Source organism: Leopardus geoffroyi, chromosome B2 (genome assembly GCF_018350155.1).
Source record: "Leopardus geoffroyi isolate Oge1 chromosome B2, O.geoffroyi_Oge1_pat1.0, whole genome shotgun sequence".
Classification (NCBI taxonomy): domain Eukaryota; kingdom Metazoa; phylum Chordata; class Mammalia; order Carnivora; family Felidae; genus Leopardus; species Leopardus geoffroyi.
Genome location: NC_059332.1, coordinates 73954305 through 74016969, shown reverse-complemented (window position 1 = coordinate 74016969; position 62665 = coordinate 73954305). Strand labels below are relative to the sequence as shown.

Genomic DNA, 62665 nt, shown 5'->3' with positions numbered 1-62665 from the left:
TAATTTTGTCAATCTATTCAAAGAATCAACTTTGGGATTTATTGATCTTTTCCTGTGTTTTTTTTCCATTGGTTTTAATCTTGGTCTTCATTTTTTCACTTTTTCTGCTTGCTTTAGCTTTAATTTACTGCTATTTTTCTAGATGTTTAAGCCTAGCTTATTGATTTAATATCTTTTTTCCAAATATAGGCATTTAGAGCTATAAATTTACCATTTAGCACTGTTTAACCTACATTCCATAGATTTTTATATGTTGTATTTTCATTTTCATTCAGTTCAAAATATTTTCTAATTTCCTTTTGATTTTTTTGAACCATGGATTATTTAAAAGTATATTAATTTCAAAATATTTGAGAATTTATCCTTTAGTTTTATTAAATTTGGAGAACCTATTTTGTATTGTTTCAAACCTTTTAAATTTGTTGAAATGTATTTTATCTAACACATGTAGAATCTTGGAGATTATTCCATGTGTTAATGAGAAGAATATGACTGAATTGATACCAACATCTTATGAAATGGCAGTTTACAGAACTTTGTTTTCTATGTTGAAGAATGAAATTGTTACCTAAATAAAGGACAAGAATAGGTGAAGATCAAAAGGTTTTTGACTATTTTCACCTCAGATCCATTCTCTGTTCTTCTCTCTACTATTCTGTCTTACGAGGTTGAAGTCTAGAACTTTATCAACCAGCTCATTTTCCTTCTGGATTTTGATAACTTTAGGCAGTTTGGAGCACCAATATAATATTGGCATATTGACAAGAGGAAAGAGAATGAACCTTTATTTTTTTTTCCTGTCTCCACCTCCATGGTGTTGCTATGGGTTACGCTCCTCACCAGAATGTCATAGCTGCCATGAGGCAGCTTGTTCCAATGGGGCAGTCTCTCTCCAAATTCTGGGAGGTGTTGTTTCCTGTTACTGACTCAGATTTAGGAACTCCAAAGGACCATCTCTGATTGATTATAGCTCATGTTACTACAGCGTGCATTGTAGTTTTTCTACATCCTGCCCATACTTTTATAGTTTATTAATAATTTGCCCAAGTTGAGAATGCTACCTGTTCCCTGTTGGGACTCTTAATTCAGAGATGATTCAGTAATGAAAAACATGTAGAGGTTTTGGTGCAAGGATATATTATCTAGAAATTTGGCAGTGAATAAGTAAATGCATGAGAAAAATGGTAGATGGCGCACTTGTTTTGTGTTTTTAAAAACAGAGCTCTACTCATCAAGAAGGCAAAAGGAAGAAGTCAGTGCATACAGAGATTGGAGATGCTGGGGGTAGAGGAAATAATTGCAGAATGGAGATGAAGAGGGAATTGAGTACAAAGTAAAATTTATTGGAGAGAAATGTTATTTATTTTTCTCTTAAACTGAGGGGGAAATTTTAGTATAATCATAGGGCAGTGGTTCTCAGTTTGATCTCCAGATTGGCAGTATCAAAACTACTGGGAACTTGCAAGAAATGCAAATTATTGAGCTCTACTCCAGTTCTACTGAATCTGAAACTTGGAGTGGAACCCTGCAATCTGTGTTTTAACAGGCTTTCCAGGGGATGCTGATGCATGCTAAAGTCTAAAAAAACCACAGTATAGGGGCCATTTTGAGGTGAAAGAAAAGGGAAGATATGCTTGGCTTGATAATCTATAGAGTTATTTTTCATAGTACAAAGAAGGCTGGTAACTGGAAGAGAGTGGCAAACATACTTGCTATAGAAACTTAAAAGCTTAAATTTTGTTTATCACCAAATGGAGGGCTTTTTACTAATTGATAGCAAGAGGGGAATATGTGTAAATTGCTTACAATTCCCTTTTAATTTCAAATATTTAGTATACTTTAAAAAAAGATTTTGAATTTTCTTAAGTGCCCTAAAATCCACTCACTAGTCCTAATTATAAGTTGCCATAAAGAAAATAAAAGTTTTTCCAAAGATCATCCAGACAGGAAATCAAAGAAATAATGGCCTTAAATGGCATGTTAAACCAATGGACTTAACAGTTAATATACTAAACATTCCAGGGGTACCCGGGTGGCTTAGTTAAGCACCCAACTTCAGCTCAGGTCATGATCTCACAGTTCATGGGTTCAAGCCCCGTGTCGGGTTCTGTGCTGACAGCTCAGAGCCTGAAGCCTGCTTCAGATTCTCTCTCTCTCTCCCCCTCCGCCCCTCCCCCGCTCATGCAGTCTGTCTCTCAAAAATGAATAACTGTTAAAAAAATAAGATATACTGAGCATTCCATCCAGAAACAACAGAATATACATTTTTCTCAAGTGTACATGGAACATTTTCCAGGATAGATCATGTTAGGCCACTAAGCAAGTCTTTATAAATTTAAGAAGATTGAAATCATATCAAGCATCGTTTCTGACCAATCACAGGAAGAAAGCTAGAAAATTCAGAAATATGTGGAGATTAAACAATATGCTACTGAACAACCAATGGGTCAAAAAAGTCAAAAGAGAAATCAAAAAATACCTTGGGGAAAATAATAATACAACATAATAAAACTTAGAGGATGCAGCGAAGGCAGCTCTAAGATTAAAGTTCATAGCAATAAATGCCTATATCCAGAAACAAGGAAAAAATTCCAAACAACCTAACTTTACCCCTCAACACCTAGAGAAAGAACAAATGAAGTCCAAAATTAATAGTAGGAAAGAAAGATTGGAATGGAAATAAATAGAAACTAAAAAGACCATTGAAAATATCAGTGGGAGTAAGCTGATTTTTGAAAAGATAAATATGACAAACCTTTAGCAAGACTTCGCAAGGGAAAAAGCACACAAAATTAGAGGAGACATTATAACTAATACCACAAAAATACAAAGGATCACCTAAGTTACACATACCAACAATTTGGAAAGCCTGTAAGACATGGATAAATACCTAGAAACATGTAAGACTGAATCATAAATAGATAATCTGAACAAACTGATTATTCAGGACATTGAATTGGCAATCAAAAACCTCCCAACAGGGGAGCCTGCGTGGCTCAGTTGGGTAAGCGTCTGACTTCAGCTCAGGTTATGATCTCAAGGTTGGTGAGTTCCAGCCCACGTTGGGCTCTGTGCTGACAGTTCAGGGCCTGCTTCAGATATTATGTCTCCCTCTCTCTCTGGCCCTCCCCTGCTCACACTCTTTTTCAAAAATTAAAAAAAAAAACCTCCCAACAAACAAAACTCCAGGACCAGACAGCTTTACTGGTGAATTCTACCAAACATTTAAGGGAGAATTAATACTAGTCCTTATCAAACTCTTCTGAAAAATAAGAGGGGCCACTTCCAAACTCATTTTACAAGGTCAGCATCACCCTCATACCAAAACCAGCAAGGACACCACACACAAAAAAACTAAAATTACAGGCCTATATCCCCAGTGAACATTGATACAAAATCTTCAACAAAATACTAGCAAGTCATATTTGACAATACATTAAAAGGATCATATGCCATGATCATGTGGGACTTATTACAGGGATGGTTCAATATCTGTAAAACAATGTGATCTATCACATTAACAAAATGAAAAATAAAAATCTTTTATAGGATTTTTATAGTAGCCAAAATATGGAAATAGCCCGTGTCCATTGATGGATGAATGACTAAAAAATTGTGGTTCACACACATATTGTGTGTAGAAAAAAAATTTGCAATGATACATGGTGATGGATATTAACTAGACCTACTGCAGTGATAACTTTGCAATATATGCAAATAATGAATTATTATGTTGTACACCTGAAACTAACATAAGTCAATTATACCTCAATGAGAAAATTTTTCCTAGTTACATTCTCTGTTAGAAAATAAAAGTTAAATGGTATATACTGAAACTGTGTGGGGAAAAATTACAAGGCCAAACTCATTTTCAGATATCCAAGACAGATCATTTCCTAAGTAATCAGGTATTTTGTGCTATAAGCTCTCCCTTTATGTGTCTTTTATACACTAATTATGTGCATATGAACTGGATACTTTTTTTTTTTTTTTTTTTTTTTTTTTAAGAGAGAGAGAATCTTAAGGAGGCTCCATACCCAGTGCAGAGCACCACATGGGACTCAATCTCACCACCATGAGATCATGACCTGAGCCGAAAGAGTCAGATGCTTAACAGACTGAGCCACCCTGGTGCCCCAGAACTGGATACATTTTTAAGTTGTGAATATGAGTTTATATAATACAAGTATTTTTCAAAATATTTACAAACTTCTTTAGATATGGAGCTTGGTTTAGGATGCATTTGGAGCTCCTAAATAAAATCCTATAAATACACTCCTTTTAAAATAGATGGCATTTGAAATAGATGGCAAATATATATATAGTATTCTTTTAAAGTTAGGCTAAAATATTAAGGGAACCTGCAATCCTTTCATATGCATATGAGATGATAAAAGAAAGATTTGGAAGCGGTGTAAGTTTTTTTTACTTACACTTTCAAGGCACAATTTAGTGTGCAGTAGGACTTCCAGTTTTCAGATGACAGAGAAAAGACATCTTCAGCCTCCTCTTGAAAATCACCTCTGAATAACAAGAAAAAGAAGCAAATACAAGCTTCACCTTTGATCAAACCAGGGGTTCTCCTTAAGACTGAATCTCAGTATAAGATGACAAAATGTGTATGAATCCCATCAAACTTAAAGCAGAATGGCCTCCACTTATTACTTGACTGGAACTACAGAAAAGCTCTAGTTCTTGCAGATTTTCCTCTTTGCCTGGTTCCGGTTTGACCTCTTTTGGGTCCAACACACGTATCCTGAGTTTTTTAGAATTTTCTCATTTCTCAGAGTAGATTTGGTTATCTATACTAAGGAGTTTCAGTAACCATGGATTAACTGACAACTTCAGCTTTTAGCAGACTTCAGCACAGTGCTTTGTTCTTGTGGCCCAAGCCAATTCAGTATCATCAGGCTTACCTCACAATAGCATCTCATCAGCTCATCAGTCCTACTAGTCACCCCTATGTTGCAGTCCACAAAGCATGGTCTCGCTTCCTGATTTTGTGTGTGTGTGCCTTTCCTAGTTAGCCCAGAACATTTTGTATACATAAGTTCTGGAGACCTACTTTACTGCATACCACCTATAGCAAACAGTAGTGATCTTATACTTAAAATTTGCCAAGACAGTAGATCTTCTGTTACTGCGCCCCCCACCCCTACCCCCCCCCCCCCACACACACACTACAACGATGACAATGACTACTGCTGCTGCTGCTAAAGAGGGAAGGAGGAAACTTTGGGAGGTGATGGATATGTCTATGACCTTGAAGGTGGTAAAGGTGGTGATGGTTTCACAGGTATACACTTATTACCAGACTTATCAAGTTGTATACATTAAATATGTAAAGCTTTTTACATGTTAGTCATCTCAATAAAGTGGTTTAAAAACTCATTGAAATAAAGAAGAACTAGGTTGAAAGAGCTGAACATGATCGCCTTTGAGCTGGGGTCAGAGAGCAACTATTTTGGTACAAGTCTTTTTTAGCAGGGATTGACTTACAAGCTTTTCTAATTATTTTACAATAATTTAAAAATTGTAAAATTAACTATAAACTAAAAACTACAGTAAGTAGATAGCTTTATAGAAAAGAAAGACAATTCTTGCTCAGTATAAATACTGATTCAACTTGTGTTTGATCTTAAAATCTGAGACCGTAAAACAAGTACACTGAACCTGGTTAATATGAAAGCTCTAATTATTCAGCCAGGTTTCCTTCATAAAATAAGCCCCAGTCTCCAAAGATGCACAAGTATAAAGCCTCCATCTTCATTTGCTATAGCTATCAAATATTTTAAGACAAAAATCTGTGATGGAATATAACATAAGCATTTAGATCATTTGCATGTATTAAAAATTGTTTCATAGCCCTATTTTTTAGACTTGTTAAAGACTTTTGAATCCTACTGTGATGTATAAATGATATAGAGATAGCTGTGTATTCTGATAAATTACCAAAATATACTATAAAGTTACAGCAGTAGATAAGCATATTTGAATAGACCCTTTTCTCTTTCTTTTTAAGTTTATTTATTTTGAAGGAGAGATAGCGGTGGAGGGGCAGAGAGAGAGGAGGGAGAGAGAATCCCAAGCAGGCTCCTCGCTGCCAGCACAGTGCCCAGCATGGGACTCCAACCCACAAACTGCAAGATCATGACCTGAGTTCAAGAGTCAGACGCTTAACCGACTGGCCCACCCACTCGGTTTATTAGACCCTTTTCTAATAAACATATTAATTGCTGGGTGTTCCTATATGGTATATGAGTCAGTAAAGAAAGTAACTCTAAATAAAGCAGGAAGTTAACAAAATCAGGTAAAGTTTATCAGTACCTGGGGTTGGTTTCTATTAAAGCTAAGCATTTTAAAAATTGGTTTCAGTTTTGTGTACTATTTCAGGCTAAGATTCTTCTTTGGAATCATTTTGAAGTTTGTGTTTTAAGAACATGTGAATCTTAAAAGTGTTCTAAAATTAGAAATTAGAGCTTTTTTTGCAGGTGACCAGGAGTTCAAAAGTCCAAATTTTAATGTTTAATAAAAGTCTCCAAATGAAGCACTATCTTTCAGATTCATAGAAACAGATGGCGTATTAGTTTAGAATTTTATGCTGTGTCTCTCTCTGTCTCAAAAATAAATAAACGTTAAAAAAATAAAAAAAATAAAAAAAAAAGGGGGGGCGCCTGGGTGGCTCAGTCGGTTAAGCGTCCGACTTCAGCTCAGATCATGATCTCGCGGTCCGCGAGTTCAAGCCCCGCGTCGGGCTCTGGGCTGATGGCTCAGAGCCTGGAGCTTGCTTCCGATTCTGTGTCTCCCTCTCTCTCTGCCCCTCCCCCATTCATGCTGTGTCTCTCTCTGTCTCAAAAATAAACGTTAAAAAAAAATTTTTTTTTTTTTAAAAAGAATTTTTAGTTGTGAATTGTATCAAAATTTTTAGCTTAAGAATTGGAAGGGTGAGGGTTTTTTGCATTCTGTATGAACATACCTACAGTTGGTAGGTGGATAATGTTTAAACAAGGATAAATGTTTAAACAGAATTACACAAAGTACATTCATCAGTTTTATTTTTCTGTTTTCATTTTATTGTGTGCCAAATAAGCAAGTTTAAAATTAGAAGGCAAAATAAAAAAAAAATTTTTTTTAACTTATTTTATTTTATTTTATTTTTTTTTATAATATATGAAATTTATTGTCCAAATTGGTTTCCATAAAACACCCAGTGCTCATCCCAAAAGGTGCCCTCCTCAATACCCATCACCCACCCTCTCCTCCCTCCCACCCCCCATCAACCCTCAGTTTGTTCTCAGTTTTTAACAGTCTCTTATGCTTTGGCTCTCTCCCATTCTAACCTCTTTTTTTTTTTTTTTTTTTTTTTTTTCCTTTTTTCCTCCCCCTCCCCCACGGGTTCCTGTTACGTTTCTCAGGGTCCACATAAGAGTGAAACCATATGGTATCTGTCTTTCTCTGTATGGCTTATTTCACTTAGCATCACACTCTCCAGTTCCATCCACGTTGCTACAAAAGGCCATATTTCATTTTTTCTCATTGCCACGTAGTATTCCATTGTGTATATAAACCACAATTTCTTTATCCATTCATCAGTTGATGGACATTTAGGCTCTTTCCATAATTTGGCTATTGTTGAGAGTGCTGCTATGAACATTGGGGTACAAGTGCCCTATGCATCAGTACTCCTGTATCCCTTGGATAAATTCCCAGCAGTGCTATTGCTGGGTCATAGGGTAGGTCTATTTTTAATTTTCTGAGGAACCTCCACACTGCTTTCCAGAGCGGCTGCACCAATTTGCATTCCCACCAACAGTGCAAGAGGGTTCCCGTTTCTCCACATCCTCGCCAGCATCTATAGTCTCCTGATTTGTTCATTTTGGCCACTCTGACTGGCGTGAGGTGATACCTGAGTGTGGTTTTGATTTGTATTTCCCTGATAAGGAGCGACGCTGAACATCTTTTCATGTGCCTGTTGGCCATCCGGATGTCTTCTTTAGAGAAGTGTCTATTCATGTTGTCTGCCCATTTCTTCACTGGGTTATTTGTTTTTCGGGTGTGGAGTTTGGTGAGCTCTTTATAGATTCTGGATACTAGCCCTTTGTCCGATATGTCATTTGCAAATATCTTTTCCCATTCCGTTGGTTGCCTTTTAGTTTTGTTGGTTGTTTCCTTTGCTGTGCAGAAGCTTTTTATCTTCATAAGGTCCCAGTAATTCACTTTTGCTTTTAATTCCCTTGCCTTTGGGGATGTGTCGAGTAAGAGATTGCTACGGCTGAGGTCAGAGAGGTCTTTTCCTGCTTTCTCCTCTAAGGTTTTGATGGTTTCCTGTCTCACATTCAGGTCCTTTATCCATTTTGAGTTTATTTTTGTGAATGGTGTGAGAAAGTGGTCTAGTTTCAACCTTCTGCATGTTGCTGTCCAGTTCTCCCAGCACCATTTGTTAAAGAGGCTGTCTTTTTTCCATTGGATGTTCTTTCCTGCTTTGTCAAAGATGAGTTGACCATACGTTTGTGGGTCTAGTTCTGGGGTTTCTATTCTATTCCATTGGTCTATGTGTCTGTTTTTGTGCCAAAAAAAATTTTTTACATCAAGTCATAAACATCAAATCAAGCTAAATTTTGCTCCAATATAGTGTATAACTTTAATGAGTAAGTCTTAAAATTCTGTGGAACATGTTCTGGAATATTACAAAAGTATATTTTGTATACTTTATGACAAAGAGGAAGTAGTAATATCCACCCTCACTGAAAAAAGTCATTTAATAAGATAGAAAATAAAAGCATAATTAAGTTCAATTCATAACAACTTATGCCTGACACTATTGAATGTCTTATTTTAAACGTTTTTGAAGTATTCTATTGGTAGAAATTACAGATGGTTCTGTTAAAAATAATTATTGTGTCATTGTAACTCAATTCTTCATTCCTTCCATAATATTTAGAGGATATAAAACATTGTCATTTTATTTTTAAAGTATATTTGGAGAAAGAGCACGAGTGAGGGAGGGACAAGAAAGAGAGGGAGAGAATTCCAAGAAGGCTCTGTGCTGACAGCATAGAGCCTGACGTGGGGCCCAATCCCATGAACCAGGAGATCATGACTTCAGCCGAAATCAAGAGTTGGCCTCTTAACCGACTGAGCCATCCAGGAGCCCCTAAAACTTACTATTATTTTAATTTCAATTAATTTTTTAGAGAAAATTAGTTTATAGCTATTTATCTCAAAGTTCTATTTGTTACCTATGTCACTGGTTTCATTTAAATCCTCTATAGTTTCTAACGTTTCTTTAAAAAAATCTAAAGTTTTTGGGGCGCCTGGGTGGCTTGGTCGGTTAAGCGTCCGACTTCGGGACTTCGGCTCAGGTCATGATCTCACGGTCCGTGAGTTCAAGCCCCGCGTCGGGCTCTGTGCTGACCGCTCAGAGCCTGCAGCTTGTTTCAGATTCTGTGTCTCCTTCTGTCTCTGCCCCTCCCCTGTTCATGCTCTGTCTCTCTCTGTCTCAAAAATAAACATTGAAAAAAAAAATTAAAAAAAAAAATCTAAAGTTTTTGAAACAAATTACTAACTGCATTTATCAATAAAAATAGAAAAACATGCAAATTTTAGAACTCTAGTATTCCTTTTATTTCCAATCCCAGTGAAATGGAAATAACAGTAAGCTGAAATGAAAAGATGAATTTTCTTTTACCTTTTAAGAATAACGTAGCAGTGACTAGTCTAATAAGCAATAAAATAGAATAGTGTGTTTGACTCATTTTGCAATCATTAGACGTGAAAAACTTTTAGAAAAAGAGCCATTTAGTATTATTTTATGTTAGATACATGTCCATAACTATGTATCTAAAGCCTTCACCATCAACATCACACTCATCACCGAGCATTTATTTAAATAGCTACTGCATAGAAGGTAAAATTCAAGGACACGGACTAGCAAGTACATTCTCTTCTATATAGGGAGTGACATTTGAGCTGAAGGTGGCAGAAAATAATGTAATGTTTTATGTTTCTAAGAGCTTTATATAAGAAGAGATAGGTAAAAAGTACTAGAATTAAAGGTTGTGACTGAGATTTGATTCTTTGTATGTATGTTAAACAATTATTTTGCATTAGTTAGATACAGCCCCCACAACACGACCTTATCTTCAACTTTTCAGGATAGTACACGATTCAAGGTGAAAAGTTGCAGGCTTATCAGAAAGGAGATTTATGTTCTCTTTAACACCATTTGTTCTCAGAGTTGTTGGTGTAAAACTTGCTACTCCTCTGGGGTTTTCATAAATCTAAAGCATATTTATTAAGTTTGCCACAGGATTACTTTCATCAGTAAGATGCTATAATGCCATGTAAATGAACTATCTGGACTTTTAGTGAAGCTATATTAGAATTAGTTTACAGAAGGGGCACCTGGGTGGCGCAGTCGGTTAAGCGTCCGACTTCAGCCAGGTCACGATCTCGCGGTCCGTGAGTTCGAGCCCCGCGTCGGGCTCTGGGCTGATGGCTCAGAGCCTGGAGCCTGTTTCCGATTCTGTGTCTCCCTCTCTCTCTGCCCCTCCCCCGTTCATGCTCTCTCTCTGTCCCAAAAATAAATAAACATTGAAAAAAAAAATAATAAAAAAAAAAAAAAAAAAAAAAAGAATTAGTTTACAGAAATATCAAGTATTTGAAAATAGGGCAGAATATATGCTAAATGCAGGGCTCCCTAAAATGTTTCAATAGAATGCTAATTCTGAGTGATTCTAATAGTGCTATGTATTTCTTAAAACCCCTGTGGTAAACTTAATTTGGGAAATACTGGGTTCAAGACTATAGTATTCCTCAGATTCTGCATTGCAGACTCGCAAGAAGGGCCCTTTCCAACATGCTTTATTTTAAAATTTATACTAAATTCATTTAACCAGTGAACTTTATTATTATTATTGTTGTTGTTGTTATTATTATTATTATTATTATTATTATTATTTTGAGCAATACCCCTAAGGAATTGGAGTTCTATGGAGAATATTCTGGATTACACTGGCATCAAAATTAAATACAAAGCTCTGGAATTAGACAAACCACCAAGGCACTTTACCTCTCTGAGCCCTGGGTTTTCACTGATACATTAAGAATAATTGCTACTAGAGATTGCTAGTTCATGTAAAGAATATAGCTTATTATAAGCACAAAGAATATATCTTATAAGCACAAATAAAAAATTCTTACATATCAAAACAACATTAGAGGAGCAGAATCCACAAACAGCCACTGTAATTTCTCAGAAAGTACAAAGCCTAGAAAAACTGAGCAGTATGTCACCAAAGATAACTACGAAGCAACAGAAAAAAATTTGAACTATTTTATATTAAAATATAAAGTTTACTTTGGTTTATGATTCATAATTCATAATTAGTTCACTATTAATTTTCACATAATCTTCTTTAACCTTCATAAAAACGGCTGATACTATGTCTATTTTTACATTTAATTTTATAAATGACAAACCTAAAATAACCTTCCCAAGCTCTAACTAATCTGTGGAGCCAGTATTGAAACTGATCAGAAAGAACGAAAGGAAAGGAAAAGGAAAGAAAGAACGAAAGGAAAGGAAAAGGAAAGAAAGAGAGAAGGAAAGAAAGAGAGGAAAGAAAGGAGGGGGAGAGGAAGGGGGAAAGGGGAAAGAAAAGAGGAAAGAAAGAAAAAGAAAAAGGAAAGAAAGAAGGGGCGACTGGGTGGCTCAGTCAATTAAGTGTCCGACTTCAGCTCAGGTAATGATCTGGTGGCTCATGAGTTCCAGCCCCCTGTCTGGCTCTGTACTGACAGCTCAGAGCCTAGAGCCTGCTTCAGATTCTGTGTCTCCCTCTCTCTAAGCCCCTCCCCCTTTTCTCTCTCTCTCTCAAAAATAAACATTAAAACAAAAAAATGATCTAACTCCAGTTAGAGAAAGTGTGAGCAGGGGAGGGGCAAAGGAAGAGGAGAGAGTGAGGATCCAAAGTAGGCTTTGCACTGCCAGCGAGGAGCTCAATATGGGGCTCGAGAAACCACAAGATCATTACCTGAGTTGAAGTGGGATGCTTAACTGACTGAACCACCCAGGCACCCCCATGCTCCATTTTTAAAATTAATATATTTATATTGTTAAAAACTTGAATATAAAAAGATGAAAAGTCACATCTACCTCTCCCCCATCCTCTGGTTCCTGCTTTCAGATGCCCCACATTTTCATTAGATTAGGTGTTTTTTCAGCCCCTTTATGCAGATTCAAGCACATACAAATATATGTTCTTAGTTTCTCCTGTAAGTGTAAAGTTCTAGGACATCAAAAGCATGATTCATTAAAAAAAAAATTCACATATTTTAAAACTTCTGTGCTATGAAAGACCTTGTTAAGAGGATGAAAAACAAGCTACAGACTATATCTAAAATAAGGAACCACATCTAAAAAAAGAATTATAAAATATGCAAAAGATATAAACAGATTTTTCACCATACAGAAGATGCAAATGGCAAATAAGCACATGAAACTACATTCAACAGCATCAACCATTAGAAAAGTGCCAATTAAACCCACAGTGAGAGATCATTATACGCCTACTACAACAGCTAAAATGAAAACTAGTGATAATGCCAATTACTAGTCTGGGAGGATATGAAGAAACTGGGTCTCATTTGCTGGTTGTACATGTAAAAATGGTTCAGCCACTCTGGAAGATGGTTTAGCAGTTTCTTGTAAAACTAAACATGCACTTAAGATATGACCCACCACTTGCGCTTTTGGGCATTTATCCTAGAGAAATGAAAACTTATGTTCACACAAAACCTGTATACAAATATTCATAGTAACCTTAATTACAATAGCAAGATACTGGAAGCAACTTAAATCTTCAAACCCAGTCTCCTACATGTGTGTGAAAAGTTCTCAGTCTTTGTGCCAGTATTTATGCAGTTAGCTGCAGAATTATATAACCTGTCTCCAAGATGGCAGCCATAATCCCTCCTTATCCCACATTCAATTGAACAAACTTGTACATCCAAACAATGCTATACTACAATAAAAGGAATGAACTGTTGATATAAGCAACAGCCGGGATAGACAAGGATCTTATGCTTAGTGAAAAAAGTGTGTAATCTTGAAAGATTACATACTGTAAGATTTCATTTATATAACATTCTCAAATGAGAAAAGTATATAGATAGAGAACAAATTAGTGGTTGGCAAAGAACAGAGACTAGAGTTGATGGTGTGACTGAGAGAGGATGAGCACAGATACAATGAGACAGCCTGAAGGAGTTCTTTTGTGGTGCTAGAATAGTTCTGTATCTTGATTGTGGTGGTTGTTACACAAATCTATACGTGGTATAACATTGCATAGAACTGTATGGATACACAAATAAATAAAGGTTTAAAAATGATGTAAAGGTCTTGGGGTGCCTGGGTGGCTCAGTCGGTTGAGCATCCGACTTCGGCTCAGGTCATGATCTCACGGTCCGTGAGTTTGAGCCCCGTGTCGGGCTCTGTGCTGACAGCTCAGAGCCTGGAGCCTGTTTCGGATTCTGCGTCTCCCTCTCTCTCTGCCCCTCCCCTGTTCATGCTCTGTCTCTCTCTGTCTCAAAAATAAATAAACGTTAAAAAAACAAATTAAAAAGATAAAAATGATGTAAAGGTCTTTAGTTAGCAATATACTAATGTCAATTTCCTGGTTTTGATAGTGTGCTAGATCACTATATATTGTCCAATAAGCCATAGCCATGTATTTTTTAATTTTTTTAATGTTTATTTTTGAGAGAGAGAGAGAGTGAGCCAAGAAGGGGCAGAGAGAGAGAGAGAGGGAGGGAGACACAGAATCTGAAGCAGGCTCCAGGCTCTAGCTGTCAGCACAGAACCTGATGTGGGGCTTGAACCCACGAACCGCGAGGTCATGCCCTGAGCCGAAGTCTGGCGCTTAACCAACTAAGCCACCAAGGCACCCCTAGCTATATATTTGATACCACCATTTTAGGAAGTTGGTTGAAGCCTACATGGGACTCTGTACCATTTTTGCAACTTGCTGTCCGCCTATAATTATTTCAAAATGCAAGTTAAAAAAAAAGTGCACGCAGGATAGGAGGGATTATCTTCACCATCTTGGAGAAAAGTTGCACAATCCTCCAGCTAAGTGAGTAAATAGTGACACAGAAACTGAGAACTTGGGATCTAGGAGTCGGCAAACAAAAGTCATGATCCCAGATGATCTTCCCCTATTTGGTTAAGAGGACAGGAGGCAAGAGCTATGGGTTGGTGAGAACCATCAGGGCTCAATTTCCATTAACTCAGGCTCAGGATGTAGTGCTTGTCTCTGAGGGTAAAGAGTCTACTAGACAGGGCAACTAACTGCCAAAAAATAGAGGGAAACCTGGTCAGAGACACAATCCTGAAAATGAGGCCAAACTGGAGAAGGGAATGGGCAAAGTGGGGTTTAGACAAACCTTGGGAGTTTTGGCAACGGGGGAATCTGAGCCAGTGGGTCTTGTGCTGGCGGTATGACTCATCACCAAATCCAACAGTGTTGGATTCAGAGGCAGGTAAAGTGCACAGACTGTTGAAAGACTTCTGGAACTAGGACAGGCCTGAGCTCTCAAGGGACATCACGGTGAGGAGCTAGAGAATGTAGACAGTGGAAATCAAGCAAAGGTCAAAGCATAAAGAGAAAATAGGCACTTTCCTCTTCCAAGGAATTCTACATTTGACCTCCTTTCCTTTACCATTGCATTTCTTGCACATGGTTTTAATTAGGAAATGACTGCAAAGTACTATACTTCTTTTTATAGAACTAGAACACTGATTAGCAAGAATTGTTAAGGTTATACTTAGATGGAATCAAACCACATATGGTGACTGAAGTCATTCTGTTTCTTTGCGGGGGTGGTGGGGTGGTTGTGGTGGTGGTTCTGAATGGCAATGTACTTTATGGACACTGTCCCTGCTTTTTTCTTTGAACAGAAGGAAGAACTTTTAAAATAACCTCAATGTAATCCCCTTTCCCCGCCCCCAAAACTATGTCAATACATTTAAGTATTGAGGCTTAAAATTCCCTGACTGAACAGCACTCCTATTCACTTTCCAAGATAGGCAAAAGGCAAGTTATTTTCTGGTTTTTTTCTTCTATCCCTACACCCCACTATAATGGGACTACACCAATAGGCTGAGTTCTTGTTCCCATTGTGAATGGTCATGTGAGTAAATGCTGATGTCTTATTCAGAGCCCCTGCCTTTCCACCCCATTCTTGAGAAGAATGTTTTATATAGAACTACTTCCATGCTCTTTATGCCCGTATACAGATGTAACTTAATCCTATTTTAATGTTAGAAATGTTGAGTACCGGGCACACACTTCAAATGCTTTCTTAGGACCTAATTTGGTTTCTAAAGGTATTAAGGATGCCTGGATCTGCACAGAACACATTTTAAAAAATCAATTCGATAGTCAATTGTTTTACACTGGCTACTGAATAAGGGCTTCAAAACCTCTGCTTAGTGCAGGATACTATTTAGATGCATGCTCTCAATTTAACAGAACATACGGAATAAAAAAAAAACTGAAGAAATTGTGAATAATAGTTTTGGTGATAAAATAACTTGCTTAGTAACCCTAATGACTTAAATTTGGTATTTATTTTATACAGATTTTTCCCTCAGAATATAATTCCAAGTAGTACCAAACATAACAATGGCTATATTTTAACAAAGACAGTACTGGCTCTAATGGTCAGGGCTTCAATTATCAGATGTTTTGTACACTAACAAGAAGATGATTCTGAATTTAGCTTCACATATTGAATAAAATGTGTGGCATGAAATCATGAAGTGATACTTCGGCAGGAAGCCAAGTACAGACTTTTAACCCCCAATGTTTGGCTGTACTCTAGCCTGCTTGTTGGCATACCATGCCCTTCCCTGCCTACGATTGCTATCTCCCAATGAGAATCTGGTTAACACCTGATCCTTATCTCAGTGGGTTGCCATCAAAGTTAATTTTTTAAAAAACACAAAGCTCTTTGAGCTTCTCTGACATAAGTAGGAATCACCTTTCATTTTCTGTTCTAAAATAGGCTATTCGCTGCTTGGGAAAACAGAACGTGGAATTCTGGACCTATACCCTAGGGAATAGCTCAGAGTCCCCCTTACACATTGGCAGTGGCCGTTAGGTTACCCTGATTACTCTGTAGAAAGCACAGTCCAGCCTTGACCAGGAACACTGGAAACCCTGAAGGGACAGCCAGTATTATAAACTGCTATTAGAAAAGGAATTCCTTAGAAAAGGAACATGCCTAAGAATTGTGCCTTGGTTTATGTTTGACAATTTGTCTTGCTTTCATGACTCTTGGCTCTGAAGCATCTTGTGATACTTTCAAAAAAGATTTAAGTGACTGAGTATGTATATACTGCTCTGCTAATCACTGCATGTTTTAATCAAAGAGAAAATATGGATTCTGTGTGCATTCTGAAAGTCAATAGACAATTGATCAAACTTTGTTCTGAGCACTGAGTAAAGATTTTAGTAACAAGTGGGAATGAACTGACCTTCATTAACATACCTTCACTGAGGTAACTTTTACTTTGGGCTGACTCCATCCAGAAGGTATTTATAATTAGCAGTCCAATCTGTAGGACAGAGCCAGTATAGGATATTTTGGCTTGATAATATAGCAATATCATCTGGTCACAATAGAGGCAGATATTTTCTGTAGATGACTTTGCAATTGATCTTGTGAGTTCACAGATCTTTCATCACAAGGTAGTATGATAAGTGATACAAAAGTAATTTGCATTCATCAGTATATACTGATATACACTACTTGTCAATAATGGATTGACTTTTATACTTTTGATGGCAAGTCCCACGTCAAGAAATGTGTGAGGGGACTGGGTGTTTCAGCAATACTTAATATGGATGAAAAAACATGGTAGAACCTCAGGAAGGCTAAAGCTCTTAGCTGTGGTAGTGAAGATGGCAGGTGGTTTTCCTTGCATTAATTAAGGCTAGAAGTATTGATGATATGGCTTAACAAGAGGACATTCTCACACCTGAAGTGATGTTTGACGTCAGACTTAAGGACTTCCTATGGAGAACCACTTTCTTCCCCAGTGGCTTTATGCACATTCCTTGAAATGTCAAGTGGACGCTTTCAGCTACATTAACTATTTGAGCAATGTAATGTCACAATGCATGGTGGCCACAACAGGTTTGGCCAACTGCTTTGATAGAAAAACCTGAAAATTCAAGAGATCCAGAAACCCAGATTGTTTGGACTCTAAGGTAGTGTTCAGAGGATCTACTGCCTTGGCATCCTACAAAGACTTTTTCCAGTTCTTCATGAACCATTGTTGATAAGGGCTGCTGGTATCCTGCCTGTCTGCTCAGCTTGAGAGAGGGCCATAGAAACCTCTCTCTGAGCCTTACTGAAGGGAGGGAGGTTATTCAGACAAAACAAGGCTTACCAACCCCCTTTTTTTACACTTATAGACATTTATGAGCACTGCTACACATTGGACAGGATCCTAGGCATCTTTCCTGGCCCCCTTGCAATAGCATCCAATTCCTTGGCTAACTAATTCCAGATGAGGTGAAGAACTATGGTAAGCAGTAGAATCATCATCATGCAAAACCAAGACATATGGGAAAAGTTAAAGATGTGGTGTTCCTATGACTGTGTGTTTTAATCATCAGTGATGTGAGCAAGTCCCCTCTTTATGAATAGCAAAGAGCATTTGTGTTTGGGCTTCAAAGTGGAACTCTTTCTGGGTTCTGCTTAAAGTTGGTTTTTAATTTTCTTAAATAGTTTTGGAATCTACAGTTGAGATAAGGACATTAACATTCACATATTGATTTTGCCTTTAAATTGAGGAAATATTGGAAAGTTTTAAAACTTACTTTAATATTCAAGAATAGAATAGGATAGACTCAATCGGACTACATAAACTTTCCCATTGGATATTGAACCGTGTGTGTGTTGAATGTTTTCTGCTGGGTTTCTAGTTATGTAGGGCACATCAGCTTATTTACCCCACAGCGTAGTGAGCAGCAGCGTAAGCCTGTGGTTCTCTTGGATGCAGTAAAGCTGTGATTCTGTGGGAACATTTATAATATCACGTTTTCTGTCTCTCTTCTAAAGGGCGACTGAGGGAACTGATGATCCCTCTGGGCCTTTGCATGAGTCATTCAGTGCCGCTGTTTGAGAGTTATTGGCAGGCAGCAGTCACCTCCTCCTTCTCCTTCCACCATCCTGAGGAGCTCATCTTTATCACTTCCATGCACCCCTTTTACTGTTGTGAAATTCTTAAAAAAGAGAGGTAGGGATGTGTGTGTGTGTGTGTGTGTGTGTGTGTGTGTGCGCGCGCGTGCACAAGCATGCGCATGGGAGAGGAAGGTAGAAGAATGGGTGATTTGTAGGTTTCAAATTCTCTTCCATTTTATGGTGCGGAGTTGCATGCTATTTCCAAGACAGACATCGTATGAGAAACAGATTTCATTAGAGAGTCTGAAATGACAGGAATGGTTTAAATTTAGCACTGGGGAGGGAATGCTGCCTCTAGGTAATGTACATCTAAAATGATTCCAAATGTTTTATCCGATGCCAGCTGTGCAGCCTTCTGGATAAACCATTTCACGTCATATACTTCACAGCATTTAGGGCAGATGTATCGCTCAGCCACAAAGATCCTTAACTGAAAGCAAGTGGCCGCTGTGGCGCTGCCACCTCAAAAACAGCTGTCCCCTCACTGCCACCCTTCACGTTTTCAGTGCCAGCACCTCATCCCACCAGCCTCAGTGACTGGGCTCAACGTGAGGCAGACCAATAAATTCTGCCCGCTGAGACTGGGTTTCCCTGGGTACACTAGCCATTCACTCCTATTTATTTTCCTTGGGACCCAGTGAATCATCTTTTGTACCGTCTTATGTGGTGTGACTCATTTCAGGCTATTTTCTGCCCAGCCTCAGCCGAGAGGCTCATTTCTGGAGAGGGCCCTTTCTCATCTGTTTAATGTCATGAATCACAACACTGCGCTTCATAGAAACTCCACGCTCACTTTACCAGAGATTAGTATAAACAATAAGAGCCGCCTAGCAAAGAGGTCGCCTTCGTGTGGGTGAAGCCCAGGCCTCTCCCGGGGTTATTTTAAGACCACAATTTGCATATCGCTTTACAGCAATGATAATGTTGGCCTTTGCAATTTTGTTCCCTTTGCTTTTATCAGGAGGCATATATGTATCGAATGCACTGTTGAAACCAATATCAGCTTCGTTTTCAGCACAAAAGTGGCTGGTGGTCATTCCCACTTCCTAGTGGCCTCCCCTCCCGTCCCTTCTTCCATTTTCCTTTTCTCCATGCACATTTTGGAGCAAAAATAAAAAAAATTATTTCTCCTTCTATGCCCTAATATAGGACAACACAGTTTTTCCAGAGGAAGCGTTACTAGTTTAATCAGAAAAATAAGAGTCTGTCCGGTATACTTATAACTGATCAACTTTATGTTTTATGGAGATTGGAGAACTTTTGGTGTGTCTCTTAATATTACAGAAGCTAAGAATAATCAGTGCTTCCACTTAAGGACGAGGGGGAAGGTGCAGAATGTCTGGTGTCTGGTTCAGGTGCTCGGGGCACGCTTGGCCGCCTTTACTCAGTGGAGACTCCTGATAGCGGGGCTGGGTGTGGCCCCGGGGGCAAATGTTGAATCTTCTCAGCAGAACAAAGGAAATCTTTTCCCCATTGTTTTATTTAATTGCTTTCATTTTTTAGGGCACATTTTAGACTTATACAAGGGTAAGACTCAGCTTTTCCAGGATTAGGAAACAGATTGTAAAATATTTTGTGGGTCAGGACACAAAATACCTCACCCTGAGACCAGCGCAGAGTCTTACTCAAGTCTCCAATGCCTCGAAAGTTTAGGTTCTGAAGGAGATGTGACAGGAAACGGTTGCATCCATGCCAAACAGTTAGTTACCTAGTGAGCAAAGAGGTCCTATGTAATCTATGCAGTGTTCCTGAGGAATGCAGAGTGCTGCTAACGGTGTCCCCACTGATGGAGCCACCCCTGGCTGAGAGGCGCGGGGCCGCTCCCACAGCTGCAGCCCAGAGAGCGTAAGGCACGGCATGCTTCTGCTATGTGTTTTAAATTAGCTTAGTCAAGCTATAAATATTTTTGGTAATTTCTAAAAAAACTGAAATGTTTCTGTCTAAGCCAGAAGACTGGGTTGTGCAACACAAATTAACTTCTTATGGAGGTGGGGTCTGGAAAACAGAAGGGAAGTGTGCTTCTAACCATGGCTGCTGCAGTGGGGTTGCAGATAATTGGTCAAATTTGCTCTGGGAATTTCTCTGTTACCTCAGGCATGAAATTCGGATTCCTGCACATGGGCTCTACTAACCTCCGCTAAATGCCGACACCAGTCTCATGTGTAGGTCCCCATCTCTTGATGCATACTTCCTCACGAGCTGCCTCTAAACTGACGGGTTTTACCCCATTTTCCCTAATTAGAATAATTTCTGTCTTCCTTTCCGCCATGCCTGGTATCTCTGTTTCTCCTGTCAATACCAAGGCAGACCCTCCCATCCCAAGAACTTTTTCTGAAGAAATTGAAACAATTTTTAATCACTTATGATCACCTCTTCTCTTTGTATTCCATAAGCAACACTGGTTATATATACAGCAGACTCTGGCATTCACTGGAGATCCATTCCTTGAAACAGGAAAATGATCCAAATATCATACTATATTAGAATGATGATAATGTTTGAGAGGGTGGACACGAGATGACAGACACACAGCTTTTTTTCTTCTCCTCTCTCTTCCTCTTTTCCTTCCCTCCTTCTTGCTTTATAACTTGCAAGAGACAAGGAAATACTAGGTTCAGCTGGAGCTCTTGAGCTGGACACACCTGGGAACTCTGGGCTGAATGGGGTGATGCTGGCATTTTTCAGACTTTGGAACCAGTCTGGATGCCTTAACTGGAGCTCTGGTCAACCAGAATGTGGCAGGTGCCCTGGTAACATTACCTATTGTCATTTCCCATCTTCCTGGTCAAGGAAACTAAATGTCAGCAAGGCAGATAACACCTAATTATTACTGTAATATACAGAGAGCAGTGCTGGCACTAGGGTGCTCGAGGAAGATACAAAAAGGAAAGACTTAAAAGAAACTTACAAAATGCACAATACTCCAGATCACCAAATCTGTATCATCTGTTGAGTTGTGTCTTAAGTGATGATGGGTACCACCCAGCTACAGTTACACACAATACTCTTTTGGTCCTAATGACTGGAAGAGGCACAGAGTAGTGGGAACTGGATCATAGAGGTGGGGCTGGACATGAAGTTCAGATATAATAAGGTGGTGAAATGCAGAGCTTAGTGATGGCTGGCAGGGGAAGGGAAGGCCTGGTCTCTGATGACATTCAGGCTTTCCCTCGGGAGACAGGGTGGATGGGGGTGTCATCCCAGTGAAAGAGGAATAGGTCATTCTAAGTGCAGCAATGGAACTTGTGATGTCTGCAATTCACTTGGACTACTGAAGACACTGCAAAGTCAACATGGCCAAATTAGAACTCTTCATTTTCAATCCTCATCCCCAATCCTATTTCTTAACCGTTTTTCTAAGTCAGTAGCATCCAACATCCATTCAGTTACTCAAAAGAAAAAACTTCAGAGAACTTCTTGTGTTTTTTTTTTCTGCTGTTACCCCAACTGTCAATCTACTTCCAAAATAACCCAAAGACATTCCTTTCTCTGTGTCTCCACACAAAATAAAAGATGAACTCCACTCATGTTTTAATGGAATGATCACAGTTCTTTTCTCCTTTTAAAACAAAAATAGGAAACTAACATCAAAGTGTGGATTATGAGGCCTTGGAGCTCCCGGCACATCACAATATCTGGTACCCTCTTCTTTTCCAATTCCACACCCTTGTACAGTCACCAGTGGCCTATATTATGTACGTGAGATCTCTCCTTGGCAGGGAAAAAGAAGACAAAATGATATCATGTAACTTTGGACAGGGTATAATTTTTTCCCATCTAGTGTGGTTTATGTCTACATTTTATGAGCTTCTCTCCTTCTCTCTTTTCCTCTCTCCACTCCCATTTCCCCTCAGCCCAAATTCTTCCCATGAATCCCTCTTTAGCCATCAATTAGGAGACCCTCAATGAGCAAATCCTATGGCACCTCTATTTGCCATAGGAGGATATCCATCTGGGGATAGTTCTGCCAGAAAGACAAGAAAGACTGAATAAATCTCCCAACTCAGAATTCAGCATAGAGACAACACAAAGGGTCAGAGCCATATTTTTTTTTCTTATTCCTTTCTTGACTATAAAATTTTGTTAAGATTTTACTTCAAAGTATCTATAAACTCTCTGGATAAGAACTCAAAACACATTTCATCTGTTTAGTTGTAATTTCAATTCTAGTTAATATAAAGATTGTTTTTGGGGCGCCTGGGTGGCGCAGTCAGTTAAGCGTCCGACTTCAGCCAGGTCACGATCTCACGGTCCGTGAGTTCGAGCCCCGCGTCAGGCTCTGAGCTGATGGCTCAGAGCCTGGAGCCTGTTTCTGATTCTGTGTCTCCCTCTCTCTCTGCCCCTCCCCTGTTCATGCTCTGTCTCTGTCCCAAAAATAAATAAACGTTGAAAAAAAAATTAAAAAAAAAAATATAAAGATTGTTTTCTAAGGTGACCCTACCTCAAATACAGTAAGCCAAAATGATTTCTAGTCAGTCGTGTGATTAACTTTTCACCAAGTAGATCAGCAATCAAGAAGTTTTAAGTAATATGACTGTAATTTACTCTGTTTCTGAACAGTCCAAGATGTCTCAAGGGATTTCTGAATTTATGTACATATTTCTTAAAAGGCAAATATGTGAAGTATTAAAACATAATGTAGCTCTACAAAATTAACCTAGTTTCCATGTAAATGCCCAGGATTCAACTCTTGTTCTTTTTTTTTTTTTTTTTTAATTTTTTTTTTTAACGTTTATTTATTTTTGAGACAGGGAGAGACAGAGCATGAACGGGGGAGGGTCAGAGAGAGAGGGAGACACAGAATCTGAAACAGGCTCCAGGCTCTGAGCTGTCAGCACAGAGCCCGACGCGGGGCTCGAACTCTCTCGGACTGCGAGATCATGACCTGAGCCGAAGTCGGACACTTAACCGACTGAGCCACCCAGGCGCCCCTCAACTCTTGTTCTTTATTCACTCCATTAATACATTCATACTTCCATTCTTTCTGAGTTCAAGATAATTTGAAAACACTTGTTCTGTATTTAAGTCTAAATTTAAGAACTATAATTTCTGATGTATACTTTTTGAGAAAAACTATGTTTAAAAAATTTTTCATCTCCTTATAGGCAATTATTTCTTGGAGTCACTATTAATGCTTATACACAAAAAGATTCTAATTTTAGTTATAAAACTTATTCAGCCAAAAATTCTTTCTAGGATGCAAAGAAACAGAGAAAGGTCTACATGATAGAAGCACAAACCTTCCTAAATCCAGTCATTCATATCACTTACTATAGACAGCAACAAAAACTGGTAAAATTAAGCTCCAGACCTATATCCAAAGGCCATTTGGTCCAATCTTACTCTCACATCTCAAACAAACATAACCAAATAGAATTAAATCCTATTTCTTTCCAAGCCTCTCCAATTGATACATTGTTATAAAAATCAAGGCACAATAATAGAGAATCAGCAGCCCCTTCAGGATAGAGGTTTCAAATATATAGAATATGAAAATTTTGTACAGGAAAGTTGCAAGGCTATACAAAGAATTAAGAATAAGGGACATATATCTTAATGTAATTGGCCTAAGTTCAACATAGATGGAGAAGAAATGGATTAATTAGCTTATAGAGGCCTTTTGCATACCTCTCTCACATTGTAACTGATTCAGGAAACTTGGATTTAAGCCATCCTGTACATGACATTACCCTGTGGAAAAGAATCAGATCTGAAGTAGGTCTGTGAAAAATTTGGGCAAATGCAGGGTTTCATTTTGGGAGAATCTTTTTTTTTTTTTTTTTGAGAGAGAAAGAGAGAGAGAGAGAGAGAGCAAGCGAGCATGAACATGAATGGAAGGAGGGAGGGAAAGGTAGAAGGAGAATGGGGCTTGATCCCATGACTGTGAGATCATGACCTGAGTCAAAATCAAGAGTCAGATGCTTAACCGACAGAGCCACCCAGGCACCCCACATTTTGGGGGGTCTTTTAAGAAAGAATGTTTCTTCTCTTTCTGAGAGCACTGAGAAACCTACTATGAAACAATCCCGTTTCTCATTTTGGACAGCATGATTTGTGGATGTAAAGTCTGGAACTGCCATAGCTATTTTGTCAACATAAGGGACACACTGGCTTGAGGATAAAGCTAATAACATGGAAGGCAGGACAGAGAATTAGAAAGAAACTGGTTCGCTGATGACATCATTGAACCATGAAGCCTACCTTGCCTCTGGACTTTTCAGTCATGTCAGCCAATGAGCCCCTCCCCCCTTTATTACTTAGGACAGTTTGATTTTTGGTTATTTGCAGTTTGAGTCCTAACTGGTTACTCCTGAGTCATTAGCACATAACTAGTATGTAAGCCCAGGTAGAAAATGTAGAGAGGAAAGACAGAGTCCTGGGGCATTCAAACCTTAGAGATTGGGCCAAGAAGAGGAACATAAAAGAGAGAGGAGAAACTGACAGAAGGTAGAAAGAGAATGACTAAAGTGTGGGGTCACTGACAAAAGAAAAAGAAAGAAAAGTGCTTGACAGATGAGGGAGTGGTTACCCCTTTGAGAGTTCCTGGGAGTCCAGGTAACATGAGGGCAGATATGTGACCCTTGGAAATGGCACCACACAGCTTGTCAGTGGCCCTAGCAAGATCAGCCAGTGGAGGGGAGGGAGAAAGACAGAATAGACCAGAGGAAAAGGGAGTGAGGGTGTGAAGATGGTGAACGGATTCATGTTTCAAGTTTTGCTGGGAAGAGGAGAACAGGGAGTCAGAAGCAGGGGGTTCTGTGGGATTAAGAGAGTTTGTCTTAGTTGCTACTGCCATTCATTTTTTTGAGCTTGAAAACCACGAGCTTGTCCATGTTTGGATGGAACCATTCAGAGAAGAATACATAGAGGCTGCAGGAAAGAAGAAAAATGGCAAAAGTAATTCCTTGTACAGGTGAAGGCGCTGGGTGCCAGAGAGTGAGGGGAGATGCTTCACAGGGGCAGCAACATTCCTTTTCTTGTCAAAAGGGAGAGCACAGTACATAAGCACGGATAAAAGCAGATGTGTGGATTTGTGACCAGAAGATGGAGAAGCCCCTGTTCGATTTTCTGAGCTGAGTATAAGTGAGCATCAGAGCATCATCTGTCAGGACACAGGGAAAGAGTGTGGCCAAACATGTGGTCATTACTTCTCAGCAGGCAGAAATTTTTTTAGGCTCTTGGAAAATGACCTTTCATAGTCTGGAAGTTGCAAAAACTCTTCATAGTGAATTTTTTATCTGTTAAGTTAATGGGATGCTTTATAACTTTTGTAAATTTGTTGTGCATAAATGGGGTTGGAGGTGATGATGGAGGTAGGCATTTCTTTTACTATCAGTTTAAGGTTTAGGCCACTATATTCAGATTCTCTTAAAGCTGGTTTTATAAAAGGAAATTTAAAACTTGCCATTCAAAATATTTACAAGCCAATGACATATATACTATTTCCTCTCCAACATGGAGTACTTATCTGCTATAGTCACATTAGCTCGTATTTGTGGTCTTTGTTGACACAGCCCTGGCCTTTTCTTTTTTCTTTAAATTTCCTCTAGTTCTCTGGTGTTTTGAAAAGCTGGAAATGAAATTTATAACACTTATCCAAAGCTATAACTAAAATGCATATTCTTAATAGCCTAGATGAAGAAGAAAGTATCATATTCCATTTTTCTGGTCAGTTTTATAATAAGATCAATTTGAAACACTGATGTTTCAAGGTGATTAGCTATGATTTCTAGTTGTAAGTTAGTGAGAGGTTCTTACTACATCTTTGTTATAGGTTTTAGCTAACAAAATAATGTAAGCTAATTCGACTATTATAAAGACCATGTAGAGGAGGAAAGAGCATGGATTATTGTTTTGTGAACACTCTGCTGCTGGGTTTGTCTTCTTTTAGGCAGTGTAACATGACTTGTTTTGCATAAAGCCACTTAAGGGACTTGAAATACAACATCTTTTGTATGTAGCCTCTCTAGCTGCATTATTTCCGAAGAGCCAGCACATCGATCACATCCACCTCCAGATTTCTACTTCTTTTTAAAAAAAAATTTTTTTTCAACGTTTGTTTATTTTTGGGACAGAGAGAGACAGAGCATGAACGGGGGAGGGGCAGAGAGAGAGGGAGACACAGAATCGGAAACAGGCTCCAGGCTCTGAGCCATCAGCCCAGAGCCTGACGCGGGGCTCGAACTCACGGACCGCGAGGTCGTGACCTGGCTGAAGTCAGACGCTTAACCGACTAGGCGCCCCTAGATTTCTACTTCTGATGACACATGGCTGAGAATAAGGATGAGTTTCATTCAGGCAAAGTCAAATCCAGGTCAGTCTCACTGTCTATGAATCAAAGACATTTGGGGCAGAGATGAAAATGCAAGTGTTACTAGTTAAGTTGTTCAAAACTTATGGCCCAGGAGAGAGTAAACCCACACATATCACAAAACGCAGTCACTGGGTCAGTTCCAGGCTTTTGGAAAGGGCATCAGTTAAAACCACCATAAAGGTATTTTGTTAGATTCGATCATGGACACTTTAGCTGTCAGTATATAAATATTTGAATTTAAAACTACAGAGATTTTATATAATTGATACATAACTAGCCAATCAGGCATATATATGAGTTACATATATACATATGTGAGTTTTAACTTAGACATATAAGTGCCTAAGTTGTGTGCGTGTATATTAAAAGTTCCTTTAATGAAGGGGCTTTAGTGGATGGTAGGGCAGTGACAGGTGAGAGTCCAATTAATCTGAAGGAGTGAAATTTTGGATAATTATACCATTTTCTCTGGTTTCTAGTTTTTCTTAAATCGAAAGAAAAGCATAAACAGATTTAGAATACATTAATCCAAGATTTGTACGTGACTTTTTGCACTGCCCTGTGGTTCTGATTCTTCCTCTGTCATATGTAATACAGGCTCCCCGAAACCCAGAGTGATCTTCAAGTCCTGTGTTCCTAATGTGGAGTTTTCAAACCATATTCCACACAGAACCAGTATTACCACATGTTCCCTGCAGGGGGATTATATATCTTCTTCCTACTGATATCACGTGACTTGCTTCAGCCAATGAAATGGCACAGGAGTGCCGTGTGCCACTCACAGAAAAAGCCCAAGACCTTCATGAGGTTCTGCAGTTTTCCTTTTATCTCCTCCATGAGACCTACAATAGCCCAAGTGGGAGTTGCTCTTATAGCCTTGATCCAAGAGTAAAGATGTTGAAAAGAGCTACAGCCACCAAGCAGCTGTCATGTAAAGTGAGTAAGAAATAAAGCACGCTGTTGCAAACCACTGAATTTTGTTACTGCAGCATTCCAACCCATCCCTCCTGATGCATTCCCAGCATCAAAAGGTTATTGAAGAAATTCTGGAAATGATGCATATGCTATCCCACTCAAAATAATGCACATTGGCATTTTAAAGGATGTAAAAATAAATCCTTCAGGAAAGAAACCAGTTTACTACTGTGATCTAGCATTTTCCCAATTATCTTGATTAAAGAATATTTTTTTTAATGTTTATTTATTGATTTTGAGAGAGAGAGAGAGAGAGAGAGAGCGAGCGAGCATGCACACATGTGTGAGCAGAGGAGGGGGAGGAGGAGGAGGAAAGAGAAAAAGTCCCAAGCAGGCTCTGCACTGTCAGCGCAGAGCTGGATGAAGGACTTGATCTCATGAGCCATGAGATCCTGACCTCATCCAAAACCAAGAGACAAATGCTTAACCAATGAGCCACCCAGGCACCCCAAGAATTATTTTTTATATAATACTTAATAGCCTTTCTCCAAACACAATTTTAAGAAGAGCTGCCCTAATGCATTTTTTTGTTACTGAAAGAGATTGATTCAAGGAGCAGGTGGCTCTTGTGAACGTCTGCAAACTATTAATTACTAGCTTTATTCCTTTGTTCATTCATTCATTAAATAATGAAAAAATACATCAGGTCTCCAACTGCTATCTTGTGGATGTGCAAGAAATATCACCGTCATTAACGTACATAACTCGATTTAATTTCTGACTGCATGTCTAAACTTTGACACAGTACCTAGTTTCAAGAGTATGATTACTACTGGTCACTTCTCAGGTGTCCACTGTCTAGTTCCACATGGTGGCTTCAGGACTGGGGAGAGGATATTGTCATACTAGTTTCACAGCCAAGACTAGAACACGTGAGACCCTTTGCAGGGCTTCCTATGATCCTGTGTTCTTGGCCACATCACCCAGCCAGTCCCTTCATAGCCTTAAGGCTGCTGCCAAGCATCAGGGTCCAGTTCTTTGCTCTGGGACTGCAGTAGGCAGAATTCTATGATGGCTTCCAAGATTCCTGGTCCTAGGAATACACATACCTCTTCTTATTCAGAAAACAATAATCTAGGGACTGGTGTGAATGGATTTTTCAGAGCAGAGTGTTTTTTCCTGCTGGTTGCAGGAGAGGAAATCAAAGATTCAAAGCATGAGAAGGATTCAACACACCATCACAGGCTTGAAGGTAAAATGGAAAGCGGCCCTGACTGACAGCCAGTGGGAAACATGGGCCTCAGCCCTAAGACCACAAGACACTGGGTTCTGCCAACCTGGAAGTGATTTCTCCCAAAGTCTCCAGACAAGGCTCGGCCTCGCCGACACCTCAGTTTCAGCCTGTGATATTCTAGCACACACTGTACTGGACCTACAGAACCGTGAGCTGTAGGACCATGGAAGGCACGGCCCCCGTGGAACTGTGAGCTAATAATGAATAGGGTTTTAAGCTGCTAGGTTTGTGGTAATGTATTCCGCAGCAATAGAAGATGAATACAGGCCCCGAAGGGTTTGCTCATGCTCCTCTTCTCCCATCTGGGGTCTCTGTTTCCAGTTTGGAAGGAAAGTCAGAAAGCGAGAGGGAAGTCTGTGCAGCCCTTATTTCCTCAAGACACTCTCTTTATAACCTTTCATTTGTTTCAAATGCTGTCCATTTTTCTTAAAGTTTCGATGTTCAGAAAGTGAAAGCCAGAGACACCCCTCCCCCACTCCTCCATCCCTCAAAACACTCAGAGCCACCACCTGCTACCCCTAGACAACAATCGGAGCCTACTACCTGGTTGAAAGTGGGGAGAGGAAAGAGAATAATACAGGGAGGGGTAAACGCTCCACAAACTGGTATCTGTACATCCTGTTCCATCCCAACAGCTTCATCCCACAGCTGTGTGAATTTAGACATGGCAGAGGAAAGGCTCCCGGAAGGGACATCAGAGGCAGCATGTGACAGAGAGACAGTGGGGCCCTGTACACGACTGCCGGCCCTGCCCTGGCTACATTCCTTACGTGCTGCAGGATGGCACCAGATCAGCCCTTGGGAAACAGAAAGGAAATTTTTCCCCAGGCTCTGGCCAGAGGGCACGGCCCCCACAGGGAGCACTTCCCCGAGGGTGGCAACATGTGGCAGTGAGGCGTATTTACATGGTAGAAATCCCAGAGTCTCTTGGGTGAAGGGAGAAACCATCTGGTGGTGCCTCCTGGTATCAGGCTCTGGACGATGTGGCCCAAGTCCTGATCGGTAATTTCGTAAGCACGTTTCTCTGGGGCCCGAAGACGGGGAAGCTGCCAGCCCAGTAACATAGGCTGTGAGGTACAGAACTTCTAAGAATCACAGGGGAAGCAACCTTCTCCTTTCTTTCCCCAGGATAGCCTCCAGGGAGAAGAGGCAAATAGAATGAGCCATTTCCATGTATCCAGTGCCCACTTTCTGCCAGGCAGTGTACCACAGTTTCCATGCATTTTATCGTTTAGCCCTTATAAAAAATCTGCAGGGTTTGTGAATCCCCGTTTTAAAGATGAGGAAGTTAAGCCACAAAGAGGTTGAAAGTCAGGGGATAGAGTTGTCAGGGTTCAGTCCAACAGACCTTGGCTCTTGTCCTTCACTCTCAAAACAGGTTGCCTGTTACACGGAGACCCCTAAACAAGATCATCTGTGGGATGAAGGTGAGAAGGAAAGATCGTGTGGCTCTGGGACAGCATGAACTGGCATCTAGGTAAAACTGTTTAAATTCGTTGTCAAAGAATCCAGTTTGGAAGAGGAACTGTGATCACTTTGATCTTGGCGGCTACACCCAGACACACTCCCTTTGTGCCTCCAGATGTGGTTCTATTCGTACTCAGTATGGCGGCCTGACAGGCTTCAAATCTAGCTCACTACTGCTTTCGGTCTCTTTAACACCTTATTGTGAAGAATGACTCCCTTCTATTGATCCAATAGCATTTGATTCCAACGGCTTCTACGGTAGTTACCACATTGTATTACAGGTGTGTTGTCACCAAAGGTTCCACCCTACCACCATTACTATTGATTGTTTCCTCAAGACCAAAGTAAGTCCAGCACATAGTGGGTCTTCAGTATTTGAGACCAAAAAAAAAAAAAAAAAAAAAAAAAAAAACCCAGAAATCTTTGCCTTCTCCTGGCCATGGATATGGTGACAAATGATTTGGTTCTAGAATATGTTCTTATAAATTGGCCAAGGTCTAGTCAGCTCTGAAATCAGAAGCATCACTGACCTGCCCCTCTGGTGCTTGAGCCAAAGGATAAACACTAAGACTGTGTTGAGACGGGAGGTCCTAGTCAAGGTGAAGGACAAGGACATGGTTATCAGAGCAGGGGCTGAGGGGATACCTGGGCCCAGTGAGTTGTGGATCTGAACCACAGATAAGCAAGCTTCATTTCAAGAGGTCTCCACCAGTGAAGACAGCAGAAAATCTCAAATGCTACTGTTCTTGGCTTCCAAAGGAGCCCCTGCTGAAACCATTACCCAAGAAAGTAACTGCCCTTAATCCTCTGTTCCACTAGCTGGCACTGCTGCCCTTCCTCATCTGGTCCTTTCCACCACTCTCTGCCTGAGCCCTCCTCATGCCTCCATCAGACCCAGTAGGGGCTGTTCCTGTAGAATTCTACTTGAAGCCCTCACTGGGGCTTAGCTCTATAATTCTCACATCTGGAGATTCTCGTGTACTCCTGTTCTTCTGCTAGATGCTTCTCCTCAGCCAACCCCCACCCTGTATATGCCGTGTGCCTTGTGGAAGCTAAGTCTCCCCGCCCTTGCCCTCGATCCCCACACCAAGCTGTATTGGGTCTGGCTTGTCACCAGCCGCTGCCAGGAGGAATCCTCCTGTTGGCTCAGAGGGATGGGAATTGCAAGACAGGGAAAGATCTTGCCACGGACTGAGGAGAGTGAGAGGGATGTGGTTCTGATAATGCTGTTTGGAACTTGTGATGTGTTTTCTCAGAAGTGATGATAATGAGGTTCTAGAATGTTGTTGGTATCACACTGTTTTGGCTAGGCAATGAGTGCCACTGGCCGTGGTTGGGTGGTCTGGCATAGCTCTATGGGTAAATATATTCTGAGTTCCCAAGAATGTCTTGGAGATGAACTTTGATTCTACAACTGGTTAGGAACTGCCTGTTTCTCAAATTTACCCCAAGGAACTTATGATTTTTCTGTGTCATGATTCTGAGGTAGTTCTGGTTTCATGATCAGTATAAATCAGGGTCAAATCTTACGCTCTTAGAAGTGAATATGCTAAGAGAATAAGTTTTCCTGAAAACACCTTCCCAGAAAGCGACACAGAAGCTGGACTCTTCATTCTGAACAAAACTCAGAACATTCTGCCCTTGGATTTGATTCCTGTTTCGAATATTCTTGAGGAAGGAAGGAAGATAGCTGGTAAAGGGGCACCCAGCTACGGTGGCCTTGCACCCAGATCCCAGGTTTCAATGAAGTTACTTCCTCCTCAGACATCTGCCCTTTCTTTTTATGTTCTTTTCAGGATATTATTAGAAGACATGTCAAATATGATCTTAGGGACAAAGATTTTGAAAATATCTGCTTATTGAAGCTTTGGTCTTTAATTCTTCCTGGTTGTATCTAAGTTCCTAGTTGTATCTTCCTAGTTGGATCTAAGTTGTATCATTCTTTTCTGAGTGAAAGAGATGTGATCATCAGTTTCTTTAAATTGACTCAATCAACCCTGGCTGAAGAGGTTGGGTAAGTTCTGAGGAATGATAAGATCCAGTTCATATTATCTTACAACATGCTCCCCACTCTTGTCCACATCACCCCTTGAAATGTTATTAAACGAGTGGCAAACATAATCACTGTCTTTCCTCTCCTGTTCTTTGGTTTCCTCCAGCTTGCTGACATGGAAAGCAGCCTGAGCAAGTCCACAGTTTGTTGGCAGTATCCTGAAGTGAATTGGCTGTGTGGCTAGCACTCTGAACTTCAGAAGGACAAGGTTTTTGAAATGCAAAGGAGCAAGAGCAGGACTGCCTGTTATTTTATCAACAAGGCAGCCTTGTTTCTCTTGTATCTTTGAAATTAAAGGTGAGCTTTTCATCATCCAAGAAAACTTACAGGCAGAGAGTATCTCTCCCTCTCATGTCACATGGACCCTACCTGTTTTGGAATAATGAACCTACAACACAGAGAAAATAAAAACCAAACAAAAACCACCAAGTCAAAAACCCAAGAGGCTATCTTGTGACCCTCTGCTAAGCTCTGCCCCATGCATACCCTCTTACTGGTGGGACGGGGGGGGTTGGAAAACTGTGGGAGAAACTCAGAAGTTGAAGTTCAAGGCTTCTACTAAGCGGCAGGCTTGTCTTTGACATTTTTATTTCCCTTGAGACCTTTCACAGCATCTCTCATTGCAAAAGCAACTCTGAATAAGAGCCAGTAATTACCACAATGGATAGTTAATATTTATTAAGTTCTTAATAAGCTTTAATAGTCATTACTCATGTAAACTTATTAAAAACCCCAGCAAATTCGTGAGGAACCATTTCCTAGGGTGATTTATAAAACCACAGAGACTATCAAATTTCAACAAATCACCCTGGAAGTGAAGATAATTTAAAAATGAATAAAAATCAAAACAAATTTGGTGTCTGATTGTGACTTAAGTGAACTATTAACGTAAGTTCTTTGATGCTATTTGTTAAGCCACAGGAAAAAAACAACTTTAGGTTTTTCTTACTAACAACAAAGCAACTTTGAGCAAATGTTCATGATTCTGAAAGGATTGCAAAGCCTCAATGGATCTGTGGTCTGTGATGCTTGAGTTACAAGAACATTGGTGATGAGTGTGAATTTTGTTTTGTTTTTTGCTGTCTACTTACTCAGTAGGACAGTGATACATTAAGAAGAGGTAGGGTATGGGCGCCTGGGTGGCTGAGTTGGTTGAGCATCAGACTTCGGCTCAGATCATGATCTCTTGGTTTATGAGTTCTAGCCCTGCGTCTGGCTCTGTGCTGACAGCTCAGAGCCTGGAGTCTGCTTCACATTCTGTGTCTCCCTTTCTCTCTGCCCCTCCCCAGCTTGTGCTCTCTCTGTATGTCTCTCTTTCTCTCCCTCTTTCAAAAGTAAATAAACATTAATTAAAAAAAAGAAGAAGAGCTACGTAGGGTAAAAGCCCAAACACAAGAAGTGTTGGATCATACATTACAAGATTTGAATTCACACATTTTCTAATTTGTACACTTTGACAACTAAAGAAAACCCTTGTCATTCTCTTTTTCACTTAAAAATTTTTTTTATATAATGGATATATTATAATGGATTATATATATGTGTATATATACATGTATATACGTGTATGTGTATAAATATATTTTATATATATATATGTATATATATATATTTCTTACTGAGAGAAAAGTTCCTTCACATTTTGAATTCCTGGGTTTAAATCAAGTATTAGCTCTCCAGCCAGTCCATGGGCAATGATTTTGGGTCCTCATACCGAGCTAGTTCTTCCACCCACTATCCAGGAGAGGAACATGGATTTTGTTTCCTGAATAACTACCTTTTCTTTGGATACCAACTATCTTGATACAGAGTCTTTTTCTAATACCATATTTTTTTTTAGTTCTGAATTATAAAAATTATGTTTAAAATCTAGAAATTTCAGAGAAATTTGGGGCGCCTGGGTGGCGCAGTCGGTTAAGCGTCCGACTTCAGCCAGGTCACGATCTCGCGGTCCGTGAGTTCGAGCCCCGCGTCGGGCTCTGGGCTGATGGCTCAGAGCCTGGAGCCTGTTTCCGATTCTGTGTCTCCCTCTCTCTCTGCCCCTCCCCCGTTCATGCTCTGTCTCTCTCTGTCCCAAAAATAAATAAACGTTGAAAAAAAAAATTTAAAAAAAAAGAAATTTCAGAGAAATTTAATGAAAATTTTTAGAAATCAGCAGAAATTCCACCATTTGGGGAGAACTGCTGCTAACATATCATGCGTCGCATATGTTATTTACTTTTTTTTTTTTAACTATTTATTACCACAAATCATACTTGTAGGGTTGCCAGATAAAATAGAAGATGTCCAGTTAAATAAACAATGATACATGTCTTGGTATAAGTATGTCCTATGCAATCTTTGGGACATATTTACACTAAAAAAATATCACTCGTTTATCTGAAATTCAAATTTAACTGGACAGCCTCTATTTTTATTTGCTAAATCTGGCACCTGTAATCATTCTCAGTGCATAAATGCAAAAAGAATGAAACATAAATCACCAGGATTCTCACATTCTCATCATCCTCAATTCTTTCCCTAGTCCCTTCATATAATTGGAAGTAATTTGGGTGTTTCCCATTTAACCCATTTAATTGTAAATTAAAATGATTTACAAATGATGTATTTTCAATAAATAATATCATCATATTGACCTCCTTTGGTTTTTCCTTCTTTTTCTAGGGTCCTCTTATAAGAAGAATGAATATGGATGAAGGCCAGAGTAAAGAAAGCCAGAGGTACCAGCAGAATGAAAGGTTTTCAGGCTAAGACTCTGCTAACATTACTCTCCTCTTCGGCAGTCAGGAGAGCAGCAAGGGAAGCATTTGCCTGATGAGGGGCATGTGTGTGTGTGCGTGCGTCTCCGTTCTTCCATGCCTGAAATATAGCTGAGAGCAGACAAGGAAAAGCGCACTGCAGCTCAAACAGTTACGCAAATATCCCTCACTTCCCATGTTTTGATTGATCTAAGCAGGTTATCCCTCCACTCTGCTAAGGTGAAACAGGAGAATGGGCATTAGCTTTCCAAGAGATTTTTGTGCTGTTTCGGAAAGCAGGATACTCAGTGGTGGACTAACTGTGTGTGTGGATGTGTGTGCAAGCACATGTAGTGGAGGGCAGAGAACGACTTAAAGGGACCTTCTTTACCCTATAGCATGCTCTAATGTAGAAGGAGTACATCTTCTGGGCTTACTCTGTAGTGCCTAAGTATGCTACAATATCAACACTAATCACTATTATAATGAAGAGTGCAGTTGTTTTCGAGAAGAAATAGTGGTCAGGTAGGTTTCTAGAATTTGTAAAGTGAGGTTTCTAGGTAAGTGTTCAAAGCTTTTCTTTTCCTCTGCCTCTGCCCAGGGGTGGGTCAAGGACAGGCTCATGCTGCCAGGAGGAATTTCTCTCCTTAGGAGAAGCAGAGGGACTCAGGGGCTATGCTCACATGAGAGTGACTCTCTTCTGCCCTTCTGACTCCCATGGACTCCATGCCTACTTGAAGTGCCAGCTGTGCTCTGGGCTTTGGGAACACTCCCACCTACTTCTCCTCTGGCCTCTAGCCTAATAAAAGGAGCCCTCTCCTGTTTGCTGTGGCTGCTCTGAAGAATAACCAGATGGTTATAAATCTTCCTTTAAAATGTCTTTCGTATAAGAGAGGGCCTATGATTAAACAACTGAACTGTTTTCTTTCTTTTCTTTTTTTTTTCCATCTGCTGGACAACCTCAAGGTCATGCCTAATTAAAGAGAAGCTTCTCCTGTCTGGGCAGGGATTTGCAAGAAGATTCCTTCTGGGTAGATCTACTCAACTCTTCACACTTGGCCAGAATCAGAAGTGTGCCAGGCACAGGCACAGTGCTGGAGAGAAAACACTGAAAGTGTCAGTAATTGGCCTCAAGGAGCTCATCTGGTGGAGAAAACAGAAAAGAATCAATTACAATATGAGAAGTGTTATGGAAAATTTATGGCCATGGAAATGGAAGGCCTGGTATGTGTGTGTGTGTGTGTGTGTGTGTGTGTGTGTGTGTGTGTGTGTTAAGAGTGATATGAGCAGAGATTACTAAAGTTTTGTTGAAAGAAGTGGTATTTAAATTGAGCCTTGAAGAATTGTAGGAGGTAAGCTAAGTAGGAAAATTATTCCGAAAACAGCATTAACAATACATACAAATGGGAAGATGGCTACACACTCAGGGAACTGCAGGCCAGTGTGTCTGGATTCTGGAGCAGAAGGAGAGATATGTGAACAGGACTCTGGGAGAACCATGATGACACTGGAGAATTTTAGAAGACTCTTATAATGGAACTTACCCTTCAGAAAGATGTTGTTTGCAATAGCATGGGTAAGCGACTAGAGGAGATTGGCCAGATTTATAAGTTTGAGAATCATCAGTATTTAAATGTCATATTGACTCTAGGACCTACCTATGGTATTTGGGAGTCTCTATAAATGGGTAGCAACAGGTTTCAGTACATTATTGGAATATTCTTTTGGAACAATTATTGGAATATTGTATTGGAAGTGCTCTATAGATACTTATACACATTTTTATAGAGAATTAAAGTTTTTCATTTTTACTACTCTTGGTTGCCACAATTTTGAATGATGAGAAAGGAACCACTAGTCTCCTTTTATAGAAAAGGAAACTGAGGTTCAGATTGAATGACTTCCCTGAGGTCATACAGCTAGTAAAGTTGCACTGGTCTTCTGTCTTCAAATACTAAACTCTCCTGCACACCAAGGGGCCTCTTATATTATAGTGAACAACTGTATAACTAACCAAATCCTCCTTTCTGTCACAGGCAAATGTGGATCCCTTAAGAGTTTTAAGGAGCAAAGTTACAATACCCACACAAAAATTATACCACAGCACTCTTGGCATGCACAGCACCAACCTAGAAGTCCTTATTTTGTTGCTAAATGTATTCTTTGTACATGCTTATTGTCTGGAATATGGTATAAAAAAAAGTATGGTCGCATAAGGAACTTGAGTTTATCTGGGTTCTTGCTAATGTATTTCCTTCAGTGTCATGAAAAGTAGGGTCTCTGGGGTTGGTACAATGTTAAAATAAAGCTATGCTGTCTTCAGCATAATGCCTCTCCCACAATTCCTGCTGGTATATTTGTGCCCACTGCAATGGATTGTACAGAAGTATGAGAAAAGCATGTGAGTCAATTTCCTCTCATTTCATAGGTTGGGAAACTGTGATTGTTCATATCAGTTCTGAGTGTTTAACTCTGATCTCCTCACCCATGAATGAGGAGACCTTCTACAAAAACTCCCAAGGGACTCTCTTTAAGTCTGCTTCCTATACTTCCTCTGAGCTAAGTTGATCTGTCATCCTGTAAGCCCAGGCTCTCTCTCTGTGCCTGGCCTCCCTGGAGTGAGGTATTGGGTTGGATACTGTACTGAGCCAGTCTTTCAGATCACTTATGGCCTAAAGTCTCTAGCCATAGGCAAATCATGCCCCACCTCACATCCTTCCCAGATTTCTATAAACCCTGCCAGGTCCAGCAACCTTGACTTCAATGATAAAGGGGTAAAGACAATCACATGAACTCAGGGAGACAGTGGATCTCAGGTTCTGTGCAAAATTTTTGTTTTCCTAATTCTAGGTATGTAGTCTGATCACTAAATGATACTCTTCATTCTCACCATAGTTTACTTACCCATTTCCCTATCACTGAACATTTTGGTTATTTAGAATTTTGTGTATATAAATAACAGTACATGTATTCATAAAGCCTTTTATTCTGTTTAATTATTATGACTAATTTACCTCAATTGGCATAAGTATCAGGAGTCCTATGAATTCTTCTGATTCCTCTCCCCTAAGATCCTTTCTAATGCCAAATCCACTAATATTTCTATTTTCTTTTTTTATTCATGACCATAATTCAATTCCTTATTATTTTCCTTTGAACTATGGTAATAGCTCCCTAATAGACTGTCTTAGGTCTCACACTGAAATAGTCTTCCATATACACTATCATACTAGTATGGCCATTTTGTCTCACAGAGGTACCTAAAGTCTAAAAAGACCTGAGAATCCCCGCATCAAAAATGACCAGTCTTGGTAATTCAGGAAATCCATAAGCTAAAACACCAGTGTCTAGACTAAAGTCCATAGTCTCTGATAAACACAGTCACTGTGTAATTGGCTGTTTTTACAAACAGCAAATAGCTGGGGGGGGGGTGGGGGGAGAGTATTCCCAGAGGTTGCTCTTCTGGACAATGCACAGGCTTGAAAACAAGAATATTCAAGTACTTCTGATTTCTTATTTTTATTTTTGCAATTAAACTCCCGGACATATCTGATTAAAAGTATTCTACCAGAATGGGATTAAAAAGAATGCCCCTTTGGGGTAGGTCATTTAAACTTCCAACTTCTGCCTAAGGCTATGTAAAGCCCTGAAGAGATTTTAAAATAAGAAACCTGACTTCCATCCTCTGTGAGGACAAATGCAGTTCATGGAATCATCTATGAGCCAGAGACTGAGTATAACCTCATTTATCTGGGAAGGTATGAATCCAGCCAAACACTAAATGTACTCCAGGAGTCTTTCATGGTGGAGGATCATGACTGATAGCTCCTAGCCTCAAAATGTCCAGGCCCAGTTCATCTTTTCCATGTATTGTGACTCAGAACTTTGGAAAACCAACTGAATCATGCTCAAGCATTTCGACCTGTGATACAGTTAGAAGACAAGTCACACTGATTTTTACGTCAAAATGTCAACCTTGCTTTCTATAAGCCTAAAATCTTTAACCTATGAAATTACCCTAAATCAACTACAGAATCTCTTTTTCTGCATCCTCTTCCTAGTAATTCTAATTTGGAATTTTTCCTCTGTATATTTTGAAAAAATCCATACTCAACAGAGAAAATTGATATAGAATCTAGAACATGACAATCATGTACTTAGCATCATCCCATATTGAGTCAGATTACTTGAGTGTTATTATGTGACTTTAGCTCTCCAAATAAATGCTTTCAGAAATCTATAATTTAGTATTATGCCCTTGGCTTAAAAAACTTTTTTAAATGTATATTTAGTTTTGAGAGAGAGAGAGAGAGAGAGAGAGAGAGAGAACGAGTTGGAGAGGGGCAGACAGGTAGACAGATGTAAAATGGGAATATGAAAAATACCTGCTCCTGGGGGGGGGGTGTAGAGAGGATTTAGTAAGATTTAATAAGATAAGAATGTCCATCACTTAGGAAAAAGATTTCCATGCAAATGGAGGTGGAAAAAATGCTGAGGTAGCAATATTTATATCAGAAAAAATAGACTTTAAAACAAAGACTGTAACAAGAAACAAACAAGGACATTACATAATGATAAATTAAATAAGATGGTATAACAATTGTAAATATCTATGCACCCAACATAGGAGAACCTAAATATATAGTGCAAATACTAACAGACATAAATGGAGAAATTGACAGTAGTACAATAAGAGTAGGAAACCTTAACAACCCACTTAAATCAATATATATGTCATCCAGACAGAAAATCAATAAGCAAACAGTGGTTTTAAAGAAAACATTGGACCAGATGGACTATATCTATCTATATCTGTATCTATCTATCTATCTATCTATCTATCAACATTCCACCCAAAAACAGAAGAACATACATTCTTTTCAAGTGCACACAGAACATTCCCCAGGAAAGACCACATGTTAGGCCATAAAATGAATCTCAATAAATTTAGGAAGACTGAAATCATATCAAGCATCTTTTTTGACCACAAAGGTATGAAGCTAGAAACCAATTACAAGGGAAAAAAAGCAACAAAAAACCCACAAACAGGTGTTTGTGGAGACTAAACAACATGCTACTAAACCACCAATGGGTCAATGAAGAAATCAAAGAGGAAATTAAAAAAAAATATGGACACAAATGAAAATGAAAACACAACAGTTTAAAATCTATGGGATGTAGTAAAAGCAGATTGAAGAGGGAAGTTTATAGTGATACAGGCCCATTTTAAGAAACAAGAAAAGTCCAAATAAAAAATGTAACCTTACACCTAGAGGAACTAGAAAAAAAAAAAAAAAGCCCAAAGTTAGTATAAGGAAGGAAATAATAAAGATCACAGAAATAAATGAAATAGAGACAAAAAAAAAAAAAAAATAGAAAACATCAGGGTAACTCAGAGCTAGTTCTCTCAAAGAGAGATAAGGAAGATAAAGATAAAGGAATTTGAAAAACCTATAGCTAGATTCATCAAGAAACAGAGAGAACTCAGATGAATAAAATCAGAAATGAAAGAGAAGCTACAACTGACACCACAGAAATACAAAGGATTGTAAGAGGCTAGTATGAAGAATTTACATGCCAACAAATTGGACAACATAGGAGAAATGAGAAAATTCCTAGAAACATACAATCTTCCAAGTCTGAATTGGTAACAGATAATCTTTTTTTTTTTTTTTTTAATTTTTTTTTTTTCAATGTTTATTTATTTTTGGGACAGAGAGAGACAGAGCATGAACAGGGGAGGGTCAGAGAGAGAGGGAGACACAGAATCGGAAACAGGCTCCAGGCTCTGAGCCATCAACCCAGAGCCTGACGCGGGGCTCGAACTCACAGACCGCGAGATCGTGACCTGGCTGAAGTCAGACGCTTAACCGACTGCGCCACCCAGGCGCCCCGGTAACAGATAATCTTAAACAGACCAATTACTAGTGACAAAATTAAATCAGCAATCAAAAAAACTCCCAACAAACAGAAGCTCAGGACCAGGTGGATTCACAGGTGATTCTACCAAGCATGTAAAGAAGAGTTAATATCTATCTTTCTCAAACTATTTCAAAAAATAAAAGGAGGCTTCCAAACTCATTCTATGAGGTCAGCATTACCCTGATACCAAACACAAAGACACTACCAAAAACAAAAAATTATAATAATAATAATTTCAGACCAGTATCCCTGATGAACATAGATGTAAAAATCCTCAACAAAATATTAACAGACTGAATTTAACAGCATATTAATTGGATCATTCACCAAGATATAGAGAGATTTATTCCAGGGATGCAAGGATGTTTTAATATTCACAAATCATTTAACATGAGACACCACATTAACAAGATGAAGGATAAGAATATATGATCAGGGTGCCTGAGTGGCTTGGTCGGTTAGGCATCTGACTTTGGCTCAAGTTATGATCTCACAGTTTGTGAGTTCGAGCCCCATGTCTGGCTTTGTGATGAGAGAGCCTGGAGCCTGCTTCAGATTCTGTGTCTCCCTCTCTTCTCTGCCCCTCCCCTGCTAGTGCTCTCTCACTCTCTCTCAAAAAAATAAACATTAAGAATATATGATCATTTCAGTAGATGTAGAAAAAGTATTTAACAAAATTCAACATCGATTCATGATGAAAACTGTGAACAAGGTGGGTTTAGGGGGAACATACTTCAATATAATAAAGTCTATGTATGATAAACCCACAGATAACATCATACTCAATGGTATAAAGCTGAAAGCTGTTCCTCTAAGATCAGGAACAAGACCAGGATGTCCACAACCATCACTTTTACTTAACATATTACTGGAAGACTTAGCTGCAACAATCATACAAGAAAAAGAAATAAAAGATATCTGAGTTGGTAAGGAAGTAAAACTATCACTATTTATAGACAACATAATACTATATATAGAAAACCCTAAAGACAACCAAAAACTATTAGAATAAATGAATTCAGTAAAGTTGCAGGACACTAAATTAATATACAGAAATCTGTTGCATTCTTATACACTAATAATGAAGCAGCAGAAAGAGAAATTAAGAAAAAAAGCACATTACAATTGCATCAACAAGAATGAAATACCTAGGAATAAATTTAACCAAGGAAGGGAAAGATCTATACTCCGAAAACTGTAAAACATTGATGGACAAAATTGAAAACAACACAAATAAATGGAAAGATATACCATGCACATGAATTGGGAGAATTCATATTATTAAAATGTCCATATTCCCCAAAGCAACCTACAGCTTCAATGTAATGCCTACCTAAGTCTCAAAGGCATTTTTCACAGAAGTAGAACAAACAATCCTAATGTGTATGGAACCATGAAAGATTTTGAATAGCCGAAGCAATCTTGACAAGAAAGAAAAAAGGTGGAGGTATCATAATCTCAGATCTCAAACTATATCCCAGAGCTATATAGTAATCAAAAGAGTGTGATAGTGGCACAAAAACAGACACATAGATCAATAAAACAAAATAGAGAGTCCAGAAAGAAACCTACTCTTAGATGGTTAATCTGTACACAACAAAGGAGGCAAGAATATACAAATGGGGAAAAGATGGTCTTTTCAATAGTGTTGAGTACACTGGACAACTACATGCAAAAGAATGAAACAGTACCATGTTCTTACACCACACACACACAAACTCAAAATGGTTAAGAACCTAAATGTAAGACCTGAAACCATAAAAATCCTGAAAGAAAACAGAGGCAATAATCCCCTGGACATGTGGCCTTAGCAATTTTTCTTGATCTGTCTTCTCGGGGAATGGGAACAAAAGCAAACATAAACAAATGTGACTTAAACTAACAAGCTTCTACATAGCTAAAGAAACCATCAACCAAACAAAAAGTCAACCTACTGAATGAGAGAAGATATTTGTGAATGATCTGATAAGGGTAAACATTCAAAATATATAAAGAACTCATACAACTCAACACAAACAAAACCATCTGATTAAAAAATGGGCAGAGGACCTGAACAAGTATTTTTCCAAAGAAGATATACAGATGGCCAAGAGACACACAAAATTTGCTCAACATCGCTAACGGGGGGAAATGCAAATCAAAACTACAATGAGATATCACCTCACACCAGTCGGAATGGCTAGTATCAAAAAGATAGAACACATACTGGCAAGGATGTGGAGAGAAGGGAATCCTGGTATACTACTGGTGGGATTTAAAATTAGTACAGCCACTATTTAAAACAGTATGGAGGAAAACAGTATGGAGCTTCCTCAAAAAATTAAAAATAGAAATACCATATGATCCAGTAATTCCACTTCTGTGTATTTCCTCCCTAAAAAACAAAAACAGTAATTTGAAAAGACATATGCACCCCTATGTTTAATGTAGCATTATTTACAATAGTTAAGCTGTGGAAGCAACTTAAGTGTTCATCAACAGATGATTGGATGAAGATGTAGGGTGCGTGTGCACATGCGCACACACACACACACACACACACACACACACACACACATACACACACACACTGGAACAGTATTCAGCCTTTAAAAGGGATGAAATCTTGCCTTTTGCAATAACATGGATGGACCTACAGGGCACTATGCTAAGTGAAATAAGTCAGACAGAGAAAGACAAATACCATATGATTTCACTTATATGTGGACTCTAAAAATCAACAAACAAAAAGCAAAATAGGGGTGCCTGGTTGGCGTGGTGGGTTGAGTGTCCAACTCTTGATTTCAGCTGAGGTCGTGATCCCAGGGTCATGGGATCAAGCCTTATGTTGGGTTCTGTGCTGAGTGTGGAGCCTGTTTAAGATTCTCTCTTTCCCTCCCTCTCCCTCTCTCCCTGGCTCATGCTCTCTCTCTAAAAATTAAAAAAAAAAATTAAAAGCAAAACAGGAATAGACTCATAAATACAGAGCATAAGCTGGTGGTTGTCAGAGGGGAGGTTGGCGGGGGATGGGTGAATTAGGTGAAAGAAATTAAGAGGAACAAATTTCCACTTAATAAATTATGTCATGGGGATGAAAAGTACAGCATAGGGAATATAGGCAATAATATTGTAGTAACATTGTATAGTGACAGATGGTGACTATACTTATTTTGGTGAGCATTTCATAATATATACATTATGAAAAGTCAACAAATATTACACAACAAACTAATATAATGTTGTATGTCAACTATACTTCAATTAAAAATATTTTTGGGGGGTGCCTGGGTGGTTCTGTTGGTTAAGTGTCTGACTTGATTCAGCTCAGGTCATGATCTTGCAGTTCATGTGTTCGAGCCCCACATCAAGTTCCATGCTGACAGTTCACAGCCTGGAGCCTGCTTCGGATTTTGTGACTCCCTTTCTCTTTGTCCCTTCCCCACTTGTGCTCTCTCTCCCTCTCAAAAATAAACATAAAAAAAATTTTTTTTAAATAATTGTTTTTGGGGTGCCTGGGTGGCTCAGTCAGTTAAGCATCCATCTTTGGCTCAGGTCATGATCCCATGGTTTATGAGCTTGAGCCCCACATCAGGCTCTCCACTGTCAGCACAGAGCCTGCTTTGGATCCTCTGGCTCCCCCTCTCCCTGTCCCTCCCCAACTGGTTCTCTCTCTCTCAAAATAAATAAACTTTATAAAAAAATAAATTTTTTAATAATAAAAAAATAAACTTTTTAATAAAAAATAATTTTTTAATAAAAAATAAATTGTTTAATAATAAAAATAAATTTTTAATAATAAAAATAATTTTAATAATAAAAAATAATTTTTAATAATAAAAAATAATTTTTAATAATAAAAAATAATTTTTTAATAATAAACAAAAATAATCATGACACAGTTTGGTTCTCAACCTTTGGTGTCCATTTAGTTTCCCCAGTAGAGCCCAGGGCCCACCTGCACTGAACAAAATTCCCAGGCTTCTGCACGTATCTTAAGAACAATCTACCATATAACTGATATGCAATAAATGCTTTCCAACAACTTTTGGCAAACCATTTGCTTCCATTTATTTACAGTGAGCACAATGTAACACATCACACTTTTGGTTTTGTTTTATGCTTTTGCTGCCCTCAAGTTCAGAGGTCAATTATGCATTCAACTGCTGTAGGTTTCCTTAGGCTTGGTTATCTGGTATCGGTATCTCCTACTGATTCATTATTCAGCATTTTATACAACTCAGTTTTGTTTGTGGTTTTATTGTATCTCTATTTTTCACTGTATGCTACCTCCAAAATAATTTTAGAAATATTTAGGGCATAAATAATTTTTAAAAAGTAAGTATAGCTATGCACACTAAATCTTTTTCATAATAAAAAATCTTAAGGGGGTGCCTGGCTGGCTCAGTCAGTTAGGTGTCTGACTTCAGCTCAGGTCATGACCTCACGTTGGTGAGTTCGAACATGGCATCAGGCTCTCTGTCAGAGCAGAGCCTGCTTCAGATCCTCTGTCCTCCCTCCCTCTACCCCCTCCCACTTGCACTCTCTCTCTTTCAAAAATAAACATTTTAAAAAAGTAAAAAAAAAATATCTTAAAATGTGCAGCAACGCCGAAGCACCTCTGATTGAAAACATGTCAACATCTCACTTCAGAGTGATAGGCCCGAATATGTGCAAATTTTTAAAGATTAGTCCCTAAGTAGTTAGCTGTGAATCTCAATACATTTCTTGGAAACAGGCATCATAAATAAAGACATGCCTTCCTAACCTGTCAATGTACATTTCCACTTTTTCCTTTGAAGAATAAATCATATTTAAAAAAAGAGTCATGTGTAAGCATGTTAAGGCATATTCTGGATGACAAGAGATTGCCAGAATGTGTACAAAGCCATTATTAGAGGAAGTGGATGATCGATGAAAAGAAGCACTATCTAGAGTTAAAAAAAAAATGTTTTAAAAAAGTTGTGCCAAAGCCCAGGCAACTACATTCAGTATTCATAGGGCCTCAGCGGTTGTTTGCTACATCTGTTTGCAAAAACATTATGGCATTAGATAGATACCATAAATAAGCTTCATAACACAGCAGCACAGCTGATAAAGGAACTTATAACTAATATCTTTAAAAAATTATTAATGGCTGAGTTTCAACTGTCACTACTTCCTATTAGCTAATGGTGATGAAGTAATGTATGATCACCTGAAAATCACGTTTTTCTATTCTTAAGATATTATACCTTTCTAAAAATTTCACATCAAAGACATGTTTCTGTGTTATATCACAGGAAAGTAAAAATACAAGCTGTATAGAGTTCAACTGATATAAAATTATTAAAAAATTAACCATGTCCACTTATCATGACTGGTTATAATAAAAAAGAATAGGTGTTAAATGCGTATCTACCTCATGTTCAAGACCGTTTAGGAACACAATATGTAAATATTCTTAGCACCAATGCAGTGAAATCTACAAATATGTATTATGGTGTCATGCAAAGAGACTTTGTGACAGACTAATATTCCTTTTCCATTAATTAAGGGAGAAAGTAGGGAAATATAATTCCACCATGGCTAGTAGTGGCTGATATTGCTTATTTTTGTATTTAATTTTCTTTGCTTCAAGGGTGCCTGGGTGGCTTAGTCGGTTAAGCATCCAATTCTTGATTTTGGCTCAGGTCATCCTCTCACCATTTATGAATTCCAGCCCCAGGACAGACAGGCTGACAGAGCAGTACCTGTTTGGATTCACTCTCTCTCTCTCTCTCTGCGCCCCTCCCCCACTTACACTCGCATGCACGCACTCTTTTTCTCAAAATAAACTTAAAAAAAAAAAACCTAAAAAGTAAATATAACCTTCACATACTCTTTGCTCTTGACAAACTGCAGTCAATCCTCTCTCCATGCTTTTGCTCAAAGGGTTCATTTTACTTGAGATGACTTTCCTTTCATGACCTCAGTCAGCAAGATCCTTGACATCCTGCGTGGCCCAGTTCCCAATGCCCTCTTCCTTACAAAACTTGACCAGAACTTCCTTTGGTTTTCCAAAGAACAATGACAGAATACCTGTGAACTCATTTCTGGCATGAGAAGGTCAGACAGAAGTCCGAAGGGAATCAGTTTTGGGAACTTGAGCCACAGTTAAATACCCTAGGTTGGGACTCATTTGAGGGAGCAGAGACAAGGAGCAAAGATAAAGATGTGGATAGAGAATGGGCTCCAGGGAAACAGTTGTGGATTTGAACCATGGCTTTGCTACATATCAGCCTTATGACTGGTCAGTGAAAGGGGCCTCCAGTTTTTTAAGTGTTGAGATGAGTCAGGGATTGTGTTTGGCTCAAATTATCAAAATGACAGTGGTTTTATATTTTTCTCATGAACAAAAAAGCCCAGAGGAGGCAGTCCAGGGCTGACATAGCAGTTCTGTCTTTCTGCCCTGTCCCCTTAGCTTGGCATCTCTTCCTCACGATTGTAACTTGGCTCTTCACTTCCAAACATAGTCCCTTTAAGACAGAAGGGGACAGGCGAAGGGAAACAGGCACAGGACCCAGAGTTTGAATAAGCAAAATTTCCCAGGAACCCACTATCAACAACCCACTTACATCTCATTGGAAAGAACCATGTCACATGGACACCTTGGGCTACACCGGAAGTTGGAGAATATTGTGTATGTGTGTGTTTAGCTTGGACACACTGTTTCCCCTAAATAAAACTAAGTTTCTGTTAGTAACAAAGAGATAGGTACCATAGAGTAGTGTCTTGCCACAGTGAGAGTAATGTGCTCCCTTAAGGATGTGGAAACAAGATAATAGTGAACCCAGAAGCCTCAAACTTTTGTCCTTCAACCTATGGGTTACATGGTAACTCAATTTTCTCCTGTATTTCACCATTTCTTTTATATCCTGACCTTGTAATTTGAATGACCAGGCAATATCATTGTTTCACATTATGTCCCCTTTCCCTTAAAGAATGGTTACTCAATACAGGTTTGAAGTTTCCAAAGTGTGATAGAGCAGTACCAAGTGCCGTCATGTAGCACAAATGGCAAAAAACAAATCAAAGAGATTTGTTTTTCTCTTCAATAAAGTAAGTTGGTGTTAACTAATGAGAAAACAGTTGATTTGTCAGGCAGTACAAAACACTGCTAAATTGTAAGGCTTAAGTGCCAGTGCAAGCTGGAGTGAAGTTTGCTCAAAAGCAGATAAATCCTACTATTTCTTAGCTAGATGTGGGAGGCCAATGGGCCTTGGTGGAAAAAAAAAAAGTTTAGGCGCCGTTATTAACAGAATATCCTATTTGATGCTCAACTCTTTCTCCTTCACCTTTCTGTTTCCTCTCTCTGCCCTGGTGTTCTAGCTCTTAGTCTCAAATAAAGAAGGTGCCAGATCAGATATCCCAGAAAAAAGCAAGTCTGAGGGAGCTTTAGGGGGATGGGAAGTCCAATAAGGGAAGAGAATTACATTAAAGATCTATGTCAGAAACCATAATGGTTGACTTCATAGTGACCTCTGCCTGAAAACCTGCAATAAAGGAAACACTCTTGTCTGAACCACCGTCATCCACCCCCTTCAAATTGTATCATATTATTTTTAGTTTAACCATAGTCTTTGTGGCCATGGTTTCCCAAAGTTATTTCTAGATCTAATTGATAGTGTTTATGGTTAGAAAAATCAGGCCTACTCTATCCACACTGATTTTCCTTCAGATATCATTATAGGATTAACAGTGAATTCCTCTAAAAATATTACACCTACAACAGAGAAGAGGGGGAAAGGAAAGCATAAATCATATCAGATACCTATTCTACACACTGTCTTCTGGGAAATTTTAATTTTAACTTAGAATACAATAGTCTGACTCTTGTATTTTATGGAAAAAAAATGACCTGATATGAAGTTAATTAGAATTTCAAAACTGAAAATAGTCTATTTTCATACAAGTTCGACTTTGACTAGGTATTAACGTCACATAAAGCATTGAAATTTTTTTCTATCCCCCTTTTACAATGAAGCCTGAGCAGGAAATGAACAACAAAATCAAAGTGGAGGATAATTCCACTTGAGTATCTTTTTTTGAGCTCCTCATTTATTCATTCACTCACAATAACTCATTACATGAACATTCTCGAGTACTCAGCCTTAGAGTGACGATCCCTGTTGCTGGTTCTTCTAGAACTCCAAGATGGAAGGTAGAGGGTTTCAGGGGTGTGTTGTCTGTTTTAATTTCTAGAGTGGCTGAAGAATAAGGCAGTGGCATAGCTGGCCTGAGGTCACCATAGCTGCTGAGCAGATACCATGTCTCTTGAAGAGTAGGTTCTGAGTCATTTCTCTGTAGCTTCTTTCCAATGTAAATTATAAATGAATGTGATATTGTGCCTTTCTAAGGACTGCCGTCAGATTCCATGAAATCCCAAGTAAGAAAACTATAGAAAACCACTCTTTATCACAGCTCCAGAATTTTACGTCTAAATGTTAACGTTTTTCTTTGCCAAGTGACTTGTATACATCACTTCAAGAACGTTTGGTCCTCAAACCAATGAAACAAAGTCTTTTTGTTTCATGAACATATACAGCATGGAGAGTGGAAAGGTTTTTGTTCATGTGAATGGTTTTTCTGAGTTGGTGGCATTATTGATTTGCCGACCAATAACTAATATGTTAGCATTTTCAGCTTAATCATTTTAATTTTGGAAATGGGCATCACATGACAAATGCTATATACTATGACTCCCAAAGCTGACTTAATTTAGGAAAATGGTTATAGAGCAAGGAATGGCAAACTATAGCCCATGTGCCAAATATCACCTGTTTTTGTATCGCTTGCAGGCTATGAATAGTTTCTACTATTTTTTTATTATTATTTTTAATAAGCAGGACACTGATTCGGTTTTGCTATTGGGCTGTCAAAGGGATGAGTAGGAAGCAGGATTGGGCGGATGGAGAAGTTGAGCAATAATGTAGTCTCCATAAAGGCCTTTGCTGACCTCAGGGGAGCTCTGGAGTTGGGATGGCCTTTCAGAGTTTTCTCAAGTAGGAATTAATTGTGAATGTGAGCTGTGCTGGAAGAAGGTAGAACTTTGAGTGAGACAGCTTTCTTCATTAAGGCAATCCCCTTCAAGGAGGGTTGACAACTGAAGAACACCTTCTGTTAACATTCTCAGCAGCTAGGAGAACAAATCCTTCTCTTCTGAAGGCTCCAGACTGGTCTATGGTTTTCCTTAAGAGTAAGCCCAGCACACTTCTGGTCCTTTTTTTTTTTTTTTTTTTTAGTTCTGCTCTGTGGTTCCCTGGTTTCATGACATGGGGCAGTATAGACAGAAGGCCCCAAGGAAGAAAGCACCTATGAAGTGAAGGGAAGGACATTTCTCTCTGGGAGCTAGAGTTGAATCTAAGCTACTCAGTCCAGGCCTGCTCAGGGTAGGGACCTTCCAAGAGTGAAGAAAACATAAAAAGAGATTGTCAATCTCAAGAGTGGAAGAATCAAAAAGAGAACAGACCCTCAGAGGGCAGAGTGTAAGGCTACATATGGCCTCCTGATCCCATCAAGTATTCCACCTTCAGCCAAAGTTGTTCATGCCTGACCCTGTAACCCAGTGGGCTATGTAACATAGTAGCAAAGAAGGGGAAGTCCTGAACTCCCTCTTAAAGCTGATGACCTTTTCTTCTCTTTAACACTAAATCTGTTTGATCCTCTGGCTTCTATCCTAAATCTCTGTGGTAGGACAGGGATCCTTTCTTATTTGCAGGCACCTTTTCCTCTCTACATAAGTAACTTCAGAGTTTACTTCATCCAGGAAGTGGTCAAGATCAAGGTTACTCGCATACAAATACTGGGCTGACTGACATCATCTCTTACCCTCTTGGAATTTGTGTGCAAGTTTGCCAAGGTAGAAAGCTGTGAAGCAGCTGTGTTCTCTCACCTTCGGGGATTGTGCTTTGTATGTCATAAGCAGTCATAAGTATTGAACCAGTACAACAAATCTGACAGACAGTAAGATGAGTGGCTCACCTGACTTTAAATAAAGAGAGTGATCCATAAAGTAGACCGGAGATCGTGGTAACAAACATTCCTCAAAAACACCTAGATACTAGTGTTATCAGTATCGTTATTTTTGCTATTGGTATTATATTTATTGTTACTGGTTCCTTGAATCCTTTTATCATTTTTAAAGTCTAGAGCATCCCCTTATTGGAACATAGATGTCAATATAAGTTTTGTTCAGACAATGTATACTATAGTGCTTGTTTCTATTTATTCTTTAGTATTTAAAATCTAGTATTCTTAGAGTAGTTTCTGATCAATTAAGTTTTTGCATGAGAAATTATTGCATCTGCACAGATGAGAAGATAAAAAAAAGAGGGCTGATTTTAAGAAATTCATATTTATGGATCCTTAGTAAATTATTCCTCTTGCAATGATGTAAAAACCTTGAGGGAAACAAAAGGGAAATGAAGCAGACCTTTAGGAAAAATTAGCAAGTTTAGTGCTTGAATTCAGATAAATTATAATTAAAATAACAAAACTGTTTCAAACGCAAATAAAATGCAATAAAAGTACTTAGAAAAAAATAATTATTTTTTCTAATTTAAAAATAGGCAAAGTAAGTCAAAAGTAAGTTTAAAGTTAATGCCTCAAAGCACACAAAATAATATTTCTTCTAGTGCTTTCCTCTATTTAGAGTAATTATTTGCTGAATAATTTATCCTCACAATCAGAGCAAAATTTCCTGAAGTAAGTGGCTGTACAGTCTTCTGTATTGTTGTTTTCCTTTCTACAAGAGCAGTTCCTGGTACCCAGGGTTAATAAATAAGTGAAGGAACTCTGTGACTATATATTTCTATCAGAACATATGGGTCTCAATCTAAGATTTTATTTGAACAATTTTGATAGATTAACTTCACATTAAAACATGGAAGCAAATATAGTAAAAGTTATTCTTCTCTTCCTATATAATGAGTCCATTATTTCAAGTTTTATAGATCTTGTGTTTCACTTTGGTCCTCAAGACCTTATCAAAATTTGTCCTGACAAATATTTATATCAATAAATTGTATCTGTTAATCAGTTTTCTTGCCTTCTGAGCCTAGGTAAGAGGAGGAAATATTTTTACTCTAAATCTTGTTGCTAATCATAAAATAAAGTTCTTTTTCATAAAAAATACAAACAAGAATCCCTGATGAACACTGATGTAAAAACCTTTGACAAAATATTAACAAACCAAATTCAGCAATACATCCAAAGTATCATTCCCATGATCAAGTGGGGTTTATTCTAGGGATACAAGGATGGTTCAATATTTGCAAATCAATGTGAGACATCACATTCACAAAATGAAGGATAAAAATGATATGATCAAAATAGACACAGAACAAGCATTTGATAAAATTCAACATCCATTTCTGATGAAGATTCTCAACAAAGTGGGTTTACAGGGAACATACCTCAACATAAAAAGGCCATAGATGATAAACCCACAGCTAAGATTATACTCAATAGTGAAAAACTGAAAGCTCTTTTTCTCTCGGAACAAGAAAAAGACTAGAGTGTTCACTCTCACCACTTTTATTCAGCAAAGTTCTAGAAGCTCTTGATACAACATTTCAGACAAGAAAAAGAAATAAAAGGCATCCAAATAGGCAAGGAAGAAGTAAACTGTCACTATTTGCAGACAACACAACATACATACATACATACATACATATAGATAGATAGATAGATAGATAGATAGATATATCCCTAAAGACTTCACCAAATAACTATTAGAACTAATAACTGAATTAAAACTTTCAGGACACTAAATTAATATACAGAAATTGGCTGCATTTCTATACACAAATAATGAACTATCAGAAAGAGAAGTTTAAGAAGTCCCATTACAATTTCATCAAAAAGACTAAAGTACCTAGGAACTGATTTAACCAAGGACATAAGACCTATACTCTGAAAACTATAAGACATTCATGAAAGAAATGGAAGACAACACAAATAAGTGGAAAGACATACTGAGTTCACTGAATAGAAGAATTAATGATGTTAAAATGTCCATACTGTCTAAAGCAGTCTATAACCTCAGTGCAATCCCAACCAAAATCCCAATGGCATTTTTCACAGAACTAGACAAAAGAATCTGATATTTTTATGGAACCTCAAAAACCCCAAATAGCCAAACCAGTCTTGAGAAAGAAGAACACAGTTGAAGGTATCACATTCCCTGATTTCAAACTATACTACAAAGCTGTGGTAATCAAAACAGTATGTCACCAGCACAAAAAATGGACCCATAGACCAATGGAACATGATAGAGGGTCCAGAAATAAATCCATGCTTGTATGGTCAATTAATTGTCAACAAAGGAGGCAAGAACATATAATAGGGAAAAGACTAATAAATGGTGTTGGGAAAACTAGACAGCTACATGCAAAATAATGAAACTGGACCACTTTCTTACACCATATACAAAAATAAACTCAAAATGAATTAAAGACTTAAATGTAAGATCTGAAACCATAAAACTCCTAGAAAAAAAACACAGGCAGTAAGTTCTCGGACATTGGCCTGAGGAATTGTTTTTTTATTTTTTGTGTGTCTATCTCCTGAAGCAAGGGAAACAAAAGGAAAAATTTTTTAATGGGACTACATCAAACTAAAACCTCTTGCATAGCTAAGGAAACCATCAACAAATAAAAAAGCAACCTGCTAAATGGAAGATATTTGCAAATGATATAATTGATAAGGGGTTAATATCCAAAACATGTAAAGAACTCCTACAACTCAGTATCAAAAAAAAAAAAAAAAAAAAGAATCCAATTAAAAAATAGGCAGAAGACCAGATTGGACATTTCTCCAAAGACATACAGATGACCAACAGATGCATGAAAAGATGCTTAACATAAGTAATCATCAGGGAAATACAAATAAAAACCACAATGAGACATCACCTCACACAAATCAGAATGGCTAGTTTCAAAAGGACAAGAAATAACAAATTTTCACAAGGGTGTGGAGAAAAGTGAATGCTCGAACACTGTTGCAAGGAATGTAAATTGGTACAGCCACTATAGAAAATGGTAGGAAGGTCCTCAAAAAATTAAAAACAGAACTACCATATGATCCAGAAATTCTATTTTGAGGTATTTATTTGAAGAAAATGAAAACACTAATACAGAAAGTAAAGAAGATGTGGTATACACACAAAGGAATATTACTCAGCCATAAAAAAGAATAAAATCCTGCCATTTGTGGCAACATGCATGGACCTAAAAGGTATTATGCTAAGTGAAATAAGTCAAATGATGAAAGACAAATACTGTATGATTTCACTTACATGTGGAATCTAAAAAAACAAAATCCAACAAGCAAAACAAAACAGAAACAGACTCATAGATACAGAGAACACTCTGACGGTTGCCGGAGGGGGTGGGGCATGGGAATGGGTAAAATGGGGAAGGAGATTAAAAGATCCAAACTTCCAGTTATAAAATAAGATATGAGGATACAATGTATGCCATAGGAAATATAGTTAATATATGTAACAACTTTGTATGATGACAGATGGCATGCTAGATTTATCATGGGGATTACTCTGTAATGTATATCATATATATTGCAATATTTTATATTTATAATAAACTGCATTGTATTATCCACTTTGACATACACAATTTTCTGAATCCTACCAGTGACCCATTATTATTTTGTCTTATGAAGAAGAAATTAGAATTTAGAATTGGGTGACTATTGAATGGCCACACATACAATATGTAGAAGAATCTGTTTTAGCTCAAGTCTCACTTCAAAACTCATGGTTTTAATTACTATGCAATCTTTCATTAAAAAAATTTGATGCTAATTAAAAACTTGGACAAAAAGCCAATTCTTACAATTGGCTGTATTTGACAGCAAACTTTTCTGGAATGATTATTTCATGCAGAAATGTACGCCTACAAGCCATGCCTCAGCTCAAGAAGCTATGCTTGAATTAGACACCATTATTCAACCTGGCTACTCAAATCACCCTCTGGATCTTGTTAGAAGTACCCTCTTTGTCGGAGTCCTGCCTGCTTTGTATGACCTGCCTTCCAGTAAGGGACACTCAGTCTTAACCAACTTGGCTGTGGAAAGAAAAAAAAAAAAAAAAACAGTCCTACAGAAGCAATAGAAAATCCAAGGCTTTGACAATAACGTCAGAAGAGAAATACTGCCCATGTTGGGATAACCCTTCTATAGGAATTAGGACCTAATATTCTTCCTATATTCTATAAAAATGTTCTTTTCATACTAGATCTGTCTGGAGAAAGGAAGATTTAGCTTTTCGGAAGGAAGGTTCTAGTAGGTCATTAAATCAGGAAAATTAACCTACTTAATTTGACACCTGAAGACCTGGGTTTAGGTACTCATAACTATAGACCTAACACAAATTGCTTAATTTCTCTAGGTCTTTTCTTTTCTGCAATATAGAGGCAGTAATGTCTACCTCTACTTGTGGTTCAAGGGTAGGATACAATAATACATCCACAAATGTTTTTCTAACTGTCAAGAAGCAAATACGTTACCACTACAGATAAGTTTTATCAGTGTATTATTCCCAGTGATAATTTACAAATGACCTCCAATATACTGTTTAGTGCTAGGAAAGGACTGAATAGATATTGTGAATTCCAACCAATTGTTTCTTAATCTGTTCAAAATTGAGCAGGATGTGGGTGTGTCCCAGAGAAGACTTATTTTTCCATAATTTCCACATTTGGAAAAATTGTGAAGATTTTGGAAAATGGGAGGGGCTTACATGCTGAGTGTTAAAATGTATGACAAAAATGAGATAAATGTAAAACAGTTGTCAGGGTGCATTGTTCAGACAGAAATTAAGATGCTAATTCTTAAAAACAAGAGTGAACCCTGACTGAGATGAAGAAAACACTTCTAAATATTTACCTTAATTTTGATAAGATAGTTGAAAAACATAAATTTTCTTAATAATTCATAAGCTTTTCCAATCTCAAACGTAACCTCTAGTTGCAAATCCAATTTAAACCTTATCTCCTTATTACCTCTCAGGTAATTGCAAATCCAATTTAAACCTTATCTCCTTATTACCTCTCAGGCATCCCCGTCCCATGGTAGCTGGTCTCCAAAGATGGCCCTCCACCAACCATGCACTTTTTTTGTCCCCTCCAATACTGAGTCTAAGCTATACCTATGACTCATATTAACCGGTGGAAAGGATGCTGCACCCATTTTAAACCTGAGTCATAAGAAAGCTGTGTATCTTCTTATTTTGTGCTTTTGGAAGCCCAGTGCTATCATGTAAGAAATCTGGCATGCCAACAATAATATGTAGAGAGACCACCTGGAGAAGGAAAAGCACTGAGCTCACGTGGAGAGAGAGGGAGGCCCAGTCATGCCACAGTCCCAGCTGAGCCCAGCCTTCCAGCGACCTCTGACAAGGGGCCAGACATGTCAATGGGCCATCTCGGGCATGACAGTCAAGACACCAGATGACTGCAGCTTCAGCTAACTTCTCATGGAGAAGAACCACCCAGACGAGCCCCATTGGCCCTCAGAACCATGAGAGAGAGATATATTCTGGGGTTTATTATGCGGCAAAGAAAATTGGAACATTTCCTACTCTCATCTCTGGCTAGGAGAGAGGGGGAATGCCTTTTTCTTTCTTTCCTCCCCCTTCCTCCTCTGCTTCTAGCTTTTTGTGTTGGGGACTGGTAAAAGGAGTGAGAATAGGGGCCTCTCTTTTTCGTACCTGCTCCTGTATCAGATGATGTGTTGGAACTGTCCTTCACCTGCTTATTAGAGCTGATGGTTAAATTTTTAGAAATTTTATGGGCCAGTTGTTAAATATGCCATTATTATCAATTACATAAAATTACAATGAAATACATTATACTAAAAACAGAGGTACTACTCAAAACTTGTCACTTCCTAATTGTTCTATATACTTTCACCATTATTTACCCCCTTAAGGTTATTTATATGGATTGCACCTGTGTGGTCGAAATATTCTGTAATGGGATGCTGCCACACTCCTCTTTCTGACTTCACAATCAGTGATGTCATATTGGTAACTTAAAATCAGCCATGGTGGGAGTCTTTACACCACAGAAATAAGCAAACACAAATCAGTGCTTCCCCCTACCTGTGGATTGATTGCTGTTTGTTGAACCTTTGCCAGAACACCACTGCCTCCAATCTTCTGTTGGATATATGAGTATCACCTTTGGGCCATCCTGGCTAGTGGGTGGTGCCTTCTCTGTGGTAGGCATGAAAATGTTGGCCTTCTGAAGGGGGGCATTTACGAGCATTTTGTAGGTATTCTGTGAAACCTATTGCCAAATTTCCTCATGTGGGAAGCTCCCGATATGCCTCCTCATTTTAGCCTCTGAGCCTCTTGAGACAATGTCCTTTGCTAGTGGATAGCCCTCATGTGTATACCATTAGCAAAGGAGATCAAGCCTGCCATCTTCCTTGATGCCCCTCTGACCCACCAGATAAAGTAGGGCCTGAAGATGAAGCAACATGGTGATCTGGATAAAAAGTTCACAGTTAATCTAAGTAACAGTGACTGCCCTGAGTTGGCTTCTCCAAGAAGCAGTTTCTGAGATGGAGCTTAGTGTAGAGGAAATTTATTAAGGTGAAGGCAAGAGAGGAAGAAAACTTGGGCAGAAGAAGACGTTGGGCTGACATGCCATCCTAATAAGGCCTCTCCCTACATGTGGGGGCGCTGAAGCTGGAACAGTCCTCCAGACTTGTCCTGACTTGCACTGATCAGTCATCATGTTATGTGGTCATCAAAGGGCACATGACCTTCAGCAGGGGGCCTTCTTCCACTGAGGCGATTCTCAGAGAGGACTAATAGGCCACCACCTTCCTACCTATGGAAAGATACATCTGTGTCCTGAAGGGAGGATATGACTGTGGCACGGCACCCATGAGGGCCCTTTCCTTATGCTGCTTGGATCTACTTATTATGTATAAATTCGGGGGGTACCCCCTACAAGATTCTGGTGAGCCTTTTTTCCCTGAGGGAAACTCACAGGAGGGTAATTAGTGAGGCAAACTACTGCCCTCACTACTGCAGTTATTAGCCTCAAGGTCACAAATGATACTCCTTCTCTCCTTCCTTTGCTAACCATTCAAAATTCCCTTCACCCTTGGCTAGCTTCTCTTCTGGTCTTTGGCATGGACTTGGTGGGAAATCTAGAGGGGTTCCACCCCCTTTCTCAGGCTGTGGCTGCTGGGTTTATAATGGATAAATATTAAGGGGTCTCGTTATTGGGCAAGGGAATTCTGAGAGAAGCCCAAGTCAATCACCTGCGTGCCAAACGCATTCCTCTCTGCCCTCTGGATAACAGCAGTCCTTCCTCCTCCTGACCAGTGATCAGGGTAGATTACCCCTGCCAAGATGGTGATTCCTCTTTTTACTTGCTAATAGTTTGGCCTGAGTTGCCCCAGGTGGTTGGGCCGCAGGGGTAGCTTAAGGTGCAATGGGAGTCTTTTGCTAGGTCTCCTGGTGGATGTGCTTCCCCTTTAGGATCCCAAACTCTAAACTTACAGAGGTCACATTTGTGGGAACCAGAGAATGAATTCCCTAAGAGAATGTTAGGAAGTGTTATTTAGCCTTATAACAAGTAAGTTACTTATAACAACTTATTTATATCTTATGTTGTGTCTCACTGTACTAATAATTGGAAAAAAAAAATAGAACTTTTACTCTATGTGAGATAATAAGAAAAATGTATAAACAAGAAATTGTGATTCCCTAAGCCATTTATAAGTAGTAAAATGGTAAAATATAAAATAAATAAGCCAAGTAATTGGCACTGTTGTGAATTTTTTCAGAAACAAACTTTAGAGTGGATAAATTGGCAACATTTGGATTCTAGTCCATTGAGATTTAGTTTTTCCCTTAGATTTTTTCCTCTTTGACTAAGAAGTTGGCCGTATATAGGATATGAAGGGCCTCTGAAAGAATTTTCAGGAACATTGACTGGAAAATAAATCATATTAGGTGTGTGGCTTGATAGTTATAACACAACACAGGTTTTAATCAGCATTAGGCTCTAAATTCGTAATTCTCCCTAACCCACCTTATACACTCTGCTCTGCTGTTTCATACTTTTAGTCTAAGAGACTAACAGTGTCTGCCCATACACATTCAACATTCTTTCCCATTCCAAAATTGACATGAACACTAACATGAACACTTATATTGATAATGGCAAATTTTATAGAGGGATATGCTAAGTGATCTACATAGATTACCAGTTTTAACCCTTACAACAATACTATGATGAAGGCGTCATTGTTATTTTATAAGTAGGACATGAGGGCATAGAAAGGCTAGAAGGGATGATTAATACCAAAAGGAAGAGAGAAAAGAGAAGGAACTCGAAGATTTCATTTATATCCTTGAGCTGTTTTTCATTACCTGCATTGCCTGAGTTCTTTTGCTCTAGAGATTACAATTTCCAAAAAACAAACAAACAAACAAACAAACAAACAACAACAAAAAACCCCAGGGCATAGGGCTTTAACAAGTGCTTTTTGTGCCCCTTGACGGAATACAAGGCAGCTATTGCTGTGAGCATGAAGTCAAGGCTCAGAGCACAGGCATGGAGGCCGGCTGCTCAGACACCTCAGCTCTGTCACCGTGCACCACCTGGGTGGCTGTGGACAAGGTACCTCTCTCAGTGCTGGCTTCCCACCTGCAAAATGAGGCCAATGAAGGGCAGTTCGACAATTTAGCATGGTAGCCAATGCAAAGCACTGAACCCAATGCCCCAGTTATGTAGTTTCTGTGTCAAAATAGTTCTGAGTTATATTTGAGATTTACAACCCATTGAGGATAATTTTGAACTCTGGGAAAATGCAAGACCCATGATGGTTCTTTTTTTAAGCTTATCTGGATTTTGTTCCATTACTAGCTCAGAGTTCATGGCTATCATGGTGCTTTTCTTTTTCTTATTTTTCTCTTCCTAAGATCTTATTTTCCAGGCTCCCAGAGCCGCTTTTCTGGCCATCTGTTTTGTTTTGTTTTTGGCCCAGCTAATAAGATAACACTTTGTTTGTTTGTTTGTTTGTTTGGATTTTCATGGCTTGGTGGCTTCTGTGCTGATTATGTGATTACGACTCTCTCATGATCTACCTTCCCCTAAGCCTGTCACCAAGAAACTCAGGAAGGTTTTCTACTTACAAGTTCATCCTAGTGATTAGTCAGAAATTCTTGAAACTGAAGCAAAGGTTTTAGATCCTGAACTCATTTTTATCTATTGCTAAATTCAAAATTGGGAGAGCTGCCTCTTGGCAAGGGCTTCTTGGCTAGCATCTCTGCTTTAGGAGTCTCTTCTTGGACAATGTCTCTTTGCTGACTGTTTAGGTAGATCACTGTCACATGACGAATTTCTGGACTGAAGAGTCTACTTTTAGCAAGGAGGTGCTCTGGAAACACTTCAGGGTTAGCCAGGACCGACTTCATGGGGATTATCAGTGTGACTGTACCAGCTCCATGTTCAGAAATGCTCCACACAGTGGGGATCCATGTTCTGGTGGTCACTGTTTTTGAAATTCTCAAAATTTCTATGCTTGAATTTGTGTTTTGTAACATCTAATGAGACCACCGAGTATGTGACATAGGCTTGGAGCCTGCTTTACACATGGTCCCTCTTCTTGCCATACTGCTGCTTCCGTGGCTCAGGTTCTTGGCTGCTACTCCCCTGCCTTGTTCCAGAGACTGCTGTCCTCCTCTGCCCCACAGTGGGGCTGGGTGCAGGTACAAGGACAGTTGGAGGCAACCCCCTGTGCTGAGTTGGTAGGGGGGAGCCCCACAGGCGATGAAGGCCTGAACCTGCCCAGCAAGTATTTCCTTGCCCAACAGAGTGCTACGTTAAATGCAAATAAAAAGCACCATGACAGCTTGAGAAAGAGACTTCAGTAAAAAGGTAAAAGCTATTTTCTCGTTTTGTGAACAAGCATCTGCACCTTTCCATCGTTCACTGGACCCTGCAAATTATATAGCTGACCCTGCGGGTACTTGAAGGGGATGCAGGGTTTTATACCACCTTGCTGGATGTGTAACACTGAGTGTACAACTTGAGAGCTGGTCAGGGGTCCTAGGGCCTCTGTACGTTCACAGCTTATCCATGTTTAAGCACTTTAAGGCATGTTGACCAGGCCTTTCCTCCACTCCCACCAGCCTTATGAAACTGTTATTTGGTATGAGCACCGTTTCTGTCACTGCCCCTCAGATTGAAAGCAGGGAAAGTGCAATCAAGTCTTTGCAGAGTTTCTGGGAAAAGTAGAAATCTAAGAGAATACCAAATATTATAATAGTGAAGTGGAAAAAAAAAATCAGTGAAATTCTTGCTGGCATGTTTCTAGATATATTTTGATATATTTTCTACATATTTTATATGTATTTATATAATGCATTTATATAAACTAATTTATATATTTATTATATAATATATAATGTATTTATATAATGTATGTATCATAATGTATTTATAGAAACCATAACTTAGTACTAAATCAGAACATCTAATGACTGCTTGGCTCTTCAGAGCAGGTTGGCAGCCCACACACGGAAGGAGTCTTGGGTTCCTCTTCAAGTCCATCTAGGTAAATATTTGTGTTCAACTTGACGCAGATTCTCCCTGGGGAAGTGAAGCTGGGTGGTTCAGTTTGGTTCCATTAGGAGGGTGTTATCTTGAACTTTGTCTTGTTTCTCCTTCTTAAAAAAACAGTTGCTTTGGACAGTCCAGATCGAAGGTGCTTATCCTCACTGCCCAAGTGAAAAGTCCCATTGTGTTCAGTGTAGGAGCTTTTAATTTAACACAATCCCTCCAAAAGAAATCAAAAGCGAACTGTTCTCATTCTCAGTTTTACCAAAGTGGTTCCTCTTACAAAACATATTACATAATGTCTACTAAACACCCCTGAGAGAGATTTCCAAATAAGGTTACAAAGCCAATGTGGCACCTTGGTACCCCGTGTTGGTTCAGAAATGCTGGGTGCTAAACCCCTGCCCTGTTATTTATGAGTTGTGGAAAGGAAAAGAGATGACATATGAGAAAGAGACTGGCAGAGTCTGGGACAGAGGAGGTATCTGGTAAATATTTATTATTAGAGTATTAAAATAGCATTTATTTTGGGGGCTTTAAAAATGTCTTACATTCTTGTTATCTACCAGAATGTGAGAAATTGTAACTTTATAATTTGATTAATACCAAATTTAGGATACTAATTTATTCAAGTTCATTTAACTTGGATGCGTAACTGTGGGATATTAGGTTCCCATTTTGCCATTCTCTGCACAAACTTCCCAGGCAGCAACAATGGAGACTAGAGCTTCCCACAAGTAACTGCCAGTCTGGTGTGTGTCTGGGAGTTTGTCTCTCCAGAAGCCATGTGACTGTGGGTTGTCTGTGGCTCCTAGGGGTGTTCATCAAGGAAGTTCACAGGCCTCCTCACCAGGCACAATTTGTCCCCTATCATGTAACCACAAGCAGAGACGTGTAAAGTCAGAGTGCAAGCTGCCACTGAGCAGCAGGAAATCACAAAACTGACTCAGAAAACAAACACAGCTTCTTTTAGGGGAGGTGTTAGAGGTTCCAGATCTTAAGTAGTTTAGGTGCCAAAGGGCTGTGTATAATCAAAGTATCCATGTAAAGAAAGCTTCCTATAACAAATTAACTTAATAATAATATAGAAAACATTTCACATGTTCAGTT

General features: G+C 38.9%; 3 long non-coding RNA genes across 3 annotated transcripts; all 3 read left to right on the top strand.

The window, feature by feature from the left end:
- Positions 1–24196: 24196 nt before the first annotated feature.
- Positions 24197–26269, top strand: LOC123608669. Its single transcript, XR_006717375.1, has 3 exons — positions 24197–24699; positions 25062–25335; positions 26214–26269. It is a non-coding gene; the product is annotated as an uncharacterized LOC123608669 (long non-coding RNA).
- Positions 26270–26497: 228 nt separating this feature from the next.
- On the top strand, positions 26498–27536 carry LOC123608668. Its single transcript, XR_006717374.1, has 2 exons — positions 26498–26566; positions 27164–27536. It is a non-coding gene; the product is annotated as an uncharacterized LOC123608668 (long non-coding RNA).
- A 7728-nt stretch (positions 27537–35264) lies between these two features.
- LOC123608666 lies at positions 35265–36214 on the top strand. Its single transcript, XR_006717373.1, has 2 exons — positions 35265–35888; positions 36017–36214. It is a non-coding gene; the product is annotated as an uncharacterized LOC123608666 (long non-coding RNA).
- Positions 36215–62665: the final 26451 nt, after the last annotated feature.